This window comes from Centroberyx gerrardi, chromosome 7 (assembly GCF_048128805.1).
Source record: "Centroberyx gerrardi isolate f3 chromosome 7, fCenGer3.hap1.cur.20231027, whole genome shotgun sequence".
NCBI classification, from domain to species: Eukaryota; Metazoa; Chordata; class Actinopteri; order Beryciformes; family Berycidae; genus Centroberyx; species Centroberyx gerrardi.
In genome coordinates, this window is record NC_136003.1 from 29,882,269 (window position 1) to 29,954,357 (window position 72,089).

The 72,089-nt window shown below is 40.9% G+C and overlaps 4 protein-coding genes across 5 annotated transcripts; 1 reads left to right on the forward strand and 3 right to left on the reverse strand.

Moving 5' to 3' along the window:
- Positions 1–13,687: 13,687 nt before the first annotated feature.
- LOC139908614 (lymphocyte antigen 75-like) lies at positions 13,688–20,782 on the reverse strand. The gene is made up of 6 exons (XM_078284858.1): positions 20,590–20,782; positions 18,253–18,320; positions 17,471–17,854; positions 16,483–16,830; positions 16,257–16,348; positions 13,688–15,052 (listed from the first exon to the last, which is right to left on the reverse strand). Exons 2-6 carry the CDS (start codon positions 18,287–18,289, stop codon positions 14,924–14,926), a joined length of 990 nt encoding a protein of 329 aa, XP_078140984.1. The 5' UTR covers positions 18,290–18,320; positions 20,590–20,782; the 3' UTR covers positions 13,688–14,923.
- Positions 20,783–23,709: 2,927 nt separating this feature from the next.
- rpl23 (ribosomal protein L23) lies at positions 23,710–29,871 on the forward strand. The gene is made up of 5 exons (XM_071895369.2): positions 23,710–23,799; positions 24,987–25,070; positions 26,712–26,840; positions 28,625–28,738; positions 29,739–29,871. The coding sequence occupies exons 1-5, from the start codon at positions 23,787–23,789 to the stop codon at positions 29,819–29,821; spliced, it is 423 nt and encodes a 140-aa protein (XP_071751470.1). The 5' UTR covers positions 23,710–23,786; the 3' UTR covers positions 29,822–29,871.
- A 3,374-nt stretch (positions 29,872–33,245) lies between these two features.
- Positions 33,246–39,965, reverse strand: LOC139908616 (von Willebrand factor C domain-containing protein 2-like). The gene is made up of 3 exons (XM_071895371.2): positions 39,579–39,965; positions 36,993–37,122; positions 33,246–33,487 (listed from the first exon to the last, which is right to left on the reverse strand). Exons 1-3 carry the CDS (start codon positions 39,963–39,965, stop codon positions 33,246–33,248), a joined length of 759 nt encoding a protein of 252 aa, XP_071751472.2.
- Positions 39,966–40,658: 693 nt separating this feature from the next.
- LOC139908612 (SWI/SNF-related matrix-associated actin-dependent regulator of chromatin subfamily E member 1-like) lies at positions 40,659–55,315 on the reverse strand. Of its 2 annotated transcripts, none has more exons than XM_071895367.2 (11): positions 55,270–55,315; positions 54,675–54,698; positions 53,490–53,533; positions 52,561–52,659; positions 48,594–48,674; positions 47,540–47,671; positions 46,596–46,767; positions 45,423–45,595; positions 44,668–44,769; positions 43,887–44,211; positions 40,659–43,522 (listed from the first exon to the last, which is right to left on the reverse strand). In XM_071895367.2, the coding sequence occupies exons 2-11, from the start codon at positions 54,679–54,681 to the stop codon at positions 43,131–43,133; spliced, it is 1,527 nt and encodes a 508-aa protein (XP_071751468.2). In that variant the 5' UTR covers positions 54,682–54,698; positions 55,270–55,315; the 3' UTR covers positions 40,659–43,130. The 2 variants fall into 2 exon arrangements, with proteins under 2 accessions (XP_071751468.2, XP_071751467.2); XM_071895366.2 differs by having other exon boundaries at positions 48,582–48,674.
- Between the last annotated feature and the right edge of the window lie 16,774 nt (positions 55,316–72,089).

Genomic DNA, 72,089 nt, shown 5'->3' on the forward strand with positions numbered 1-72,089 from the left:
GACGTGATTTGTCTGCAAATTCAACTCACAAGGCGTTCCTTATCAAATATTTATCCTCATTTTGGAGTCAGAGCTGTAACTGCGAAGAGGAGGGTGTGCGTGTGTGTGTGTGTGTGTGTCTGTGTGTGTGTGTGTGTGTGTGTGTGTGTGCGTATCCATCCATCCAAGTCTCCGCTGGGCTCTATTTTGTCAGATTAAAGAGGGTCTGATGCTGAGTGTTAAGCAGCCTGCTGTCTGGTTTGGTTTCGGTGTCTATCACAATAGTGGCCATGGGAATATCACACTCTGCTCTGCCCTCAGGTTAGAGGCATGCTCGTTCTCTCTTCACTTCCTTTTGTCTCTCTATCGCTCTCTCTCTCTCTCTCACACACACACACTCTCCCTCTATCTCCATATTTTCTTCAATTCTCTCCATCTCTTTCCAGCTTCAATTCCCTCTGATACCCTCCTGTATATGAGCAATAACGTAGCGATAAATAAAACAATCAGCTCCATCTATCTATCTATCTATCTATCTATCTATCTATCTATCTATCTTTGTCTCTCTCTCACACACTTACATCTTACTTTCTCATCTTCTCCCCTCCTACATCTCTCTCTCACTCTCTTCATCTCTCGATCCCTGGAGTTTCCCACACATCCTCAACTTCACACATCACACACACACACACACACACACACACACACTTTTCTCTCTTCTTCTCCCTCCTATCACACCTACTCCCTTTTTCCCGTCTTGAGAATTCTTTACAACCCTCCTCCCTCTCCTGTCTCTCTTCTCCCTCGCTCTTTTCTCTCTCTTCTTCCACTCTATTTTTCCTCTTCCCCTGTTTTTTTGTGTCTCCCTCCCTCCTTCCCCCCTCCCTCCCTCCCTCTGTCACAGTCTCTTTTCACTCTCTCTCTCTCTCTCTCTTTCCTAGATGTCTGATAAGCATTCAGTGGCAGTACCATCTGATTCTGCAGCCTCCCCCCCATTCCCCTCCCTCCCTACACACACACACACACACACACACACACACACACACCACCACCACCACCACCCACTTCCATCTCACTCCAGCCTGCCAGTGTATCCTAGCAACCCAACTTTACTAGTAGTAGTAACATCAGTCTGGCATCTCCCCTCAGCACAAATGATTATGAATATGCTGCCTGCTGTATTTGAATGCTTGTAGGTTAATGGTGACTTTCAACCCAAAATATAGACAATTAGTCCAAACAGTGTCTTCCAATAATGTAACTGAAGTAGTATTGGGCCAATCAGTAACAAGATGCATCCTCAGTCCAAGTTTTGTCAAAATCAGACCAGTGAAGAAGGAGTTACAGGCCAAGTTTGAAATTTTGACCTTTAATTATAGCGCCTCCATCAGGACAATCAGTGTATTTTTTTTTCCAAGGCCAGAACACAGCGCCCAGATGTCCGTCCAAGTTATGTCAAAGTCAAACCTGTGGTGTCTGAGATATCACATTTTTACACGAGTTGTAAAAATGTGATGTTTAGTGATGTTTAGCGCCCCCATTAGGCCAGTCAGTGTAATTGGTTGGATGCTGGAAGGCAGATGCAGCATCTGTCCGACTTTCACCATGATCAGACCACAGTCAGTCTGAGGTATCACAGATGGATGGACGAACGGACACAGAGGAAGGACAACTTCCTTTCATAGATTCTGCCCTCTCTTCCATGGAATAGTTGGGGTCCATCAATTAACTTAAAATCAGGCAAGTATTCCATAAGTATAAATACAAAAACATGGGAAGCCCTCATCAAGTCATGCATTATATTGTTGTAAACATTTTTTTCTGGAGTTTTGGTTCCAACAGACTTGTTACCATGGCATCTGACTGTGCGCTCTTGCAAATCATCGATGCTGCGTTCACATTGTGGCCTAAAATAAACCCGTACCAGTTGGCATCGTGGGATGTCCGTCAACTGCAGCAACAAACTACCTTCTCATTGCCATGGCGATTTAAATAAAGATGTTCTGCCATTCTACGCACAGAAAATTGGGAGTGCTTTGTATTATTTTTGAAATAATACATCGGAATTGGACTATCCCAGCGAAACCAAAATTTAGCAGTATACCTTTTTGTCCTGGACTCCCAAGTGGACAGAAGAAGAAAGTGCATGCTTATTCACAACTTTATCTTCATTGGAAGAGGAGACAGGAAGAGAAAGTGGACAAACATCCATTTTGCCAGACTTTTCAACATCCGGTTGCTCTTCACCACCACAGAGGAAGGCAAAACGGCAAAATTCAACTTCTGTCGCCAAGTTCCATCTGCAGGTAGAGGAGCGGAGTTTAACATCGTTCTCATGAAAACACGAAAAGACGATCCGGATTGCTGTCTGCTGCATACTGCCACCATGCGAATGCAGCATTACAGTGGCAGGTAAAAACAGAGCAGCAGCATGTGGCGCCCCGATTCAAGACTCCAGGATTTGACTCTCCAAAATATGCAAGTTTAGTTACAAAACTGAAGCAGGCAGCAGCCTCTGTCTCCCCTACCAGCCCTGCTGTTGTCTAATCTAACATCTATTACATCTGTCTATATGTATTACAATACATTTATTATTAATGATTACATCAATTATTCAGTTGGTCTTGGATTTGCACAAAAATTGTGGTGTTGTGTGGTGTTAAAAGAGCTGAGAGAGATAGATAGATGGATGGATGGATGGATGGATGGATGGATAGATAGATAGATAGATAGATAGATAGATAGATAGATAGATAGATAGATAGATAGATAGATAGATAGATAGATAGATAGATAGATGGATGGATGGATGGATAGATAGATAGATAGATAGATGGATAAATAGATAGATAGATAGATAGATAGATAGATAGATGGATAGATAGATAGATAGATAGATAGATAGATAGATAGATAGATAGATAGATAGATAGATAGATAGATAGATAGATAGATAGATAGATAGATAGATAGATAGATAGATAGATGGATGATGGATGGATGGATAGATAGATAAATCGATAGATAGATAGATAGATAGATAGATAGATAGATAGATAGATAGATAGATAGATAGATAGATGGCTAAATAGATAGATAGATAGATAGATAGATAGATAGATAGATAGATAGATAGATAGATAGATGGATAAATAGATAGATAGATAGATAGATAGATAGATAGATAGATAGATGGATGGATGGATGGATAGATAGATAGATAGATAGATGGATAAATAGATAGATAGATAGATGGATGGATGGATGGATGATGGATGGATGGATAGATAGATAAATCGATAGATAGATAGATAGATAGATAGATGGATGGATGGATAGATAGATTATTGCTCTTATTCTCCTGTACTGCTGCAAGGGTTCAGACTTTGCGGAGGAGTGGAAGGACGATCCTCAATGCCTACTTGAGAAAACGTAGTCATGAGGAGGAGGCACAGCACACTCTTTTAATTACACACAAAAAATCATCAATTAATTAGAATAAAAGGCCGATGCAGCCGGCTTTCTGCCTTGAGACTGCTGCATCTCTTCCTCTGAACATCGGTTCAAGGTTTGGCGTTCTGCGTCCCTGGATCTCTTCTGTCTGCCCGCCCGTGTTCATCCTCAGCACCGAGACAGGGGGCGAGGTATAGGGGCAACGTTTACATTTTAGGCGTCCATCTGTGGCCCGCTTCCACACAGAGACTTGGAGCAACTTACAGTGACTGACAGAGTTTTCCTCGGGACCATTTTAACAGAACACATGGCTGCAGAGGTGTGACCAAGTCCACTTTACTCGAGTCCCAAGTCAGTCTCAAGTCCTCAGACACAAGCCTCAAGTCAAGGCACAAGTCTAAATGTAGATTACCAAGTCAAGTCCAAGTCATTAATGTCAAGTCTCAAGTCTAAATGTAGAACAGCAAGTCAAGTCAGAACAAATCAAGAGTCCAGCATCAATTTAATATCTTAAAGAAAACTAAATATCTAAAATCTAAATCTATCTATTTCAATGCAATATGGTTTTAATAGGATAAAAACTTGGTAAGAGCATCATGAGTTTGATTTCTATAATCAGTTTCAACTTCAATAAATTCAATCATTCCATACAAATTCAGAAAACAGAATTTAAATTCAGTCGTCTGCTGGAACAAATCTCATCACTTTCAATCTGAGTCATTTACACAAACACAAGAGTCAGAGTCAAGAGTCAAGTCCCAAGTCAGCAGAACCAGAAGTCAAATTGGGACTCGAGTCCAAGTCAGGTGACTCGAGTCCCCACCTCTGCATGGCTGTTACGGTGATCAGACCAGTGACCATTTGGATCCGGGATGGTATCTCTGACCATTAGACCACTCTGCCAGCTGAGAAATTAGAAATTTTGCCTCCCGTCCTGGGACCTAGACTAAAAAAAAAACCATCTGATCATATTGTTGTGATGTTTTCCATCTGCTGACATTCCTTCTCTACACTGTCTGATGCATAAATACCAAGAATGTAATTTGTATATATTGGACACAACTGTGAGCTTTACAGGCAGACACATCTATTCTAAAAACTACATATCCACTAAACTAGATATTTGTGTGTGTGTGTGTGTGTGTGTGGAGGTACGTGGGAAGGTGATTACATGAAGTTTCTCATTGAATATCTCTAAAATATAGACAATCCACATCCAAAGTACAATGATTTTCAGATCGTTGATGTCCCATTCAGAAACTCTTCAAGTGTCAGAGGCCAAAGACACATTTCTGATAAATGCAGCATCAAAGGATATTTACCAGTGGGTTTTTTTTTTTTTTTAAGTTTGTGCCAGTCGTCCCAGGTTGCCTCTTTTCTTTACATCATCCCTGGTTTTTCTGCACACAGTTGCAGATATCAGGCTTTTCTGTTTGTTTGCTGCCGTTCATTCTTGTCCGGTATGAAAATCAACTTCCACAGAGCGACAGAATCCATCACAGACTAAACACGAAGCCAAACTTTCTGTTTTCTCCTCATTTCGCTGGACCCTAGTCGAGTGTTTTCATCTCAGCGCTGCGTTACGTTCCCGCTCTGCCTCCTGTCAGTCAGCTGAACAAATAGAGTCTCCTCCAGGAAATAATCCACGTCACATCCATGTCTTTTTATATGGGGCGTCTTTGTTACAACAGTTAGTTTCAACCTAGGTTTGACACCATGAAGTTTGTATTTAACGACACAAAAGGAGTAAATGTAAGAAAAAAAAAGACAGAAGTAAATGGTCTAAATGACACCGGTATTCTCCTTTAAGGTATTTTTGCTTTATTAGCAAGTGGCGAGATACAGGAAAGTTGGGAATGAGCAAAGTAACCGATGTTCTTAGTTCTAAGTTTTTGGAGGATGTTATTTTTAGAGTTTGGGGTGGGGAATGAAAGGCAGCAGATGACGAGTGGCGCAGCAGCAAAGGTCACAGGCGGGACCGAAGCGTACGGCGCTGCGGGACGGCCCGACGGACAGAAACGGCGAGGAGGAGAACAGGATTCCTCCGCCGTCCTTTGATGAGAGAAGAAAAGACGCGGCGCAGAGGAAGGACATCGGATGTGAATTATTGAACAACGTCCGACAGCGGTGTGTCTGCGTAGTCACATCACAGGGAGACTTTGAGACGAGACTACACACTTGTGCATGAAGTAAAACACACACAGGCACACACACACACACACACACACACACACACACACACACACTTATGCTTAGACACATATTGGCCCTCCTTTTCAGTCACTCTCATGCATATATATACTTTTGTGTTTACACTTTTGCACATTTTTCTCAACACATACATGCAGCTCACATATAACGAAGTAACTCTCTCTCTCTCTCTCTCCCCCTCTCTCCCCCACTCTCTCGCTCTCTCTCCCCCCCCCTCTCTCTCTCTCTCTCTCCCCCCCCCCCTCTCTCTCTCTCTCTCTCTCTCTCTCCCCCTCTCTCTCGCTCTCTCTCCCTCTCTCTCTCTCTCTCTCTCTCTCTCCCCCCCCCTCTCTCTCTCTCTCTCTCTCTCTCTCCCCCTCTCTCTGCCTCTCTCTCTCTCTCTTGGTCAGCAGCAGGGTAATGCATTGTGACATATGAAACTTAATTAAACTCCCAGAGCATATAGGATGGGCCACAGTGCACGAGTAACATGTTGAGTATGTAGCAGAGCAATTTTGCCAACAGTTGCGACCATGTGGGCAGAGAGCTGCAGTCAAAGTTTAATTGCAGTCTCCACACTGCAGGGGCGGGAAGTCACCAGAGTGGAAAGTTGAGACTTCCCAATGATTTTTCATTTTACCAGAAAGCCTGTGCCTTAAAGCATGATTTGAAATTCCCATGATTCTGCCCATTTTCCAATCCCCATCGCTTTTATCAAAGGCAAATGTCCCTTTTCTACCTTTTCTCCCTTGCTCTTACTTCTTTAGCTTGCATTTCTCTATCAAAGGACACATGAATATGTTTGTCATCTACTGTCTGGCAGCTCATTATAAGTGTAATGTCGCCAGTCTGGGGATTGAGGCTTATTTTACCGTTACACGTAAAAAAATTATAATAAATTTGTATTGCCCATCTACATTTCTACTAAATGTTACCCATGTGTCATCACCTGAAGGGTTTTTATACTTTTTCAGTTAGGGACCTAAGAAATGAGGAATTTAGTCTCTCACCTTGGGACCCACTCTCATTTGCTATAAAACATATTGGGGCCCACCAGCAAAAGGTTCACAGCCCATTTTAGGGTTCTGGCACATACGAGGGCCCAAGGGGGCTTGATACATGGGCCACTTTATGAGGCAGTGATGATGGGCTGTATGGCCAGCAGGTGGAGAGGAATTGGTAAAGGGGAAGAAATGAATGTGCATAACATAGGGGACTATTGTAAGGAGCAAAATGGCGATGTTGTAGAAAAACCATGTGACTGAAATTTGTATGTTTTTCTTATTGGATGAATTGTTTTCATGGTCATTATGTGCTAAGTGAGTTTCATTAACCTTGTGCTCTTGAAACTTGTTATGATATGATTTCAATACATGAGTGTCAATGACAAAACAGGCATTATACATTTTTCAAAAGTATTAAGCAATATTTTCTATTGTAGATACATTGTTTCTGTCCAAAAAAAGCATTATGGAAAATACATACTGTATATACAGTATTGGTTATAGATGTGGCCTCTTGTCTTTTGTTCTTACCTTTGTTTATTATGTTTATGCTCGGTAAAACACTTTGTGCCAAACATATTTTGCTAAAAGGGCTTTCTGAATAATTTTGATTTGACTTGAATTTGAGATTTTAGAAAAAAAAAAAAAGACATCTACTTGGCATCAAAATGTGACAAGCATGCCAGTGTGCTGTGATGGTGAGGACTTTAGAGAGCACAGCCAGCTGATGCACAGGGAGACACTACAGCTTTAAAGGATACCTTGACATTTTGGATTTTGCCTGTTATTTTTCTTCACCAGGCACCTGTCAAATAGTGGGATAAAAATTTCTTGTATTGACTCTCTAGTTAGCCAAAAAGGCCTTTTCCCTACATGGTTAGCATGCTATGTGACAAGTGCCTGGTGAAGACAAAGAACAGACTAAAATTCAAAATGTCAAGGTAGCCCTTTGAGTGCTGTCCTAGTTTTAAAAGTATCTCTAAGGAAATTTTGTGTTCAGAGAAAATGGCCCAGGCTCAGGCACAGCGATTACTTTTCGACATTACTGATGATATCAGGGCCGGTTTTAGCCTGCTATATTAGGGTGGGCTGGTAGAAATAATAGGTGGGCAACTTGAGCGGTAGGTAGCCCAGAGGTTAGAGAAGCACACTAGTAGTCCGAAGGTTGCCGGTTCGAATCCCTGGCGGAGTCAAGATCAGATGCAAGCTCCTGTCATCATGCCCTCAGGCCTCTCCAGCTTATGTCTGTGTGTTTGTGTATGGGCTGTTTGGATGGGTTAAATGCAGAAGATTAATTTCCCCATGGGGATTAATAAAGTAGTATTTTATTCTATTCTAATTTATAAAGAACAATTTGAAGCAGGGAAATTGGGAGGTAGTGTAGCAGCATTTCTAAGTTTGCTGCTACCCTATCATCCAGATTTTAACATAATAAACTCCATAACATTTCTTTTCATTGGATGAGTTTAGTTCTCAAATAAAATTAAAACCTAATCCAGTGAGACTTCTCACCATAGCCAATATTTACAAAACTAGAAGGTAGTCTTATTCAAACTCAAACTGAAAAGTGACAAAGAAAACAACTAAATCAACTCAAGCCTATACTCAAACTTCAATGTAACTATATCAGTAGATTAACACTTGCATTGTTTTTGTTTGTCTTGCATTGTTAAAGTCACATTGAAATTGTTAACTTGATTACTTATATCACTTATATATATTATATTATTTTATTTTATTTATTTATTTCATTATCTATTTTATTAGGGTTAGGGTTAGGGTTAGGGTTAGGGTTAGCTAATATTGTTAGGGTTAGGGTTAGGGTTAGGGTTAGCTAATATTGTTATTCACATTATTTTTTTTTAATTTAATTCCTTAACATTGTCTTTCATAATCGGAATTGTGCTTTGGCAACACATGTCAAATGTCATGCCAATAAAGCCTATTGAATTGAATTGAATTGAATTGAGAGAGAGAGAGAGAGAGAGAGAGGAGAGAGAGAGAGAGAGAGAGAGAGAGACAGAGAGAGAGAGAGAGAGAGTGAGAGAGAGAGAGAGAGAGAGAGAGAGAGAGAGCAGCGGTGGTCGAGCGAGGTAGAGAGTAGGTACTGGTATTTTCGGTGCTATTTTTCCATTGGCTGAACACCCCTGCCCATAGCTACCGCTGGCCTTGGATGATATAAGTGGGTTTCAAAACCGCAGCTTTTATCTGGACGATTCCTTGTATCCTTGTAACCTGATCACACAGAGAAACGTGAAATGTCGCCTACACAACTTGTTCACACCAAATTAGTTGGTGGCACGTAAAGTGTTAAAATGACGTGTTCCTTAAACGGTTACGTGAAGGACACACGACTATAAACAGAAAGTAGAGTCACATTGAAGTGGCTCAGTGGAAAACAAGGGTGTTGTGGTTGGGTGGTGGATGGGTGGATGACCCTAACCCTTCTTTTGGAGTTGTAACAATATGGCCCCCGTTAACTTTAATAGTCTGAGATGCAACTTTAGGGCTAACTTGCTGTGCGGTTGATGGTTGTACAAACTTCAATGGAGTTTGTGGGGATGAGTTGATAAAGACAACATTTTTATTCCTTTAAAGACAGGAGACTTTCAAGTTATGTACAACACTCACCGTCAATTTGTGAAGGTGAATGTCAGCCCACTCATATGGAAGTTAATATTCTAAATGATATGAATTGACTATGTAATTGTCACTATGCTATTTGAAAACATACCTGCAAGCTTCAGGATTGATTGATTTTTGCTGATGCTCTTTCCAGAGCAATTTGCAATGAGTGCAATAGAAAAAAACAAAAAAGCGTAAATTCCTACATCACCAAAAAATGACAAGCAACCAAAAATAATGAGTGTAAATGTCAGGGCTCTTGGTGCTCTTACAATATTCCTGGGGCCGTATAATGACCGTTAAGATAAGAGCGAGTGCTATAGGAAAAGAAACACAGTAAGAGCTAAGGAGAGAAGTAGAAGGGATTTTTTTTGTTAGAGAGCAGAGTGAGTACAAGGCAAATGATTCAGTGGGAAGAGAGTGACGTGAGCTATTTCTTGCTCTGCTGTTTTGACTGGAGTGGGAAGGTCGCTCCACCACTGGAGGAGCCAGAAGGAGGAGGAACTGAGACCGGGTGGAGCGACGGCCGGGACGAGTTTCACTCTTATTGAACCAAACAAACCGACCGAGGACATGTTTTGTTGAGCGGTTTCAGTGAAGGAGCTTTGCACACATCCACACTCTCATCACATAGTATTAGTTACAGGGCAGCTCCACTGGAGGAGTTTGTGGTTCAGTGCTTTGACTGCAGTTACTGAAGGATAGGACCGTCTTTTTAAGTACAAATTCATTACGCCACTTTAGTGTCAGGAGCTACGTCCGTACCCGTGCTCCACAAGGTTCAGAACTGATTCAGTGCATTTCCATCCTACTCAGTGCTACTACCTTCATGTTTTGCTGTTCCGGTGCACGGCTGGACTCACCGCCGGCTGCAACCTACTGCATGCCACGATGCATGAATGCACATAGCGATAGAATGTTTTTTATATATATATATTTAGTGTAATATTTATAGTGCAGTGAAGGTGAGGTCTTGTTGTCCTGGTACCATGTGACCCAGTGTGTACGTTTATATCAATACTGTATTATTGTCGATATGCCTCTGCGCCAAATGTCGCCAAGCCAAATCCTGTACATTTATTGCACTTGGCGAATAAAGTGATTTATCTTTCCGCACCCAGTTCACGGATTTGACCCAACAGCCTTCCAGTCACAAGCCTGTTTCTCTAACCTTCACCTCATCTCTAACCTTCAGCCCCCCCTGACCTATTGGCCCATGCCCATTTCCTGTCTGCCATTCCCCTTGTTAAACCTGAACAGGTCACCCACTGGGTACAGCCACCATCACAACACGAGCTTGGATGAGCAGGCCAACTATGTGGAACTGATCCTGACCTTGGATTAGAAAGAGGAGCCATTTTCACACAGCAGGGAAGAAATGCAGTAAGCCTATACACTAAGAAGAAAAATATATTCCCATACCATTTATTGTCCTGAGAAACACTTTAAAATTCATGTTTTTTAGAAGAGGATGATAAGGCCATTTTCATACAGTAGAACAGACCAGTATGTCTATACAGTGAAAAGAAACACAGCCACACATATAGTTTTTGGTTAGTTTCCTAAACATTAAATTCAACAAATTGATCAGGACATAATGTGGGAACTGTACATCTTTTGCATAAATCCTGTCCTTTACTGTTCTTTACTGTGATGACAAGAGTGTGTGTGTGTGTGTGTGTGTGTGTGTGTGGGGGGGGGGGGGGGGTCCAGCATAAAACATCATCCCTCCAGGGATGATACATTTTGGCCCTGTGCTTTGGTGTTTACTAAAATTACACTAATTGACCTGATGGGGGCGATAAAACTAAAGGTACAATTCTCTAGTTTTGAAAGGCCATAATTCGTACACCGTTAAGTCAGACGGACACAAAACGTGCTACACACATCCAGCCATGCTTATAATTTACACTGCTTGGCCTAACAAGGGCGCTAGAATAAAAGGACAGAATTCCTAATTTTGAAATAAATAAATGCAACACCACTGATGCGATTTTTGATGGAACTTGGAGGGATGATGTGACATGCTGACTACACAGTGCACTTATGAAAAGTAAAAGGAAATGTATAGTGCGTTCCCATGCTGTCGGTGTCGTGTCGTACCCATACACAAATGTTGCATCTCCAAAAAGTCAATTTTACAAACTTTGCGAAAACATCATCATGATTTTCCTGTTGATGTCCATGAAGATTTGACATTTTACAGTTTACATTATCGATGTTTGGCATGCAATATAAAACTAGAGACAGTTTTCAGCTACAGGGAAAAGGTGAAGTTGGAGATGGAATATTGCTGCAGCAGACAGATGATGTAGTTTAGGCTCAGTTTCATAAATTTCATAGATCAAAAACTAATCGATAAATATGAGAAATGTAATTTTTTTTTTTTCATCTATTACACTGTAACACACTGTATTGCCTCAACTGTAGTGAATGGGTGTAATCAGTCTGGAACATAGTTAATAGTTTGATCAACACTATGTTTGGTTTGGTAAAGCTGTGAGAAAAATATCCTGATATATCCAGAAGGTGATTTAAGCGGTGATGGCAGGGGATGGTGCCTCCCTTGCTGTGACAAATAATGGAAAGAACCCCCGTGGTTTCAATCATTCAGTCCATGGGTGTTAAACTTTTTTCATCAAACCAAGACATTTATTTATTTATTTATTTATCTATCTATTTATTTATCCCATACCCCAGGTCAATAACTTCACTCCATTTGTCATGTGAGGACCGATCAGAGGTCAGCCCGCAGCCCATCTGGGGTCCCGGCCCGTAAGGTGAATAAACCAGGCTTCTGATAGATTATACACGACACATAATGGAAAATAATGTGTTCCCTTCCCACCATTCTCCTTATATTTGAACAAATCGTTCACTGAATATACCCAGATCACTCCTAGCAACAGAGGAGGTCTTTTGGGACTCAATACACCCACTCAGTCTGGTTCATTTAAGCACTTCAGTTATACAAGTGAACTTCTAAGCCCAGTTCACAGACATTGATTCAGCCTTGTCTTCAGACACTGATGCATGGACAAAATTGTCTTCAGGAGTGATGGGTTGAGAAGTGGGATAAAATCTATGTAGATAGGTTATTAGAAACAAAAGCATCAGAACAAAATATAGTGGACAGCCAGCAGAATTGTGTAGACTTTGCCACAAATGGCTGCCAACAAATCACTTTCAAGTCAAAGATGCACATTGCAAATTTTAGAGTAAATCTGAGCAGCAATACCTCAGTATTGTTGCTTTGATCACATAGGAGCAATCTGTTGCCAGGAACTATTTGATTAAATTTTAGATTTGTGGCTCGCTTTGTTGCCCAGTAGTGTGAACATTGTCAGTGAACATCGCCCCAAAACCGTCTAATATATTACCACTCTGATGATAAAACGGCTCATCTCTCGTCTAGATTTCCAGGTAGACATTTTTTTAGTCTATAGGTAAATGGCCATGAAATTGAGCTACTTACAGCAATACCAATACTCAAATTCACAGTTTGTATATGTGTGTATGTGTGTATGTGTGTAGCTGTGAGTCCATCTGTCTGTGTTTGTCTTTCCAACATGTTTTCATGTGCATGGACTGTATTTATGGGATACAAAGGGACGTTTGACAGTCTGCAGAAACAGTGGTGGTGTTTTGCTGCCACCTAGTGGTTGATCAGATTTATTAGAAGCAGACCAGGGAACAACTGTTTTCTATTGAGGACAAAATCGGCCATAATTAGAAATGAATGAATAAATATATACATCTAATAATACATTCCATAATAATTAAATTAATTTAAAAAAATATGCAGAAAAATCAGTGAATGAAAAATAAATAAATAAAAGTGAACATAATTGAATCAATAAATGAGAGAATCAATGCAGAATCAAGGAAAAATAAATGATAAATTTACTTCATTTATTTCCCAACTGATTTCTTTCAGTATTTATTTATTTATTTATTTATTTATGTATTAACTGCTCCATAATGTGCTAGTGAGGAGTTTCAGTGGTGGTGCTTTGTCTCCTCACAGTCCATCACATGTGATGTAGCACAAGGCTTAATTCTGGGGCCAATCCTATTCTCCTTTAATATGTGTCAATACATACTTTTATCGTGAGGCCATTTTATAATCTTTGGATTGTATTTATTTATTTATTTATGTCATTTTATTTTATTTTTAAATAAATACAGAAACAAACAGGGAAATATATAAATGGGGAAATAAATGACTATATATAGATCGTTTTTCCTATTAATGCATTGTCTTACTCATTTATGCTCACTCTTATATCATTTATAGATTTATTTCTGAATGATGTATTTTCATGTCTAAGTGACTTTCTTCTTATAGCAGTATTATCAATTGAGGTTTTTGTTGAAAAACAGTAGTAGTAGTAGTAGTAGTAGTAATAAAAATAATAATAACAATAATAATAATGATAATTATAATAATCTTTATTTATATAGCACTTCACAGCACAAAAAAGGAAAATAAAAATGAACAAATTATACAGAACAGTACAACAGAAAGATAAATTGCAGTTTTCATCAAATCTGTCGTAATTTACAAGTTTTAAAAAAGAGTGAATAGAAAAGGAATAAAAGGGAGCCAAGGCAGAAAATGCTGCGAGTTTTTTTTAAAGATGAAAAATAAAAACAAACGGGTTTTCATTTGTGTTCAAAAACAGCAGAGTGTAGCCCAGTCTGGTTTTTAAAGACATGTACCAACTCTCCTCTGTCCTATTTTAGGAGAACACATGTGGGCAGAAAATCATCTACATCAGATCTCTCAGTACACTTTTACCACAAAGTCTGCCCTTGTCTTCCAGCAGCACCGGATCAGTTACTGCACATCTGTCAGTATCAAGGGAGAAAGAAACATCTCAGCTCAAAAGAGACAAAGAAACATCAGAGAGAAATCAGAAGAAAGATCAAACAAGAAATCAGAAGAAAGATCAAACAAGAAATCAGAAGAAAGATCAAACAAGAAATCAGAAGAAAGATCAAACAAGAAATCAGAAGAAAGATCAAACAAGAAATCAGAAGAAAGATCAAACAAGAACACAAACAGAAACTACAAGAAGAAAAACCAAAATACATTAAAATACACTTAATATACTTAAAATATACTTAATATAACAGACTGGATGCAGAAAATGAAGTGTGTGTGTGTGTGTGTGTGTGTGTGTGTGTGTGTGTGTGTGTGTGTGTGTGCATGCTGTCATCTTAAACAAACATAATTCAATTGGAGATAAGAGAGATATATAAGGTAAATAATGCAGAATCCACTTAATGACATTTCCTAGAATTGACAAATGAAATATGGTTATTTCATGAACTAACAATATTATCACCATCCACCAGGAACAAAACAAAATCCATCAAACTTTTTCCTAAACTTAAACCACTAAAACTTTGCTGAAGACAAATCTTATGCCTGAAGCTTTCAGTCCTGTACCGATACAGAAGAAACAAACAAAAAAATCAAACTGTCCTGAAACTAAAACTACAGTTTTCTTTAAGAAGAGCTATCGTAGGGGTTAGGATCCCTGTGGAAGATATAGCTGTGATGGACAGATACGCTAGCATGTTTATAATTCTTGTGATTTTATTCTTGTGAAGTAATGAATAATACTTCATCAAGTGAAACGGCACAAACGGGAAAATGAAAAGCATCATATGAGGTTGCAGCTCTCCTCCTCCTCCTCCTTCTCCTCCTTGTGGAAGATCTTTCCATCCGGCTGCTTCACCCATCTCAGCTTGACGTCTCCACTCAGGCCTCGGTCCTTCAGTCTCTGATTCATCTGACAAACAGAAAAACATTCTTTATTATTGCCTTGTTGTTTGTAAGTCAGTCTCAAAAACACTTTCCCATTATAACACCATGTTATACTATTATTATTATTATACCATTCAGCCTTCTGGAGGTTTGTGGTCTAATTCATCATAACCTGCTGTATATGATGGGAGGAGTCCACTTTATAGCAGCTGCCTTTCCTCTGACAGGTTAGATCAGATTAGTTGGATTGATAAATGTCTTGCTTTCCTGTCTTAACTTCACCATCCTTTCTTGTTTCTCTTTCTTGTTTCTCATGCTGTCTGTATTTGGCCGTTATCTTTCATCAGAGGCAACTGTACATGACACCAACCAGAGGAATTGCTACAGTTCATCCAAAAGAGTCAAAGTGTCATTCATTGGCAATTTCACTTTTTTGCTGAGGTTGCTATTTGTTTACAGATGTATCCAGCCAGCTAAAGATTAATATATCCACAATGTTGTCGCAAGAGAAAATGAAAATTCACTTTTTTGTTCTGTCACCATGATGTTGTCTGACCATCTAAGTGGCTTTGACAAACTTACCTTGCAAGTTCAGTGGGAGGTTTTTTTGTATTAAAATCAGACTGCTATATTTGGAAATTTCAACAGTTAGGATGCTTCTGTAATATCCACAACCCAAACTGTGGGTTAGATCCTAACTGAATTGAAGTTAGTTCCTTCTGCAATGGCAAAACTGAATTAATTGCATACTTAAGTGAGGTAGAGTGATGCAGTTAGGATGTTTCTGTAATGTGACACCTGAACATTCATCCTTCCAAAGGTTAACAGTAGAGAAAAGTGTGCGCTTCTGACTCACAGCTTATCAAGAGGAAGCCAAATGCATAGGACCAGTAAAGTAGTCAAAAAAATGTATGAAGAAAACTGACACTGACGAAGAGATCACACCGGCTCTTCAGGTGTGACAAGAAGTGAAAATCAGCACTCTCCTTATAAAGGTTTTAAGCCAGGAATAAAAGGAAAATGCATTGAAAAAAGTTCTTGCTTTGTCCTATAGTGCTTGATATGACGATATACAAATGTTCACTTATTCAACTGTTTGCACTCAAGCTACACTTGACAAGTGCCATTGCTAAATGATAATAATAATAATAATAATAATAATAATAATAATAATAATAATAATAATAATTATAATACAATCTTTCTGCATCATGCTCATACATTATTACCTGCTGCAAGATGGCTTCCTTCAGGTCCTCCATGTCCACTGAGGAGTCTGTTTTAGTCAGCTTCACCCTCACCACCTGCTTTGTCAGAGGAGCTTTATGGATAGGTATTTTCTGTTAATAAAATAGACTTTCCATCCATTAAAAAGTAACAATTGAAGCCAGAAGGTTTTTGTGAATATTGAATTGACTGAATTTAAAAATGACTTAATTGTAGATAAGAACTCACCACTGTAGCAGACAAAAAACAATCTATGACTACACAGCCAAGTCTCCCATTTACCAACACGTGACATCCCACAAGCTTCTGTGATATTGTCTTTTGGTTCACTGTTTTTAGTATTCCAGTTAGTGATTGAAGTGGCGCTCCCATCTGACCACTTCCACGAGTCTCTGAACAGGCCGATCCACGCATCTGTTCCCTGGGGTATTATCGTCTTAATCTCGTCGTTCTCAGCTTGGTTCCTCACACTGGCCAGGTCTGTGTAGCGCTCCCTGCAGTAGCTCTGAGCCTTGGTCCAGGTCTTGGATTTATTCACAAAGATGAATCTGGAAGAGTCCTGGGCTGCGATGGCCCCTGAAAACATTTATTAGCAGAAGTCATGATGCTGTAGTCTCAGCAATGATGTTGCACTCAACAATGACCATGAAGGAATCTCTGCACAATACTTTTGAAAGCTTTTTGCTGGTTTACAGGCTATCCAGTAACTCAAAGCAGTAGCTAGCCAACACTGTGTAGCCTCTACGCTGAAAGAGGGGAAGGGGATGACACAGATTGAGGGCCAAATTAGAATAACCTTAGTTTTCACTTATTAGAAATGTACCTGAACAAGTGGTTGGTTGGTTTGTTTGTTTTATGAGAGAGCTGATCAGATCTGTTGAAAATATGAAGACAATGTGTGGCTTGAGTCAGAGCCAAGAAAAAGTAGCTGTTTTTTCCAAGTAAATCTTTTTCCAGGAAGTTATTGTCCTGGACCCATCCAGAACTAACCCCCCACTAATCCCCGTTCCACCAGGTACATAAATATTTGACGTTATTATCTCTTCCACAGTGCAAAGCAATGATTGGGCCTTTAAAGTCTTTCACAGTCACCTCAGGTGAGTTGTTGTTATTGGCTACGTTCATCATCTGGAGATGGTACAAACTTTTGTTTACCGAAAGTAATGTTTTATGATTATTATTATTATTGCTATTCATTTTGTAGTTTTCTTCTCACCGTTGTAGCAGATGAATGGAAATGTTGCATTGCAACGACCATCCCACCACGCTGCATCTGTTCCCATTCCTGCACATGTCTTAGTGAATAAGTTACTGGGTTTAGTACTGGCCCACATCCTGAACTCAGCCTCTCCTTTACCATAGTAACTCTTATTTTCCAGAGACCACCTCCAACTGTTAATGTCATCATACAGTCCTATCCACACGTGACCATTATGATATATGCCTGTGATGTCATGCAGCTTGGCCATATCTTCCTGGTTGTCTACGGTGGCCAGGTCAGTGAACTTCTCCCTGCAGTAGCTCTGGGCTTCAGTCCAGTTCTTTAGTTCTTCAACAAGGTGGTACTGATGAGGAAAACATGAGGGGAGGGCGCACAGTCCTGTGATGACAATCAAAGCATTTAGTGAAATCAGTTTGTACAATGACTCCTGCATAGAAAGGAATTCATTAATGAATGCTGCCTAACTACACTTACTCATTAAATGTGATAGTTATTACTTAAATATGACATAGGCAAGAGATACAAGCACAAAGGATGGATAAGGCCTGATTTGTTTTACACTCATGTATCTCTCACACAAAAAACATACATGAAACAGCACATTCTCCATCAGCTTGTTTTCCGTGGGCAAATCAGAATCTAGATTACATTTCTTTTTTATGTTCTTGATTTGTACAATGACTCGTCCATGAAGTAAATTCAGTATGAGACATTTGACTTTATTGTTTTTGATCAGAATTGCTTGGAAAAAAATATGACCATCAGATTACACTAACCTGTTAAGACCATGATAACAAACGCCTTCCCTTCCATGATGTACGATGCCACAGCTCACTGCACCTTGCTGTCATCAGAATAAGATGATTACTGTGAGGAGAGCTGCTCAATTATTTTGATTTTTAAAGCTGCTGCAGCAAGGGCGGATATTTCATTTCACTGTTGGGGGGGACAATAAACAGAAAAATTTCTCAAGAGCAATTCCTGAAGGGGACACCAAAGGTGCCGCCAAAAGTACTGTTGTATTAAATGTATATAGAGGTCCATTATGAAACATTTCCATAAGCACTTCATTCCTTTCTTATGAAGATTTTATCAAATTGCCTTTGATAATACTGGGGTCTTTCTACTTGGCGTTTCGGTGCACTGAAAAATGATCGGATGTCTGTTTTTCTTTTCTCTGCCATTTTAACTGACCTGGCTGGCTGACAAATAGACACACACACACACACACACACACACACACACACACACACACAGCATGCAGGTTATTTACAGTAGTAGGTGAGATGCAACACCCATTAACTGAACTAAAGCTAATATATGCCTAATTAGATTTAGTTTTCCCGAAAAAGCAGATCTCTAATGTTTTGCTGTCAATGTGTAAAAGTCCAGAACGCTATGAAGCCTGCCAGAAACGTACTTATATTTTAACATAATGTTTGTTGTAATTATGTCTTTTTTATTAATTAAGTCTTCATTTATTTCCAAAATTATGAACAAAATAACATAGTGGCAGCCATTTTACATGCAGTAAGAAAAAAATAATATACTTAGAACCTAATTACATAGGGTAAGTTAATCTTAAATATTATATTATAGAAATATTACTGTTACCATCTACAAAAGATAAAGTATTTTGGTATGAAATCCCGCATTTTAATTTAACCAACTATCCTGTATCATAAATACATGTCTGGCATTTGTAACAAACCAAACCGCTTGAAAATCGGTCGAAAATTCAGCGAGTTATGATGATTTTAATTGTGGACAGACCTCCTGCCTCCATACACACACATGCATTAGGAGACGCGGCTCCGTACCAACACGCTGACGCACGAGATTCAACCGCGATGTAACGGAACAAAATGTAGTCTGGTTACAATTGTGAATGTGTTTTATTCTATTGAGTGGTAGAAGTAAAGAAAAATGTCTGACACATCCTTTGTTTTAAGTTAACCTCAGCTACTTACTGGAGGTCTGCCACCACTGACACACTTCCAGAGATCCTCCACACACACTCGTACCGAGGGCTAATGTGTGTGTGTGGGGGTTCGGGGAGGCAGGTAGGCAGTGGACCAAACCACTGTGAGGCGTATGAGGGGGGGACTCAATTTTTCGAAACTTAAAAACGCATTGTTTTGCATCTATAATTAGCACAAGTGCTTTCAATGCATATTATTATATTATTTAAAATTATATAGTTATGTTTACAATGATATATTGAGGGGGACAACTCTCTGTTAGTCCCAGGAAGGGGGGGTCCGGACCCCCCTGTCCCCCCTGTCCCCCCTGTCCCCCCCGTGATTTCCGCCCCTGTGCTGCAGGTAAGTTCGGGAGGAAAGAGATCAATCTCTGGAAATTCAAACCGACACAAGGATTGACACGGCTCCCACTCCTCCCAGTGAGTGACAGGAGGAGTGATTGACAGGACGGAGTCCCGCCTTCTGCCTCAGACTTCTCATTGGTTGGATGTTTCTACACATTTCATTTTGAAATGAGGACAAGAGAGGAATGGGGCTACCGCTGTTTGTGAGATTCTGACATATCATCCTGCTCGTTTTTGGCCACCAAATATGGTGATTTATTGTTTTACCTACTGAAGCTTTAAATATTGTATCTAATATTTGAAGAATCTATAATGAAGAACAAACTTCTTTAAAACATATCGCTGTAACAAAATGTATTAAAAAACTCAAAATGATGCCTTTTAGATGAATGCACAAAAGACATGCTATGAACAGTTGACCATACATTTCACTCTACAAATATACATTCAGCATTCAGTCACTATGTGTGTACTATGTATTTAAATGTAAACTAAATGTATATTTGTGGACTGATATGTATAGCATAGTCAATTTTCTCTGAAATCCATTTTGTGTCTCAAGCCCCTCAGTGTAACATCAAAAGTGTTTTGCTATTTTGTGTTAAACAGCTGATGAATATATTTTTATAAATTTGCATTCACAACAAACCCCAAACCCTAAACCCTAAACCCTAACCCAGAATTATTATTATATCACCAGCATGACCATTATCTGATTGAAATAAATGTCAAATGCTCTTTCTGTAATAGCTGACAGAAATATTCTTTCAAAAAAATGATGCCTTACCCTTTTTGAGTAAAAGTGTCACTCAGTCTTTCTGTCCCGCTTCACTTGCAGTCCCACAACACTGACTTGGCAGTATGGATGGATCAGTGTAATGTAAGTGTAGTGAGCGCAGGTCTGGTCAGTGCAGTCCTCTAACATTCAAGACAGGTTTCTTTGAAGCTGCACATCCTACTTTAATAGCACATGGAGAGGTCACATCAGATCCTGTGTATTGGAAAACGTCTCCCACCCCTCTTTCTCCTCTTTCTTCCTTACGTAAGTGACGGTCTGATCATTTGAAGATGAAGATAATCATCACAACATGTTTGTTTGGCTGAAACAATGCTGCTGTCTTTCCTGTGAAGCTATTTGAATATCATGAAAATGTTGTGACACATTTTGGAGAAGTGCCTCAGGTGTTGTTGTGATATTGTCCTCATGAAAGCACGAAAGGAACCACATTATTTAAATGTCATGATACTTGATATTTCTATTTCTGGACTGCCAGGCCGGCCAGAAAGGAGACAGTAACATCACTGATCCCCAGTTCATACAGAATACTTGATTTTATCATTGTTTTAAGTTCACTGTTTGTAGCTATTACTGCAAAGATATACGTAACTTTAAAAGTGCTATGCTATTTTTCTTCTACTAAAACTACCATTATTATAATTACTTGTACAAAAATAGATATAGGGAAAAAATACAAGTGTGCTCACCAAAACTCTGTGTTTTCATTGAAATTCAGCACTTGATGCAAGGTAACAATTCATTTATTATGTTATTCTGATGAGTCTGAGACGGTCCAATCAATATTTCCGACTGTGACGACTCGCTCATGAAACCAGGCATCAGAGGACTAAGACTCAGTCCTTGGTGTGTTGATATAATATCTGGACTGACTTCATGCACAAGCAATATGACTGATCTTATGGAAGTGAATGTTTGAGTTTTCATGTGTAAATGAGTAAATGAGTGAGAATCTTTAAATGAAAAATATACTCCATTGTGTTGCTTTCAGTGGCTTTCACCAGCTTCCTCTATTTTTATTTGTATGTTATTTGTATACGGACAGATGCAAACACATTGATAAACATCTCATTTGCATTGTTCCACGAAGAGTGTGGTTTACACTATTTCCCCATCATTGTTTTCAGCTGCAGAATATGTCAATATATATTGCAGTTTATACCAAATTGTCATAATTCACAAGTTTTAAAAAAAATTACATAAAAACATAGAAAAGGGAGTCAACAAGAGGGGGGGGGGGCAAGAGGGAGGTACTGTTTAATTCAGTAATAATTATCGTAAACTATTTCTGAAAATAATAACGCACAATCATATTGGATCATAAATTACACCTGCTCATGCGCTCACAAGCGTGCGTATTATCTGTGCGTAACGATAGTCCCCAGTTTTGATGAAACTTGGAGGAATGATACCAAACCTCCTTCCTCTCCTGATTCCTTATACGAGCGCCCCTTATTTTTGTGGATGCCGTACAGGACGTTTAGCCTCAATCTGTCCTGCTCCGTCTGTGCAGTTAACTCACCGCCTCGGGCCGCCCATCACCGGAAAGGACCGTGCTGATGGTGATCCTGTAACTATCTAGTTTACAGGAAGCTGGACTCCTGGGGTGGGGATGTTTTTAGACTTACAGATACACACACACACACACACACACACACACACACACACACACACACACACACACACACACACACACACACACGCTAACAAACGTAAAGAGGAACTTTGTGAATTTACATTTGTTTGATGTCCTTCTCTTATGGAAATGTGGTATCTTTACATCACATTACACTACGTCATTTAGCAGACGCTTTTGTCCAAAGCGACTTACAGTAAGTACATTTTGTCAACAGTAGTAAAACCAACTGTGCATCACAGTCTTCATCAGCTAAGACGTTTAATAGGAATAAGTAGCACCTCACCTGACGGCCTGCACAACCATCCCCCACACATCACAAACCTTGAACAAGAAGCAAACACATGACCAGAGATGTGACCAAGTCAATTATGCTGAAGTCACAAGTCAGTGTCAAGTCTTGAGGTAGGCCTACAAGTTCAAGTCAAGTCTCAAGTCTAAATGTAGAACAGCAAGTCAAGTCAGAACAAATCAAGAGTCCAGTATCAATTTAATATCTTAAAGAAAACGAAATATCTAGGACTTTTCAATGCAATATGGTTTTAATAGGATAAAAACTTGGTAAGAGGATCATGAGTTTGATTTCTATAATCAGTTTCAATAAATTCAATCATTCCATACAAATTCAGAAAACAGAATTTAAATTCAGTCGTCTGCTGGAACAAATCTCATCACTTTCAATCTAAGTCATTTATCAAGTCAAGACTTTAGAACCCTTTTCAAGTCAAGTCTAGTCTCAAGTCTTCTCTTCAGGCATCAAGTCAAGTCTCAAGCAATTCAATTCAACTGTGACCCGAATCGGACTGGATCGCCATCTCTGACAAACAGCGACAATGCCTACAAATAATACAGAATAAAGCATTAAAACTGGCACACTGACTCCCATTTACATTTGCATCACCAATCATTACATACACACACATACAACAGGCATGCAACAGGCATTCCCACCATGAGACAGACTCTCCGCCCCCTAATTGTTACATCTCGGCAACTCGAGTTATACAGAAAAGTCCAATTTTCTCGGTTATATTTGCCGGGTCCGTCGTTCACGTGTCCCCATCTCGTAATTGCCATATTTCTGACAGCACTTGAAGGCAGCATGGCTAGGTTTTACATTCATAAATGTAAATGGTAAGGAAAAAAACACATATTGTGCAACTTAAAATGGAAGTAAAACATTATTTTGAAACTCTACAGGGTGTTAAAAACCAGAAAGCCATTAAGACTCTGGCTATTTACAATGCCTTAAATATATTTATTTCGTTAATTTTTTGTAACCCCTGTACTGTTTTTCTCTCATTTTTGGGGGGAATTACTTTGTATTTTATTTTATTATTTTTTATTTTACTTTTTTTTTTTTTTTTTTAATACAGTCACTGATGTTTGTTTACAGACAGATGTGTTCCTATGACATTGTTAAGTGGTATAAATATGATAAATACAAAAAAGAAGGCGGCAACATGGCTCCGCGTCATGACCCGGATGATGTTCTGCTCAACTTTATATCCCACAATTCCTTTTTCCGTCTTCCTCTTTCCCGTCTGCAGCAATGTCTAAGAGAGGTATGAAAACCGCCTTGAAAAATCTACATTCATCTGCCACTTTATCCCCCACATCAGTGTTAAAAAACATGTTTGTGTGTGTGTGGACGCGGTAGAAAACATTTCTGCGTACTTAGTTATGAATTTGTGAGAACGGTTTACTATTTCTGAACGGTAACATTTACGTGCTAGTTGCGGAAGCCATGTTTGCTGTCAACGCTACTTAGCTAGTTTAACAAGCAAGTCAGATTGGAGGCCGGTTGAATTCATTTAGTCTTCGCTGTTAAGTTCAGAGTTACTGAGCTCATCATAGACGTAAAAGCGCGTTACAATGAACTCAAACTGTAGCGGTTTAAGTAGTTAGAAAACCGCTAACTTAGCCGGAGCTAACGCTAGCTAGCTAGATCTATAATGCAGCGTACTGTGAATCGTGGGTACGAGCAGACCGCGGTGCTTTGATCTGGCAGTTTAATGGAGAAACCAGCGTTTTGACTGACGTTTGCACACATTATTTTGTTGGATATGTAGGTAAGAAACCGGTATGTAACGTTATCTACGTGGTTATCTTACGATGGCTAATGTGAACAGGAGAAAGGCCATCTTTAATTGAAATAGTTTATGCAATTAACCGCCCTGCTGGTTTAGAGATGAACGCGCTAACCTTGTGTTTTGGGTTGAGACTTGCAAGTGATGTTGATTCATTCGGCTTCGTGTCATTAATGATTTAGTGAAGAGTCGACTGTGGTGTGTGTGTGTGTTAGTTACCAAGTTGGCCAGCTCAATGCCTTTACAGTGCGATGTTTAAGTTCTTATTCTGTCTGTAAATTTGGTCTTGTCAAAGACGTGTGAGAAGAAGAGACTTGCTGTATTTTTAATCAAGTAATAAAACGCATTCAAAGAGAGCTGCACTCTGCAGTGTGTAAATGACAACTATTTGAGCCTCAGCTTGCTTCATGTTGGTGTCAATCTGGCCTTGCCCCTTGGTATGGGAAACGAATGGAAAAATATTAACGATCTCACGATGTTAAAAGTGAGATGAAGTGAAAAGACTTAAATGTCAAATATCAAGCTATTCCTTTAATCTGTCAAAACAAGATTAAGTCATTAACTTCTCTCTTTTCAAGTGTTAAAACAAGCCCATATCCTGATTTGTTCTCCTTAAAGTTACACTGGCAGAAATGTTAATAAATGTGTTTTTGCTCTACCAGGACGTGGTGGGTCGTCTGGAGCCAAGTTCCGCATCTCGCTGGGTCTCCCAGTGGGAGCGGTCATCAACTGCGCCGACAACACAGGTACGCCTCAACAAACCTGTTGTATGGCTGGACATGCTTAAGTATGCAAATTGGGTTCAATATGGGAGAAGTGAATTGCAAAATAATGCTGTTATGGATGGTAAATAAATATGGATGATGCTCCATCTGCTAGCTGTTGGTTGCTTGAATCTAAAACTCACAACCTACTTACAACTTTTTCAACAGACAAAAAATGCCATTCAAAATGACAGGTCACCTGACAGTAGATGTTCTTCAGCAGTGTTTGGCTGTTAATTCAAGTTCAAAGTTAATTTATTTATATATCCCTTCATCACAAGCATGTCTTAAAGGACTTTACCGAGAAAGAGCCTAACTAGATCTAACTGATCAACAATCAATCGTAGAACAGAATGATGAAACGCAAACTTAAGGAAGCAAAATAAAGCTGCTGTGGTAATAACAAGGACTGCAAAGTCTAAAAATGTATGGGGAGAACAATTTGGTAATTTCCAGGTTTAGAAATGTTTTGAAATTGCACAAAAGTTGAAGAAAATGTAAAAAAAAATAAAAAAAAATTATATGATATAGATGCACATTCAGTGTTTTTTGGCCCCCATCATCTCACATGTTCTGATATTTGTTGTGGTGAAGAAAAATCTTTATCTGTAGAGTGATGCGGCATAGTTAAAAGGGGCTAGATGATTATCAGTGTAACTAAACTCCTTAATGGAAGTTAACGTCTGGAAAATGTATTGAAATTGAAACTGTAGGAGCCCTGCAATTATTACTGATGGGTACTGCCTGTAGCTAATGTTGTAGTGTAAAGACGACCATCACTGTGCCAGTAAATTAGCAGGTATTGTGTTAATGGTTCATTAATGTTATCATTCAGTTGGTGAATGTTTGGATTTGTAACTTTGGAAAGCGTTTTCTCGGTGCTCTCCCCCCCTTCAAAAAGCACTTGCTTTGTCTGGTCAGTGGCTGGGTGAGTTGTCGTAGAAGGGGATATTGATCTCATCACTGTGGGTGAGATGGCAGCGACCCACTGTGGCTGACTAATCTCAATCAGTGATGAGACAACAACCCCAGAGTGATGTTTGCAACCAGCGTCGTTCTGAAATGTAAGCATCGGCGCTGGAGAGACCCACAACGTTCCTTCAGCAACTTTGCGACCGTAGTGAAAAGAAAAAAATATCATGCAATCAAAAATATTCCTTTGACGTAAGATAAACTGAGAGATCAACCTTTCATTACAGCTGTCAGTCGTAGAAAAATCTACGCTTTGACTGTAGATATTGTATGAAATGTAATTTTAATACCGTGGAGAAATGTTGAAGGCAACATTTCTCCAGTGATGTTGGGTCTATAAATGATTGTGTAAAATTACCTATGTTGCATATTAGCTATGGTCTTTTTGCATAATTTAATCTATGAAGAAGTGACGGTAAATTGTCTCTAAGTTTACCTTACTGGATATCTCATTTCTGTTTTTTTTTCCTTCCCTTTCCTTGCTATCCTTTATCATCCATCCCCTTATTCCTTCTCTTCTCTTCCTCCCTTGCCTCCCTGTTTTGTCTTTGCTCCCATTTTTCTGCTTACATTTCTTTTATCCTCCCTTCCCTATTTCCTCTTTCCTTCCTCGTTTCCTTTTTTTTGTATCCCCCCCTCCCCTCCTTCCAGGTGCCAAGAACCTGTACATCATCTCTGTGAAGGGCATCAAGGGTCGTCTGAACCGCCTGCCCGCTGCAGGAGTGGGTGACATGGTCATGGCCACAGTCAAGAAAGGCAAACCAGAGCTCAGGAAGAAGGGTGAGCTGAATACTGGTCTATATGGAAGTCACTATAGCTGTGTTTCCAACTAGCAAACAAATCTATAGGGAACTTTTTAAAATGTCGGCCAAAAAAATAAAATGCCAGTTGGGCTTAATTTTTATTAGCTGAGTTTAAGCGAATACATAGGCTTCCTCAGTGTAGAAAGTAGCTACATCAGTAAAACACATCCACCAGAAAGATGGAAGTCTTTGAGAAATTGACTGGTATTAATATGCATGTATGTTATTACTTGTTGGTGTCAGTTAATGTTTGTCCATGCCTGTGTTTTCCCTTTGAGTGTTATGCACAGGGCTACATTTAAAATTACCCAAGTATTTAATTTAAATTATCAAAATAATTTAAATTGGCAAACTCAGCAAGGGGATTTTTCTTAATCAATGGATTTAGTCCATCACTGATTCCCAATCTATTCATCCAATCGGCCAACTCTGTAATGTATCAAGTATGTTACGCTTCAAACTATTTTGCGATACTGAGGAAATTTATTGAAATTTTGCCGTTTCCGTTCAGCTTCTGTAATTTGTTGCATTATAATTTGGATAAAAATGGATGGAAATCCGGCTTATGTAATGATCAGTTTTAAAGAATAAGGCTGGTGTTTTTTAATGCATTTCTTACATCAACAAATCTTATGAAATTTTTATCCAATGAATATTTTTCTCACTAGCATGAGTTGGTCATTTCTATCTTGCGTTTCATCATGGTTGTCATTTATCACTTTGTTTAATGTTTTATTACTGTGTAAATAAACTAAAGTGATGTATAGACATGTATTTCCCCCCTTCAAAAAGCACTTGCTTTGTCTGGTCAGTGGCTGGGTGAGTTGTCGTAGAAGGGAATATTGATCTCATCACTGTGGGTGAGATGGCAGCGACCCACTGTGGCTGACTAATCTCAATCAGTGATGAGACAACTCTAACCTGCTGTGTGCAGCCGCTCCCACTTTCTTTTCATTTTGGTCGCATTGAGGATCGTGTCAGGCGTTCAGAAAGTGAAGTAAATGGTTCTTTGAAGCTTGTCTAGTCGCCTTTCCCCATTTCTATCCTCCTTGGCATTTCATGTTATGGTTGTACGTTCAGCATGAAGTCAATTTCCTTATTTCGCAGATCTTTTATAATGAAATCAACTAGAAACATGTTTTTCATCTCAGGAAAGTAGTTCCGTAGCACCAAAAATAGTCCCCGTCGTAATGAAGAATTTGTTCGCATTTGATTTGGTAATAACTACAGTAGCCTGTCTTTATGAGCTGTATTTAAAGGTTTTTAGCTTACAATTGGAGCCAATGACTTCCGGGTTGAAGGCTAAAAAGGGAACGTGGGAAGTAACGGGAGTAGAGCAAACGCATTGTTGATTTTGTTATTTTCATAGGATTTGTTGACGATAAGAAATGTATTTAAAAGAAATAGCCGTATCCTTTAAGGCACGGCATAGTCTAGCGTCTGTCTACATTGATCTTATTACCCCATATGAGCTAGAGCGTCTGGAAGCACAGGGTGAGGTCCTGTACAGCTGGATGGGTAGAGCATGACACCCACTGTACTGGGTAATGGTGCTGTGGATAAAAGTACCCACCTGGTGGTATTGAAACTACAGTATATAACTTTTTGAGGATTAAAACAAAATACAATAGATGTTTTTCCACTGGCCCCTCTGTGCTGTAGTGATCACATGCCTGTATTTTCCACCAAGTCCAGCACCCCCCCCCCCCCCACAAGCTTGTTGGTGTGACTGACTCTTAATCCGCCTCCTCCTCTCCACAGTGCATCCTGCGGTGGTGATACGGCAGCGGAAGTCGTATCGGCGAAAGGACGGTGTGTTTCTCTACTTTGAAGACAACGCGGGTGTCATAGTAAACAATAAAGGAGAAATGAAAGGTGGGTTACCGTCTGGTCACTTGGCAACACCTAGGTGTGTCTGTTTCTAGGTTATTGTTCCCTTCAGGTTTGTCACCTCTTGGTTCATCTGCTCAACACCAGCAGGAAGTAGTTCAAGTGATGCATTAGATTATCTGTCTGTGTGTGTGATAAAACTAGACATTTATAAGAATCCGCTGGATTAGGAACATCTAGGTAGGTAGTTGGCTTGAGGCGTTTTAGATGTGTTGATTGAGTAATTTAGCTCTTTTTATAGGATTATCATATTGCATGTAAATATGGTTATTGAAGCAGTGGCTGCGTCAGACCCTCGAGTGCCTGTCTGCATTTTGTTGTGACAAGGTTGATCTTGTGTGATCTTCACCTTGTAGAAATTGACAGTCCTGCTGGACTGGATTTATTCTGGGAAATGTCTGATGATTATATTCTTTAATCCAGTGGTGTCATTCATCCATTTAAAAAAAAAAAATGTATAGTTAGGTGATTTTTTTACAAGCCCCTTTTTTAGTTTTTGTCTCACTAGCAATGAGTTGGTAATTTGTGTCTTTTTATTTCATCATTGAAGTTTATCACTTTGTTTAATGTTTTACATTCAATGTAATTCCCCCCTTCAAAAAGCACTTGCTTTGTCTGGTCAGTGGCTGGGTGAGTTGTCGTAGAAGGGAATATTAATCTCATCACTGTGGGTGAGATGGCAGCGACCCACTGTGGCTGACTAATCTCAATCAGTGATGAGACAACTCTAACCTGCTGTGTGCAGCCGCTCCCACTTTCTTTTCATTTTGGTCGCATTGAGGATCGTGTCGGGCATTCAGAAAGTGAAGTAAATGGTTCTTTGAAGCTTGTCTAGTCACCTTTCCCCATTTCTATACTCCTTGGCATTTCATGTTATGGTTGTACGTTCAGCATAAAGTCAATTTCCTTATTTCGAAGATCTTTTATAATGAAATCAACTATACAATGTTATGACACAAGCTTCTCTGCTCCTCTCCATGTCCAGGTTCAGCCATCACAGGCCCAGTGGCCAAGGAGTGCGCTGACCTGTGGCCCAGGATCGCCTCCAACGCCGGCAGCATCGCCTGAGCAGGACCCCGCACCTCTGTTCGTTTTCAATAAAAACTGTTGTAAAGCCAGCCACACGTCTTGTGATGTTTTTTGTTGATTTTTCACTTCATAGAAGAAAACATTATTTTGAAGTGAATGTAGAAGGGTTGTGACCTTAGTTGCTATTTCTTGTTTGTCCTGTGGTCTTGATGCCGTCTTAGGGAATATTTGACGGGTTTAATTGCAAAATAATAGATGCACGTTTAGGAAAGAGTGACTAATTTGTCGTAAGTCAGTTTCCTATAATGTGCCTTATTTATTGGTAAGATATAGTTAATTTTGAGCAACTAAAATGGTTGTTAGTACTCTTCATGTCCATGGAAATAATATTTAGTGTCTTGAACAGCTGTCAGCTCCAACTTGTCTGTGTTTTACCAATTATATGGAGTTATTCCTTAGCAGGTAGAAGTTTCTCAATGGTCAACATTTATAACTATTCTTCTTTCCAATTTTAATATTTTCAGAAAGCAAGTTGCACTACACTTAAGCTAATCCTGGTTCACACTGATGCACTTTGTTAGACATGCCACTAGAGGGTGTGTTGAAACTTGACATACAAGACTTACTGATTATCCATGATGGGTTTATTTCATAATCTGCAGCTTTCAGACATCTTTTACATTTTTACCAGTATGTACAGATCTTCCACAGGGCATCTAGAGCTATGTACAGATGACATGGGATATATAACAACGTACATGAGGCGACTGAGAGGAGGTTGTTGGGGGGGGGGGGGGGGGGGGAAGCGCTGCAGTCAGACAAACCACAGGAGGAAGTGAGCTATATACAGTGTAAACCTGAGGACCCAGGTGGCCCACAGAGCATCTGAGCACTTTGAGGACAAAAACTCCTTAGCACCGGGAAAGTACAGAAAACGCCACAGAAATTGTGTTTGAAAGAGAGGATGAGCAAATGAACGCCTGCATGCTGCTGGCCATGCAGATGAATTCTGTACAACATTGGGTATCTGAGACAAATAATAACAGTCTGTCCTGGCTATTAAAATGTGGGCAATATAACTAAATTCATATCACAACAGTTTATTTACAAGTTATATCTTTTACAGCTCTTAACATTACATACATACTGTACATACGCTGCTCCAGGTAACGCTTGAATCATCCATTTTTCTGCTTACACAGTGATTCTCAGCAGTGTGTGTGTGTGTGTGTGTGTGTGTGTGTCTGGTCTACTAGGTCATGCCTGGCCTCGCTCCGCTTACAGACGGAAACCAGCAGGCCCATGGAAAGCAACCAGGCCGCCACCTGCCCCCAACACTTGTTTCCCCTCGGCGCACACGCCCTCCATCCCTTGTATCCCCCGTGCATTTATTTCACTCAACTTCCCAACCTGAAACCTGCTGGGGGGGTGGGGGGCGGGGATCAGATTTAAAGCTGCGCTAGATACGATTTTTATGTAAAAAAAAAAAAAACAAACACCCATCTTATTAGCCTAAATCACAAAGTCGGGCTCCAACAGAGAGGAGCGTCCCGTCCCCTTTAATTGAAACCCTGTAGATTTGCCGTTTGCCCAAATTAAAGTCAGGTCTCAGGTGTGGCCAATGTCTGTCAAATTTCCCTCAAGACACATTTTCTCTCATCCACAGTTACCCACAATTGCGATAGAGAGCTTAAAGTCGAGATGAAATGAAAAATGCCTTTTTAACCCTTTTAGATCACATCCCCGGTCATACTGTGCACCTATTTAACAATATATGCCAAAAAATACAAAAAATCAATTTCTTTGTGTTCTTATATCAAAATTCAATCATGTTTTCTTCCTGTAAAACAAAATATGCCGTGTGCTTACGTAAGCATGCCCGTAACTAATTTCAACCAATAATATCATGACATCCACCCATCAATCAATCTTCAACTTTTAGCGCACAGAGCTAAGAGGCTAAGCTTCATTAGTTAGCTAGCTAGCAGCAGCACGGTACTTCGGTGTGTCTTCGGGTGTTATGACACGCCCACTTTTCAACGTTCAAATCAAATTCCTCCCAACGTTACGTCCCGCCTGTCTTTCCTGTTTCACTCGGAAATACGTCACGATACGGAAGTTAGATACTCTCGAAATGCCGTTTCATCTCCACTTTAAGTCCCTCCCCTTCCGCTGTCCCCCATGGGACCTTCTTTCGGAAAAAATATGTACGGTAGTCAACGGCGAGAGACAAATAATTGTTTCATCCCGTTTGAATCGTGCCATGAATTACACATATGATGTTTCGTCAATTTAAAAGATAATTTTGCAAGTCAAGAAAGTCGCAGTTTGTCGTAAAACAGTACAGTAACGTTTAGTTTTGTGTGAAACCGCTCAGTGAACTACATCTCTCGTCTCACACAATATACGTCACCGACACCAACATGGAAGGAAACATAGGAAACACACAGGCATCGCGTTAACGTTAGCCCCCACTGTACTAAAACTATCCTAAACCAGTTTAAATCCGTTCTTACCTTCCAGGTTGTGTATAATACTCCTGCTGTCTGAGAGGGACTTAGCTTCAGCGGCTCTGGGTAGCTTGTGGAGAGAGGAAGTTATGACGTCACTTACGCCACTTTTGGGTGTGTAGTCTTTCTAATTACGTATTTTCACAGTCTTATACTTCAACAGTTTTACGACAAACTGCGACTTTCTTGACTTGCACAATTATCTTTTAAATTGACGAAACATCATATGTGTAATTCATGGCACAATTCAAACGGGATCAAACAATTATTTGTCTCTCGCCGTTGACTACATATTTTTTCCGAAATAAGGTCCCATGGTGGACAGTGGAAGGGGAGGGACTTAGGCTCTCTATAGCTCCAACAACACTTGAAGGCAGGGGGGACACTGGGGAAACGGGGGGCCAGACTCCTCACAATCTCCACAGTTTCTCAACCTCCTGCCCCCGCTTTCACCCCCGAACCCCACCCACCCGCAGATTGGAGCGTTAGTTACAAACACTTCTGGGAGCCAGAGCTGCTCTGGAGGCAGAAATAATATTATCGGTTGAGTTAAACCTCAATGGGCGGAGCTTTCTTTCTTGCCATACTAAGATATCTTGGTTAGCTAGTTAGCTAGCTGACCTTCAAGGTCAAACTAGCCATACTAGCCTATAGCTATCTAGGAAAGCTAGCTAGCTGTCTGCTGACCTTCCAATATAATGAATGCCATGGTCAGGAATGAACGAAAAAAAAGTCAGTGCATTTTATATTTTTCATTCATATTTTGAAGACAGTTGCTTCTTTGCCATTCAACTTTTCCAGTTAGCTAACTTGCACTCCGAAAAACTGTGGTTCTTTGGCTCCGCCCACTGAGGTTTAACTCAACCAATGAGATTATTTCTGCTTGCCGAACAGCTCTGCCTCCGAGAAATGCTTGTATGACTAAAACTCCAATTTGCAAACCTTCCCCTCCATCACGGTATCACATCCAGTCTGGGACTAAACACCCTCCCTCCCCTCCCCCTGGCCTCCTCCTCCCTGGGGGGCTCGGGGCCGGCGCCGGGCGTCGGGCTGGGCCTGGGATGCTGCTCGCAGGTGGCCTGGGGGTGGGTGTGCCACGTCCCGTCCCGGTAGGTGCAGTAGCACACCGTCTGCTCGTCGATGTCCACGCGCTCGCCCGCCGGGATCACCCGGTTACCGGCAAAACAGTTGGGACCTTGGAGGGGAGGGAAGAGAAAGACAGAGTAGCAAACAGGTGACAAAAAAAGTTCATACGGTTCTTTTGTGTAGCTAATGAGCCGCAATGTCGAATGGATTACAAGTTTTGTGTCTTTTCACTCAAACACAAGCCTATATATATATATATATATATATATATATATATATATATATGTATATAATTGCTGTTGAGTTATGGATGACCTTGCAATGCCTAAGAACTTTATTTCCTTCTTGATCAATCTTGAAGTTCCTTATACTTACCGTATTTCCTCTAATAGTGGCCGGTAGTCAATTAAAAGCCGGGTCTCCGATAATGGCCGGGGCCGTGGTCGACACAAACAAATAAAGGCCGGCCCCAAATACAGGCCGGGTAAAAAAACAAAGGAAAAAACAACGGTGGATACCGGTAAACTCCTGGTGCCTGTTATATAATGTAACTGTAGTTTGTAGTAACGTAAAAGTGCCATAAGATGGCAGTATGCCACAAGACGGCTCGGCCGGCGGAAGTCTCTGGAGCGTGCCGTCGTCGATTACCGTAATTATCGGTAATTCATTGCAGTACCAAAAAAACGTCTACCTAACGAACCCCCAACAGAAGCAGATCAGAAAACAAGGAGGCTTCATACTAAAATATGAGCAAATATACTTATCAAACAGAGAGAATTAGAAATAAAGGCCTGTCTCTAATATAAGCCTGCTTCCAATAAAGGCCTGGTACCCTCTGCAGTTGAGGTAAATAAAGGCCCGGGCCAATATTAGAGGAAATACGGTAGTTATTTTTACATAAACTTGTGTACACCTGCTACTCAAAAACCAAACCATAGCACCAAACCCATATTCCTCTGTGTATTATTGACTAATTGTGTGAACCACCACCAATGCTTTTCACTGCCCCCGGTGGTTTGGAGTGTTATTGCCCCAAAACAACAACACCGACCTAGACAAACTTGAACCCCCCATATTGGCTCCAACAGAGAGAATCAGGCTGGGGAAGCATATGAAACACATGAGGGCAAGAAATGAGAGAATAAGAAGGAAGCGACCTGAGAATCTATGAAAAGAGAACCGTTGCCCCTGTAGCTGTGAGACAGGGAAAAGAGACAAAATGAGAAACAGATTAAGAAAGAAGAGATACAGTTGGAAGGGACTTTTGACATGAATTGGTACAGAAGGTGAGAATAACAAAGTCTGTAAAATTGCTAGAGAAATGCCACATTTGTAGTGTGTGGAATATGTGGATTTCAGGGAGTGACGCCCTAGAGGTTAGAGAGGGAGGCTCGTGATTGGAAGTGTGTGTCAGTTCAAAAAACTTGTTGATGCAGCACAAAGTCAGCCTTCAAACCTGGTTCACAGTTATTCTGAAACTGATTTTACTAGAGGAGAATGCGGGTGTGTGATGGGACGCGACCTGGGGGGAGAATGGGGAGGCGGAGGGATGTGACAGGCGAACAGACGGAGGCAGAGAGGTGCAAAGTCGGCGATATACCAAACGGAGAACGATTAGATACCTGGATGTTTGGAGGTGACTAACATTCATGCCAAAGAGGGAAAAAAAGGAGCTGATTGTACCTGTGCACTCCATGTTTAGTGGACATAACCCATAAAAATGAATATCTACAAAATAGGAGAGAGTCACTGTAATATGCAACAGGATATTTCCATGAAATATAGCTACAGACACTAAAAATGTAAAGTGTGGAGCTAAACCATGCCAGCAAAAAAAAGCAAACAACCTGCTTCTGATATTTATATCCCTCATTTGCTGAGGTGGTTGCTTTGTTTTGGCAGTTTATCTGTGAAACGCTTTACGCTCAGCAGGGGGGGGCAGGAAGTACGGGTCCTCTGGTGCCAGATCCGACCGAGTTCGACAAAACACAGCTGACGTGGGGGAATTTGGCGGCAGCGGGGAAAAAAAAAAACTATGACACAAAACAGAGCGGCTCAATAATGCCGCGTCCAACCGTCCGTCTGACTGTCTGTCCGGCAGAGGAGCAGCAAAAATAGAAACTACAACTGCCATAAGGCAACAAGGCAGCTAGGAAACAGATTGTGTGTGTGTGTGTGTGTGCATGTGCATGAGGTTTACATTTTCATTTAAGCGTTCAGAAAAAAACAAACTCCCTTACTATAATGCTTTTGATTGTGTAATTCCTTACATTTTACTCTACAAAAAGAAAGCAAAACAATCTGCAATAAAGGAGTTATTATCCCTGCTGAATCCTGTCTCTCTCTCTCACACACACACACACACACACACACACACACATTCCCCCAGTGTTAGGAAGGGACACTAATGCCAGTGGCGTTGTAGGCATGTATGACATAACAGGGATGGCTCTGTAAGCTGCAGGGTGTGAGATGACATAACGGGTGCTGCCTCCGAGAGCTACAGGGTGAATACCAGCCACACTGAGATGCTGCTAATTATAGGAATAAAAGACATAGGGGGGGCTACAGAGATGCTGTGTGCATAATGTGGTCTGTGTGTGTGTGTGTGTGTGTGTGTGTGTGTGTGTGAGGGAGAGAAAAGCTGTCCACCGCAACCTCGCCACAACAAAAGGACACATTTGCAGAAAACAACAAACCACTCCATTAGCTTCAGACTGCCGAATTCTTCCCATTTGTCCGCCGTTGGTCTAAAATATCACATGATTGGTTGTGTTGCCTTGTGGGAAACCGTCTCCAATTCTTTTTCCACTTCACTGCCTTTGTCTGCGAACATCCCGCGGTCAAAATGAATCATTTGGAGGCTCGGCTTGCTGAGGATATTTGCACCTTAACGACCAATCAAACGGCTCCTAAGTCCTCATATTCTCTCAGCCACAAGTTTGTTGCCTGTACACTCACAACAAAGTCAAACTTCCCTGAAATCCAAACACAAACACATTGCATTTATACCCCATGCAAAGTGGGGGGGTGCATGAAGATTTAAGAGGTAACTGTAACCTCGGGAAGCTGGAAATAGCGGTGACAAAAACTCAACAACAACGGCTGAGGTGAAAGAGCGACAAAGGCTGCTGAGGGAAAATGTGAACTCAGAAACCATTTGATTGGTCCTAAAGGTGCAGATATCCTCCGATAAGCTCAGCAGGCCGAGCCTCTAAATGATTCATTTTGAAGATGTTAGCAGGGAGATGTGTGAACCAGGAAAAGGAAATGGAAATTGGACAAGTTCATCCAGGAAGCCTGTTCACACTGCAGTCTGAAGCCAGTAGAATCGTTCTTTCGTTAAATCTGTCTTTTTTGTTTTGGTGAAGTTGTGCTGGACACTTTGGCTTTAACCTTTACAGGAAAAAACGTATTATTTAATCAGCAAATACATTTCTTTCACTTCACTATTGAAAAACAAAAAAAAACTCCACCTCAAGCAAGCAAAAAAACAAAACAAAACAAAAAACAGAGAGAGATATTGATTTGCCATTTCCATTCACTATTCCTAATTTGATGCATTATAATTGGCCTGGGTGGAAACCCAGCCAGCGGGTCGGTCTTGGTCTTACCCCCCTTGCAGATGGGGCAGCAGTGGTTGGGTTCGTAGCTGGGGTTGACACAGTGGGGGGCGGGGCAGTCTGAGATGGTGCAGTACACCTCTCTGTTGGCCTCGCAGCGACACCGCTCACACCGCGACAACTGGAACACACACACACACACACACACATTTTAAATGATTTATTTAAAGATGCTAAACTAAGTGTAGCATTTTTAATCATCATTGTCAAAGTAATTGTGATACAGTGGTGGAATTACCATAAACAAATGAGACTATAGTCAAGACGATTGGTTGCCTCTATCTCACACCAGTTGTATGTTGTAATGAAGACTACATTTCCCATAAACCCCGCTGCTTCCTCCCCCCCCCCCCCCCTCCCCCCCTCCCTGAAGAGGATCAACATGTTGGAAGTGATTTCTCCATCTTCCTTTCCCTCCTTCCACCATCTGCTGCCAGAAACTCTTTCAGCTTTAGCTCCGTTTGCTCTGGAAGAACAGAACCTCTTCCTGTTTTGTGCCGTAAAGCGATCCAGCAGATTTCCCTCCAGATCCGAGTCGGTGTCACACAGTGGAAAATGCAGTCAAAATTTTAAATATTTGTGTACTTAAGATACAATTATTCCAGATGGTCACCGTACTTTCGGGACATTTGATGGTACAAAAAGCCACACAACCTGGCTGTGTATTACTGCAGAAACTGAACAGAATATTTACTTTTTATGACTAGGACTGCCTCTCTCTCTCTCTCTCTCTCTCTCTCTCTCTCTCACACAGATAAAATATTTAATTTATGTCCACATAAATACAAGCATACAAAGGACATAAACACTATTAATGCAGTCAGATATTGAGTCAGTCAGTTACATAAGTGCCTAATTGGCAGCCACATTGTTGCAGACACAGGATGAAAACAGCGGCAGGTGGAAGGATAACAGACAGGATAACAGACAGGATCCACTTCATGGGTATAAAAAGCAACGCCTTCTCCATATTGAGCGGCTACCAATGACAGCAGATACTGAACAATACCTCGCTAACTGCCTGGCCCTTCTCTGAGGGAGACCAGCCATCTGAAGGCCCCTCACAACTAGCTGCACATGACCCAGGCTGCCAAACATGAAAACTAAAAGTTTACACTTTACACTTGTAGCCCAGCTGTGAAACGGTCTGCTCCAGCTGTTTATAGTTCAGCATCTTGGTTAGAAAGGCTTCCTGTAGGCTGCAGTCAAAAGTACAGCCGACCTCTAGAACGAACACCTCTCTAAGATCTTCAGACAACAACAACATCGGGGGTGTTAGCTGCAATATTAGAGAACACGTCTGAATCCTCACTACAGACTGAACATGCTCGGCTTCACAGTAGAATGCTGATGAAGCATTATAGAAGACCTGAAAATAGATGTGATATCTTTTGATATCAGATCCACTATTCTGTCGTGCCTACATATGTAAAGCCCCCCCCCCGGTATGCATGGCAACCATTTAAGATGTGAGACATGGTTTCAGCTGTCTGTTCGTGACCATGGTGTTCACAGTGAGGAGCATGACTGTCAGGAAGCCAGATGGAAAGATTAAGCTTAGTTGGTAAAACCTGTAATCTTGCTTTTATAGTGAAGATGACAATACTCTCATGTATAGCTGCACTTTTAAACACTGTGTGGGAGACAGAGTGATCTGCAACACACACACACACACACACACACACACACACACACACACACACACACACAAACATGCACAAAACCAAAGTTATTGTTATCAAACAGCCTTGGAGTCAATGACGCTGTCTGATTTGATCCAAAATTCAAATATTGGAAAACATTTTTGCTTGAAAGGGTAATTGAGAAAATATAGAACTACTGCACGCGCACACACACAAACACACACACACAGCTGACCTGTTTCTAGTCTTATCGACATTACTGGATCGCTCTCCAATCAGATCATCAGTTACATAAAGCAGAATCGATGTCTGTCCTCTCACTACCCAATCCCCAGCGAGCACATGGCCGCACGTCAACGCGCATGACTCTGTTTGTTGACATGATGATGCAGTAAACAACCGCACGACACAAGACCGCCCCTCTGTTTTTACGCACGGGTGTGTGCAATGTACATACCGTCTGTGCCTTTGCATGATACATTATTCGTCTGACTATTCATTAAAAATAACCCATTACCCTCTGTGATAAAGCTGAAGTGAAGTGCGCTAAAGAAGGCTAACAAATTATTTTAAAAAAGTAGCCTACCTTGAACGTCATCTCTTATGCACGTTATCTCTAAAAATAACTAGTAGTCTGTAATAACTTTTAGAGGGTAGGCTACTGTACAAATAGGCTGTAAACAGAAGTCCCTATAGGGTACTACAGAGACGTCCTACCTAATATAGCTTTATTATAGTGATACCATATAGGAGATAAAACTATAATAGTTCCTAAAGGGATATTATAAGAAAACGCTAGTGTTTTATAGGGGGTTTATGTGCGTAAATCTACAATTACGCACGGTCAGTGAGCAGCAATTCCCTTGTGCGTAATCCTCATGGGATTTGATCTGAACTTCTGAATCTGAAGGGTAAAAGTTTGGATCATTCTCACCCTGAACTCCTCGAGGAGCCGGTACGTTTTGCCCCCGTAGACGCAGACCTTGGCAATGGCCTCGCACACCGGACAACATGCCTTATATTTGATCCGCGTGCACCGGGGGTGGATGCGAGGACACTTGGGTCGGACGCACACGGGACCGTCCACGGTGCACGTGCACGGGCACGCCGAGGGACTCGGGTAATATACCTCTCCGATGCCGTAAACAAAACCGTGGTCGTCGATGCACCACTTTCCCCGGTAGTCCCCGAACTCGTACTCCAAGTCGGTTTTCGAAGAGTATTCCGCCGCTACCGCGATCTCCGTGATGCTCCGCGGGCCGTGCAGCAGGAGGAGGAGCGCGATGGGGAGGCAGAGGAGCGCGCGGTGCCGGTGGCTCATCGTTAACGGGTTTCCAACACCGAACTGACCATCTGTCTGTCTGCTGCGCCGCTGCGCTCCGGTGCGCTTTTCCTCCCACCGTCAGGGGCGCCGGTGACGCTGACGCGCGTCAGGCCGGGATCACACTGACATGCGTTAGGCTACTGTATACGGTCAGTCTTCTCCATAGGCGTCAGGTGGGCACGTGGCAAGGTGTGGCACCCGCCATGCCTCCGCTCGAATTATAGTCCACATTTTATATTGTTTTTATCTCTACAATGGAAAGCAAAGATTGTCAGAAATCCATTTTAAAGCCACAGCCAACATCACAGCAGGAGAGCATTCGGACTTAAGGGTCCAATAATTGATCACAGCGACCATACTATTTTGGCAGGAATCAGTCATCGTTACACTTTGTCCCCAGGAATGTATTTGATATAAGCGGGTTTAGAGGTTTTGTTGGGGAATCATATTAGATTTGGAGGGTGTGAATCCAGATGACAGAATCCATTCTGCAGGTGTTGAATGTATTAGATTGTTTTCCCCATAGGCCTAGGCGTTGATCATGCATGCAAGAGTTTTGAAACGCCAGAGTTATTCCAATCTGATTCATGAAATCCTGCCAGAAAAGTTTTGAATAAACAGAGGGAGATCTCTGGGAGCAGAGACGAGAAAAAACAAACACAAAAACACGAAATAAACCAACACAGCCGCTGAAAGACAGAGAAATCTTTATTTGGGTAGATAAGTTTAGACAGTACAAAAGAAAGATGCAAAAAACGCAGAGAGGAAAAATACTAAAAACAGTCCGATTCAAGTAAGAAAACAGTCCTTTAAATGCATAAGTGACTGAGGTTACATTTGGATGAGGGTAGCGTGTGCATTTCTCTGGTGAAGTTAAATGGTCGTGACGTCAACAGGAACAGGTAATTAACAGAGAGGTAAGCAGTCCGAGTAGTTTAAAAATAGCCATAATATGTAGCTCTTATAGATTAATTGCTAATTGAGTATTGTCTATTTTTTTTCTACATAAATATTTAATGGGTACAGGGGGCAATAAAAAGGATGTTATTTTAAACATCTGTCTACATCTTATAGGTAATGGAAGTCAGTCTGTCACCCACATTATGTCCAGAAGCACCTGGGAGACGCCTCCATCACTCTTTAAAAACTTTTAATACTTAATTTCCCTGTTTGTGAAATTATGTCAAACTTTATTGAGCCCCGCGGACGAATTCTCTTTTCTCGCGGTTGTTACAAAAAAATTAACTGGGTTCCTACATATTTTTAAATTTCAAATACCAGTTGTCCTAGACCTCAATTGCCTGACTGGATTTGGAGACTTCAGTCATTCTGTATGCACCTGAAGCCAATTCTTCAAAACAATTATCACCGTTTGCAAAACGACTGTGGGTGGACAACTACATAAAATACGGAGTCATATGTGTAATGTGACCCCCCCCCCCCCCCCCCCCCCACACACACACACACACACACAGAAGTTATTTTCCAGACCTGCAGGAACCTTGAACACAAGACATGCGATCCCTGGCCAAAATCAAACACGTTAAAAATGACATCCTTTTCAAGTACATACACATTTCATATGAAGGCTGAATTCGATTGTTATATTAATCTAACACGTTCTACTGGATCTCTAACTAAAACAAAGGTAACAAAATAGAGGCGACAGTAGCCGTAATGTAAAAGCACACAAACTGATAACTACAGGGATCTGAGGTTTGGAACGGATAAGGGGTCGAGGTTCTTCCATGCCAGGTTGACCCGATATCACCAGATCACATACGCCAAGGTTTCAGAGGATAGAATTCAGTCTCCAGACATTAATTATGCCTGGTAAAACACAATTTAGCAATGTTGACCCAATTTTCAAAAAAATACAAGGGTTAATTTAGAGTTTGATTCCAAACGTTTGGACATCCAGACTTTGAGGAATGTGAACCTGTGTACTCGGGTATGTCAGCCAAATCCATCAGTACACAGTGCGCACAGTGGGATTCATTTTAGGACTAGACTTTATCCATGTCTGTGAAACCAGCCATCACCATGCCTTCCCACCACAAGCAGCTCCTGAAACCAGTTGTCAGAAGTCCAATTAGTTTCTACAACCAGAGAAACAGAAGACGGTGCTGACCACTTTCGCCTCGTTTCCTCGGTTTTCAGCATGGACGAGTTGGCCAAGCACATCATCAGCATCGCTACACACTGCATCCATCGCTGCCTGCAACACTACTGGTGTTGCTCAAATCGGCCTTCTGACAGTAGCGTGGCAACGCGGTTGCTAGCGGTGTGAGGGCAGAGTTAGCTGTGACCTAGGATTTATGGTCAACTCAAACAGATGTACAAGCTGGGTCGAAGGTCAGCACTGCTATTCTAAGGTGATTTATAAATCTGGACCCGGCTAACTGTGGAAATGTATCTGAGGAGTAGGAAGAAACTGACTGGAAGGGACTGACTTTGGACAATAAACCGAGGAGTGGACAATGACGTCAGTGAGGGAAGCTAGGCTGGGGTGGATGTTGGTCGGCCCTCGCCACCTGACTGCATCTCTGGTACCCAGATATCAGTCTGCACTCGTCCCTGTCCACTCCTTGTCCTGTCCTACAAAAATCTAGCAAGCAGACATGGGTTAAAAAGAGGAATGGCTTGAGCAATGCCTGGAGCACAAACTCAGTCTGGTCAAATTAAATACTCTTTGGTGACATCTGAATTACCTTATTCACACCATTAAACCGGGCATGCTGCATCAATCCAAAAGAAACAGATTTTAATTGAATCTGCAATATACTCCATCCAAATCCTCATTTCCCCTTCTAAAAAGGTTTTATTTGAATCGAATCAGGCATCGTTCAAATCCATACATCCTGAATCGAGCTTATATTAAATGCATGATGTTAACTACTTATTGACCTTAATTACAGACCCTCAAACCCTCACCACTTCCTCTCATTCCCCAGATCGGTTGCAGCTGTAGCCACCATACAAGTCCCACTTTTTACCATACGAGTCCCACTTTTTCCACACTTGCTGCACAACTGCAGTGCCGTCGCTCCATCCAGAAGAGGAACAGAGGACCGTTGCAGCGTGGGAGGGACTTCTACAGTAGCTACCGCTGTATATCTACATACCTAACCCAGGGTCTACACTCACTATTACAACCTCATACTATTGGCTGGTCTGGCTGGGGGGCGGTAGTGGCGGCGGCGGAGGGGCTGGTTCTTCTGAGGCAGGGGCCGGGGGAGGGGGAGGAGCCGGGGCCGCGGCCAGGTTAGGAGGAGCCGCGCCGGGGTTGGCTTCCCGGGACGCCGGGGGGTCCGGGGCCACCGTGGCTCCGGGGACGCTGTCGGAGGAAGGAGGGGGAACACTACTGCTGCTGCTGCTGCTGCTGCTGCTGCTGCTGCTGCTGTCGTCACTGGGGGTGCTGTTGGCGGTAGCGGCGCTCTCCCTGGGGGGGTCGGGGGGAGGGGCGGGCTTGTCGGGGGCGGAGGAGAGGGGGTCAGATGGAGGAGGTGGTGGAGGCTGGGGGTCTGAGGACGACTCTGCAGGCGCCGCCTCGTCTGGGGAGAGAGTAACAGAACGCTTTTTAGGTTGAGGCTAGGTGTGTGAGAGCGTAGGTGTTTATTTTTACTTGAATGTGACAGTTAAACATGTTGCGTGTTACATGCATTTTGAGGCTGCAAAAGGTCCGTTTACATTTTGGAAACACTGAACTGGTCACCAGTGGGATCTGAGAGCTACAAAGATTATTTCCTTCACCAAGATTTACATGTGTATACACCTACCTAGAACTGAAACATTTAAGATTCAAAGCGTATTGATGCAAAACGCTTTGAGTCATCTTGTATTAATGTGACATTTAAATAAATTGTTGTTGGATGAAAAACACATATCCTTTAAGGAAGTGTGTGTGTGTGTACCAACCTGTCTCCATTGGTGTGGGCTTGTCCTCCTCCTTACTCCCTGAGGTGGGGTTAGCTGCTGTGCTAGCATTAGCATTGCTCTGCTCAATGCTGTTGTTGCCAGCAGCTTTGTTTACAGCTGCCTCCTGTTGTTGTTGTTGCTGTTGTTGTTGTTGTTGCTGCTGTTGTTGTTGTTGTTGTTGTTCCTGAGCCTGCTGGGCGGCTTTCTCCGCCTGCTCCGCCGCCTCACGCTCCCTCTCCTCCGCCCGGCGCCTGGCCGCCTCCTCGGCAGCAGCCATCTCTGCTGCTAGCTTCTCCATGTCAACCTCCACTTTCTGGCTGCACAGCTAGAGACAGAAACATTCAACACTTTTCCATTACTACAGATGGCTTTACCAATACCAATTTCTCCATACACACCTCAGCATTAGCTGCTTACACACCAAATAACTAATAAGCTTGACAATCTAGTTGTTTCATTCCAAAATTAAATGTCCACCTTTTGAAAAAACTGACATTAACAATAATCCATGCCTTTTACTTTCAGGCTATCAATCATTTTGTAAAACTCTGAAGTAATCTTAAGACCTTTACTTATAAAATACTTAAGGATAGCATCATATGTTTTTCATTTCAGGTTGCAAATTTTCTCGAAATGGTTCGAAGCGTTTTGGAATGAAACCTCCACCTTGTTGCTACAGTCAGTGGTCTGTAGGTACAGACCTACTTACCAACAAACCAAACAACAAATCAGCTAACCAACAGATCAAACTCCATGTCTAACAGCAGCAGTGTTGCCGTACCCGTTTGAGTTCAGTGTTGAAGGAGTCTGTGGTCTCCAGGAAGCGTCTCTTCTTGTCTTGGTGGCGATCCTCAATCTGCAGAAGTTCTGCCTCCAGCTTCCTCTGAAACAGACGTGAGGACCAGGTGACCAAAGAGTGAGAGAGAGTGTGTCTACACGCTTTTACACACCCACGTGAAGCGTGAGTTCAACGAAAAGTAAGATCATTATTTTACATTATATCCAATGATTTCATTTGTAGCTTCGCTGGTAATCTTGACTCCTCATTTCTAATTGTTTATGGTTAATTATTTTATGTTTAGATGCCGCAATCCTTTGTGTTCCTTTTATGTTTAATGTAAGTGGTTTAGATCTCAGTCCTTTTTCTATTATTTGAAACGCTATGATTTACTTGGGATAGAGTAGTAACGGCTTATATTGGTTTATTGGCAAATGTGTAGGTTATATGTATACACAATGCTCTCTTGCTTTCTTATTGACATTTTTCTTTGTTGTGTTTTGTTTTATTTATAGAAAACCAACAAACTTGATCATCCAAACTCAGCCCCGTCATAATCCATCTGCTAAAATAAAATAAGAACTGGACATTTCATTCTCATGTGCTCATTGCGCCTGACCAGCACCCCACTGTGTTAATCCTCCTGGAACCAGCTCCAGCTACCACTAGAGTACAGTCCCATCCTACAATATACAAATCCAACAGTCACCTTTGTGTCTGTATGCACGTACGTATGTATATACGCCCTGCCAACCCACCTGGTGCACCATGAGCGACTGGACCTGCCTCTTGAGGACCTGCATGCGGGCCGTGGTGACCACCGAGCGGACGTCCGGCACCACGATCTCGCTGAGGATGTCGCTGATGAGCCGGTGGTTCCTCTGGAAGCGGGCCGCTGCCGTGTGCTTCACCGAGAAACCGTCGTCATAGTCTGGGCAGAGGGAAAGGAAGAGATTTAAACTGACAGTCTGACAGGGTCAGAGGTGTGTGTTAACAGGTTATTTTACAATGGCTTTGAAGATGGCTGACCTATCCGTTATATAAGATGATGTATTCATTGTCATACCTGTGTAGGAAAACCTGAATGCAAAATTTGTCATCCCTGACCAGGTACAAAAATGATACCAAAAAAAAAAAGCACTTAATTTCAAAGATTGCTGACACATTAACTGAACAGTCTCTACTGGATCACCAGTATCAACTAAATAAAAAGTAGGGACGGGACAATATCGAAATTCAATATATATCGCAATACAAAAATGTGACAATACGCATTGTGGGGCTGAAAAATGAATGGTGATATTATCTCCCATGTTATTCTGCTGTAGTAATCACAAATGAGACGCTTGACCATCACAGTTTCACAAGCTCTCCATCCAAATTATATCACCTGCACTTTGTAATGACATTTCAGCATTCTAGCGAGCCAGTGCCATCACTAGAAAGATTTGTGGCTCAGAAATAAACATAATTCTGCACAGTCGGAATTGTCTCTGAACTTTTATGTATTACATCGTATCATGGTTGTATCGAAACGTATCGTGAGATAAGCATATCGTCCCATCCCCAATAAAACGTGTTGTCGTGTTTATCTGGACTGGATCACAGCTGTTTCCCCCCCCTTACATTTTTTACTTTTAGAGCAATTCTCAAACCGATACCAAAATTGATTTTTTAATACTTTTCTAATTTCTCCACACCTGTGTCAGAACTTTGGAAAGAGAGTAAAACTACAAACTACATTTCTCCATAAATAACGATTTCTACTAACCCCCCCACCTCTTCTACTGTATATTGATTGGCTTTCAGCTCTACTCGCCACCGTTAAATTCATTATAATTATTATACATATTCTGCTTTCCTGATTGATGCACTTGATACGCATTTTAAAAACAAAGCTTCGTAAGTCTATTATCGTATCTAGAACTTACCATCAGGGTCTTCAGCCGGCTGGATGCTCATGTACGGCTCTCCTTTGTCCATACGACTCTGTCTCTGCCTGCTCTCCTCCTCCATCGCTGCCTCAGCCCGGTTCTTAGCGTTGACGTACGCCAGGTAGGCTGGGGAGTTGTGGTAGGCCTTCAGAGAGTCGTTGTACTCAATCTAGGTGAGGGACGGAGAAAAGGAAAGATGAACATACAGAAAGGCAGTCTGACTCTGATGTGTCGTAGAGAATCGATTACCGACTTCCTGTTTGGTCCTAGAAACTGATGTTTGTCCACATGGGATATGCAGTTTCATATTCATTCATTCATTCACTCACGGTTAGCCTATCTGCCCCTAGTGGCCGTTAGGAGACACGGCACACAGGATGCTGTGTACGGGGCTTTGCATCTACAACACTGTGTCTGTGTTCTTGGAGGGAACAGTGTTTAAGGTCTTCTGGTTCTCAGCACAATCCCTGGCCTTCAAATCATGTTGCATGTCAGAAACAATTGCATTTTATTCAAACTGACTAAATCCTAAATCCTATTTTTACCCTATTCATAGTACTCCCATGATGTCATATGCATTTCCTACCAATATGGTGCTTTACCATATACACAGCTCATTGGCTGTGGCTGTCATTTGAGTATAATCACCTGTTAATTTATTACAATTACCTGTTGTTTTCCTACCAAGCCGGCCGTGTGGTGATGGAATAGAATACTATGAATTGGTATTTCATTAATGCTCTTAGTATCTCACTTCCTCTCACCCCACCAGCATAATTTGCTTTGTAAAACTTACACACAATGAAATTGTGCAGACACAGTGTCCACATTTATTGCAATATTCATGAAAAAGACAACAGTGTGCAGCATCAGACCTCAGCAGGACTAGCTGTCACCATGGTGTTGGCTAATGGGAATATAAACCACTTCCTGCAGCTCACCTTCTCAGCCTCGTATTCGTTCAGGTAATCCTGTTTCTCTTCATCAGTCAAGTCCCTCCACATCCCTCCGATAATCTTTCCAATCTCCCACAGCTTTAGGTCCGGGTTGGACGCCTTCACCTGGTCCCATACCTTGTACGTGCACGCACACACACACACACACACACGCACACACACACACATGCACAAGCAGGTGTACAAACAGATGGGCACGCGCACACACACACAAACAAAAATAGCATATGGTCACTACAGGGAGACTGCAGCTAATTGTAAATCTAAATTACTACAGGAGAGGAAAATACAGGTGAAGAAAAAGGAAAAATAGTGTATAATAATAGAGAGTTTCATTCCAAAATGAGGTATCCACTATTTGAAAGAAACTAATGCCACCTCAAACAAAATGATTGGTGGCATGGAATTAAAGCACATTATGGGTTACAATTGGGTTTTGGGTCAATCACCTGTTTTTATATTAACCGATCAATTTTAGGTCGCCTTTTTCCAAAAAATGTTTTTCCCAGAATGGACATGTAGCATGAAACATTAAAACTCGAGCGCTAAAACTGCAGAAGCAGAGAGGCACCAAAGGAGAAAATGAAATGAGGACTGGGAAAAAACAAAACAAAAAAGAAAGCACAGCAGGTCACATTGCATGCAGACACACAGGGAGATGCTAAGATTTGACTTAAAAAAAAAAAAAACACACAGAAAGCTACAACAAGACAACAGGACGGCGGAGCGGAACCGGCGGCGGGTTCCGGTAGGAGGGTGCGGTGGTGGTGTCGCGGCTTGGCTGTCTCCCAACCTCTCACCCCTGTAACCTTTCACCCCCAGGCCACAGTCAGGGGGTCATATTTGGGGACTGTACAGCCTGGGGAGGGGGGGGGGTGGGTGGGATGGGTATTGGAAAGGTTCAGGGTGATCTCCCCCCCAAAATCCATTTTGGGAGGTGTTGGGAGGTGGGTGGGTTGGGAGGGGCTTGCTTTCGCCCCCCCCTTGGACAAGCAGTAAAAGCAGACACCGTGGATGGGTGTCTTACCTTCCTGCTTACCTTCCGGCTGTACCGCATGTAAGGCATCAGCGGCTTGTCTGGAGGTTTGGGGGGCTTTGGCACGGTGATGCCCGAGGAGTTCTGCAGAGAGAGAGAGAGAAAGAGAGAAAGAGAGAGGCAGGCAGAGGGAAAAAGAAGAAGATGAGGGAGGTGTGAAGGGGGAAACGGAGGGGACAGAAGAGGGAAAGAAAGTAAAGAGGAGGTCAGGTTGGATGGGAAAAGAGAGGAGTGGGGAAGCAGGGGAGGACAAGTGAGCGGTTGAGGGGAGACAGAGAGGGAAGAGGGGAGGGGGGGAAAAAGAAAGGGAGGGCAGGGATTATAGGGATGGAAAGAGAGAGGATTAAGGGTTATGATGAAGAGAGAGAGAAGGGAAGAGCAGAGAGAGAGAACCAAAGAAAGAACAGTCAAAAAAACATCACAGTGATCATGGTCATAGCACATAAAAAAACATGTTTGTATGAAGTAATAAAGAAAAAATAAGATGTGTACATAAAAACATGACAATATAGAGCACTGAAGTCATTTCAGTTGATTTTTGAAGGTGCCATTTACTTAAAACAGAGCAATACATGCATGTGAAAAAAGTGGTGAAGAACTTCAGCTGCCAATGATGGCACGGCTTGGACTACTTTTGGGGATTGACGAAAGTAAATAAAACAAAACCGGTTTGAGGCTCGGCTGACTGCCAGGCAGCTACTGTGGGCTGCAGCCGTGCCAAGTCATGAGTTTTGGATGGTGCAGGGCCGGCACAAGGCCAGACGATGCTGTCAGATCACTGTGCCCCATATAAAAATATATGCTTTTTTTTTTTTCATAATGGCTTCAAATAGATCTGGGTGACACATGTCATTTTTTCCCTCATTAGTGGTGTAAAGTCATATACTTTTTTAAAAAGGCAATTTAAATTTGTTTTTTTAAATTCTGACAAAAAACACTACATAGTAAAAAATGAAAATATCCTGATAATGTGTTTTGGTCAACATTGCCCTGATTGCCATATGTGAAGTGCTTGAAATGTACATTATCCATTCACCAGACATTTAAGATGAAAAACTGTATGCCTCACTTGCAAACAGGCAGAATTTAGGACATTTGAGTACCGGTTTGCTGGGAAAACGCGCTCAATCAGCCCTAATTTGAATTCTGAACAGTTGGGACAATTTTGCACAAATTCAGAAATTCAAACTTTAGAAAGACTAGTGAACTGTTCCATCCATGCTTGGTACATTCTCTTGAAGATCAGTTATTTTTTTATAAGATATTTTGGGCTTGTGTTCTCTACTATAATGTAAATCCAGCTATAGAGATGAGAGAAATTTCCATCCCCACGTGAAGTGTACTGTAACCTTTAGCACCCAAAACATTTTTACGCCGATCTGCCATGCAGTCACAGACTTAACACCTCATGTCATGTGAAAAGTAGCCTCCTTGTGGATGCGGCACACCAGAGATATGAGGGAGCATCCTTAGCTTATTGAGATGCAGGCGGGCGATGGGTCTGGGCGGGGCGGGGGGGGGGGGGGGGCAGGGTGAGGGAAATGCGAGACTGATGACGTTCTTCTTTCAAACAGTAACACATGGTTGAAGTTGGGCCTCAAGAAGTCTGCGCACAGTGCTACAACAGCTTGGTTTGGGCCTGCCGTTGCACCAACTCTCCACTGACATTAAAAATCTAACAGGAAAAACTTGACTGCATGATTGGAGATTTTGTTGCATTTCCCGCATTCCCTAACTGCTCATCACTGTAGATCGTTTTCCAGTGCTTTTATCATGTTGCGAGATTTTACCTTTGTCTTAGTCGTTTTTCAAAGTAAATATTTTGAAATAAACTAAATATTACACGTTAATCCCAGTATAGGAGAGGACCGCAATTGTAAGATACAATTGTGTAAAATCTAGCTTTAATTTACAATTAATTTTACAGACTATAGCTGATGCAAGTGTCTTGCTTTGGTTTGCACAGTGGCTTGACTGGGCTGCGACTGACAGAAGGCAGGTCCTAATGTAACCGCAGAGAACGTTAACCGTTGGTTGAAAGATTTATTTTGGACAGGAAAACGGTGAAATTGTTAGTGACCCGGAAGTGGCATCTTGCCTCTTTTTTTTTTTTTTTTTAAAGCAGAAACCGATGGAGCGCATTAATATGAAATGGTGAATGGAATTTCTTTCAAAATGTAAACATTTATAGCCTGATATTAACATTCTGATGCAACTTAGCAAAACATGATTGTCGGCTTCTCATTTTCAGTAATGATTACCTTTACCGACTGAATTAGAAGTCTCCGGAGTAGTTTTCTTTGCCGTTTGGAATTGAATGGGAGTGAGGTTTGGCAAAACTGATTTCTAAATATCTGTAATCGTGGTGCATGTATGTAAAAACAGTCAAAATTAACATTAAAAAAGGATGGAAAATGTAAGAAACAAGCAAAAAATTCAAATCGAAATGACACATACTCCAATTAAAAGGTGTCACCATCTAGCCGCAAAATAAATAAAAATTAATTTTAAAAAGCCTAAGGTAATTTTAACAAACACTAAGTTGTGATGAATCTAAATGAAAGCCTTGGAATTTAAAAAAAATTAGCTACCTAACACTGCTTTGCAAGTTAGCTACCGAATATCACAGAATAAAAAGTGTAAACTAATAAAATTGCACACTGTTTTGGCAAATAAAGCCAAATTGTTAAGTTCACCACTACATTTTTCAATAACATACAGTCTGAGGGGACAGGAAGGGAAACCGCTGGCCAAAACAAAGTTGTCAGCATCATGCACCGAGCAGAGTGTGGCATATTGGGCTATATGACTGGGGAGATGATGGTGACCGTTTCAAAGAAGACTTTGGGGGCTGTGAATGAGCTGCTGAGGCCTTGTAACACACTGACCACCGGGAAATCTATTTTTCACTGGACTCAAAACACTTTGAACTTCATGTCATGCAGAGTAATAATTCCCTTTCTACTCTCAGATCCAATTCAAATGCATCCAGTGGTGTAAAAACTGAACTGATAAATACTACTAGACCCCCTAAACCCATTCTGATTTCTGACCTAGTGTAAATCTGACAATGGCTTTGTTGCCGCTTCACTTACTGTGGCTACTAGCATCACAACCCACCCATAACACCCGAGTACTGCCATTTTTTCCATCCCTCCATCATTGCACTTTCTCTATATTCATCTTATTTCCCCACTGTCCTCCGTTTTTACATCTTACCCCTCCCTTTATTCCTTCTCATTAAACATACCCAGACTAAAACTCATTTTCATCTCATCTCTCCATCCTTCAACCTTTACATCACGTTCTTTATATTCATATTTTTTTTTCTTTGCTGCAGAATTGCCTCCCATCTGCCCGGCATTACCCCCGCTTCCTTTTAACTTTCCTCTCCCTCGTTTTATCCTTCATGGCACAACATCATCTTTGATTTCCATGGTAATTTTCTTCTCTCTCCCCCCTCCCTCCCTTTCTTATCTCATCATCCGTTCGGTTTTTTTTTTCCTCCATCATATCATTACCTTGTTTTTCCATTTCATTACCCTATTGTTTACTCACTGCTGATCTTTTTTACATTACATTTTGAGCATTTAGCTGATGTGCTTATACAGAGAAACTTACAATGAGAAGGGCATGTAGCCACTGATGAGCATATTTTCTGTTACAGGTACTGCACCTGTGCCCCTTATGTTACGGCTCAGACTAACCACCAGGCTACCCACCCTTTCTTCTTACCATCCCTCTTCTATAATCATCATCTAACAGCCTTCATATTTACCCCGCCCCCCCAATCCATCAATTCAGTACCCCGATTTACCCTCCCCTCTCTTTCTATCCATCCTCGCATCAGTACACGATTGTTTAAGAACCACCTTTCCTTCTATACCTGTTATTTTTCCTCTTACCCTCCCTTCTCATCCCATCCTTCTTTACATTATTTTTTTTCCAAATCCCTCCATCAATTCATTACCCTGCTGGAGCCTCCGGAGCTCCCTCCCAGCCGGAGGTTGTTGTAGGCCAGATGGCTGTAAGGGTTGTAGCCCACAAACCCTGGGGTGGAAGGCATTTGCTGATGGAAGACAAATGAGACAAAACACGAATGAGAAATGGCTCACAAACAAGAGGAGGAAGAGGGATAAACATAAATAAGTGAAAAAGGAAAAAACAACATGAATATAGATTTTTTTTTTTTGGCTTGTTTGTAATGGTGTCCCAACATGGAGTCATCATGCAAGGCAAAAAAGGCAACTAGCTGGCTGGCATTCAGGACGAGTGCACAACATGTGAATGTCGCATGAACAGGACCGCCTGTGCCGTCCTATGAAGCACAAGCTGCATTTAATAACCGTGTGACATTTGATCCAACTGCGCCATTCATTTCAATCTCAAGTCTACACAATGTTGTGCCCTGCTACTGAATGTAAGCCTGATGAATTCAAAAGCATTAAAAGCAAGCATGTTGTTTCAACTAGCCTACATACACGCCTTCTAACATTATACATGCTAATCTTTGATATCAAGAGATTCAGAATTTCCAAGACACTTGTGTTTCTCAGCAGCAATAATACTTCCTAAAAAGCACATGAGGCAAACTGACCCTGTCTACACGACACCTCTAGTGATAATGTTAAAAAAGTGGTGGTATGGCAGTAAAATGGAAGGAATATGCAGGAGTGAGAGGGATGATGGAGGGCTGAGCAAGATTTGTATTGACCTCAGTGTGTTCAGAAAGAAAGAAAGAAAGAAAAAGAGAATGAAAGCAATATAAGATGCAGAGAAAGAGGAAGAAAGAAAGATAGAAAGAAACCAACAACAGCGTACAGAGCTAACATGGCTCTCGAGCTACTGAACAGTAAATGCTAAGATGGAGATTCTTGAATAGCAGAGTAGTATACTTACCGTTGTGGGGGCGGGGGGAGGGGGAGGGGCGTAGGATGGCCGTTCTGTGCAAGAAAAAAAAACAAACAGTTGTCGGTTGAATTTCAGAACGAGTCGCTGACATGCTTTGGGTACATTTTAATTATCTCGTGGTGTCCATTCCCCGCTACACGTTTCCTTGATCACAGCCAGTGTTGTAGTGTTATTAAGCGGGGGGAGCTGCTGTTTGGTAAACATCAGAGCAGAAACTTGCGGTATATGAATGCATGAACAGAGTGGAACTACAATTAGATTAATGTGGCTGAAGCCGTGCTCTCATTCAGCCGACCTGCTGAGGGTGAGCAGAGTTCAGAGTTTCCCACTACAGTCAATCAATCAACTAAAAAAAACTTGGAACTAAAAAGTGAGGGAGCACCACTTCCCTGAGCTCCCCCCCCCTACTACACCCCTGATCACAACAGCAAACAGGTACAGGGCTCTTACTTTCAAAACAGGCCGCAAAGTCAAATGTGGATGTGACCAGGTCAACAACTTCAGAGTTTGATTCCAAAATGTTTTGTTCACCATTCAAAACAAGGTGCCACATACCACTGAAGCATATACACGGTCTGTGGACCTTTACTGACAAAATAGGCCAGTAAGTCTTTACAAAATGGAAACATCGATATGTTTTGGACAAAGTGGAATGCACACCAATGTTAGTGAGGTGCAGGCTGGCAGATCAAAGCTAGGAAAAGAAGAGGAGTCAGCTGCAAACCCAAAGCTCTGATGCAAAGTAGGCTGTATTATTTCATTTTCACCAACATTTCAGAGGGCAAGTCCAGCTGACTCCTCTTCTTTTCCTAGCTTGAAACCAACATAGCTGCTGAAACGTTGGTGAAAGTTAAATAATGCAGCCTAGTGTGCGACTGACTCCCCCTCCCCCCTCTAACATCTGTATGTTTGACATCAGGGACATTTTCCCCAACACAATGGATAATGTATTAAAATGACACTGCAGCTGTTTTCCAAACCTGGAAAAGTCGATAAACAGATAACCTCTGATCAATTTATCTGGAAATGTTACATTTGCAACTCGTCGACATACGGTCTGTCCATTAGGGTTAAGGTTGGGGTAACGTTAAGGATAAGTCAACAAAAAGAGCATTTAGTTTAGTCTATGAGCTTCTGTTAGTATTTTTCAGATGACATTGCATGTTTACTTACTTGACATCGTGGTCGGAGGTTGGACTGGGGATAAGAAAAAATAACACGTTAGAAAACAAGTTAGTACAACTACCCATTGCTGTTATGAATCGTTTGGAAGACGAAGCAGAAGAAGAAACCGGCAAATGACTCAATTGCAGGATAACGTTTATCACACTGAATGACTAGCCTAGCTAACAACGCTAAGCCAAGCTAGCTTAGTCGGCGCGGCCTTCTAGCCAAAGCTACTAACACAAAGAGACCATTTGCCAGATAGTGATGTTACAGCTGACATTTAACTCTATCGATTTCAGAGAAATGTAGTTCCAAAAGACAGCTAACACAATAGACACCTTCTCAGTCCAGCCAAGCCTTCTTAATTATGCATCGTTTGGATGTTTGAGTAAAGCTAGCGTGGTGAAGCCAGGCTAAAGACTGAATTGCCAACTGCCGCTACACACACGAGCGTTATTAGAGAGGTTAGCTGGTAGTAATCGAAATAAATTTCAAACCACCTTTACAGGGACGTTACGTTGCTGTCTGGTTAGTAAAAATGTGTAGCTAACGTCCCAATAATTTCAAAAGATTCTGTTAAAAACAATGTCAATGCACTCACTCAACCCTCCTTTGTTCCCTCGACACGGACGCGCTTGTTCGCACCAAGGAGGTTTGCACTTTGCACACAGTACTTCCGGGTTGCCGGGTGTTTGTCTATTATCCTCCTGTTTATTTTCCTATTTTGTTGCACTGCGAACAGTCATTTTATCAGGGATCAAAGCAGGTTAGGCCTACATGTGAAAAATGTATTTGAGTTTAATGTCAGAGTTACGTAAAACGATTAGGGCTGTAGATGAAACATTTATTTGAGCTTTGAAATTAATCTCAGAATTCTGAAAATAAAGTCAGAAACTCATAATTGTGACTTTAAACCCAGAATTTTGACTTTAAAGGTAACAAAATGTCTTTTCTATTTTGTCATTCATTATTAATTAAATTGTGACATGATTTGGTGTAAATTGTAAACAAGATGGAGTTAAAACCCTGTTTACACTGCTGTTTCAAAAATATAATACAAAATATCCTCTTGTGACTGTTTTGAGATATGAAAATGGTGTATTGAGACAATCAGGTCACAGCGTTTTCAAACCTGTCATGGAGCATAGATACACCAATAAGATAAGTGGTTTGACACACATTTCAGAGATTCAAACTCTTTTTTTCAAGGATTGGAGACACCCCTGATTATAGAGATTCAATCGACTGCACAGCGTTTCAAGATATGTAAAACTTGAAACTGTAAAACCTAGTAAGGTGTTTTGAGAGCTTATTAACTGGAAACACCACTTAGGTGTTTTGATACCTTACTTTGAAGGACTCCAAACACCACTATGGTGTTTATCCTTTGCAGTAACCCAACAGCTAAGGGCCGGTCACCCTCAGTCTTCTCTTAGATGAATTCAGTTATGAAGGGACTACTGGTTCACTGTTCTCTGGAAAGACGAAATTGATCAGGAAGAATGAGTTTGATTCTCACAGCTCATTTCTGTCCTCTCCGTTTCTACCTTCTGTCCCTCTGGTGGAGCTTCATGCTGCTCTGCCCTCCTCATTCAATAGTGCTGAGGTCTGTGGCTGAGGGAGGACAGATGATGGACTCACTCACTCACTCACTCACTCACTCACTCACATACACACCAGAATTAGTTATAATTCCACTCATATTCTCCAATTGAATCTGCGAAGGCACATACATGATAACTAACAGTAGTAGCTGAAACGTTGACGTTCTAACAGCAGCCCGTGTATTAAGCTTTTGACACTAGCTGCTGTAGCATTTGTTGGCACAGAAGTAAAACAAAGGAAGTAATCATTGATTTGGAATTGGAAATGGCTTTGTTAGATGAGGAAGAAGAGCTAATTTGTCTATCGTTATAGGCCTATACAAGAATGGCGTGGGGTTATGAATGGGCCACGCCTCAAAATGCGCTACAAGTGCAAAACCCTATTCAATTTCATTGGGGAAAACAAAAAGTCGACATTTTCTGTGGTTGCTTTTTTGTGTTCTAATAATTGATGTGAAATGTATAATTATGGTATTAATTGCCCATAACGTTTTCACGTCTGTCAAACAACTGCATGATCATAATAATTGAATTATCTGGAAGTCACAAAGTACTAACAAGCTAGCAAACCTCCGAACTCTGTGCAAGAGACCATGCTGTTGTTTGACAACCGTGAAAAGGTAACAACAAATTATTTACATCATATGCACTTCACATAAATTATTAGAACACAGAAAAAGCAACCACAGAAAATGTTGATTTATTGTTTTGCCCACAGAAACAGAATAGGGCTTCGCACTTGTACCGTACTTTGTGGGCGCAGTCTTTTTGCTGCGTCATCGTCATTCTTATCTATTGTAAAGGAGAAGATTACGTCAGAAAAGATGATGGTCTGTGAGACCACTGAGCAGGCCAAGGCAGGAGTGGGAATGCGAGAGATGGATGAAGAAATGCACTTAAGATATTTTCGGATGTCAGTGAGTAGATTTGATGATTTGGTACATCGCTTGCGCCTGCTCATCTCACACCTGTCTCCCACTGATCTCACCTAGAGGCTAGCGATCACCATCACCACAAGAATTTATGCAAAAATTCCCAAAATGTATATGGTCAAAAAAAAAAAATCCAAATTGGGCATTTCATTAGTTATTGAAACTGAAATATTTGGTTCAATGTTCAAGCCCTTCTTATGTAAAATGAAAGGGTGCAATTTAAAGAAGCTCTCTTATAAATTGAAGGGGAAAATGGACTCAACTTTCAAAATGCTCTGTGTGTCTGTAGACTCATACATACAGTATTGAAACACTTAAAACTGGGTATAGCTCCGAAACCCTCACTTTAGTATTTGCCATATTTTATGTTTCGTAACCCAACTATAGTGTTTAAAGTGCTCCAAAACACTGATATTAGTGTTTCAGAACCTGATAGCTGCTGTCTCCCTACTCCAGACTGCAGGTGGTACAATGCAAATAATATGTTTATTAATGTTTTTGCATCTGTCCTATACAAATGAAACAAGCACAAATACAAATTGAGGAAGGTGATCAAGGACACTGAGGTCAAACGTCTCTGGGGTTGTGTGGTTACATGGAAATCAACACTAATCAGACCTGCGCTCACTACACTTACATTACACTGATCCATCCATACGGCCAAGTCAGTGTTGTCGGACTGCAAGTGAGGAGGGACAGAAAGACTGAGTGACAGACAACATTTCTCTCTTTTACACAAGAAAGGTAAGGCATCATTTATTTGAAATATTTCTGTCAGCTAAAGAGCGTTTGAATTTTATTTGATTCTAATGATAATTTTGCCTGTACAATGAGGAAATGGTTCAGTGAAATGAGGTTCGATAAGAAAAAAGGAACAGTGCTTGCTGTAGGTGCAACACTACTTATGGAAAAGAGATTACTCTTTCAACTGTAATTAATTAAATCATTTGTGTTGATTAAAACATTTCAATTATATGGAACCAATATGCACAATTTTTTTAAAATAAATCCAAAGACCTTTTTTCAGTGGCATGTATCTACTATATCTATATCAGTATATCTATATCTATATATATGCACATTATATATAACAACCAAACAGTAAATACAAATACCTGTGCATTTATTGTACTTAGTAAACAAAGTGACACTGATTCCGTCATTTAATCACGTTCTCATCAATTATCTCTCATTCTGATGACAGAGCGGTGCTGGGGAGCTGCACAGTCAGCGTCATGGAAAGGAAGACTCTCATTATCATGGTCTTATCCGGTTAGTGTGATTTGATGGTCATTTTGATTGTTTTTTTTTTTTTTTTCAAGGAATTCTAAAGAAATTGAAATGTTTCACACTGAATTTACTTCACGGAAGAGGCAATGTACAAACCAAGAACATAAAAAGTAATAGGTGGTGCTGGATTTGAGGCGCCAATGACCCAGTATGAGGGAGCTAGCATGAACCTCCCGGAAAAACTCGACTTGCTGTCAGGTGAAAAGAAGCGGCTGGCGACTCCACTTGTATCAGAGGAGCCATGTGGTCGATGACACTCTCCCCAGCCAACAGGGGGGGCCGTGGAGCACATCGGGAATTGGCAACAACAAAATGAGAAAGAGGAAAAAGGGGGGAGAAGAAAAGTTGACAAAGGCCACACCCATACCAATCACAACAAAACTCCACATTTTGTCTCATACTAGGACCTAAAGCCTGTGCACCACATTTTAGGAAATCCCACTAATCCCACTAAGAGATAACATTTTTTTGGCCATTATCAAGCCCCCTACAGGTCAATTTTAATATCCTTGTGTACTTGGTTCTGTATGTATATGAAACATAAGTTTTGTGAAGATTGAACAAACCCTTTGTCAAGTTCATTGGTTGATGGCAGCCATGTTGTTTATCTGATTAGGCCCTTTTGTAGATAATTTATGTATCTATTTCCTCTAAGAATTTATACCAAATTTGGTGTTGACAGGTGGTCCTTAGGGGAAAAAAAAAACAGTTTTTCAAAAAAGTTGACAAAGGCCATGTCCAAATGCACCGATCAGAACCAAACACACTTTGACTCATTGGAATCTAATTATAGTAAAGTGTTTCCTCTGTGTATATACATTCAATGCTCTGTATGGAGGAGTCATTGTATTAACTGAGTTCACTAAATGCATCAAATTGAATGTCTTTATTGCTGTGACAGGACTGTGCACCCTCCCCTCATGTTTTCCTCGTCAGTACCACCTTGTTGAAGAACCAAAGACCTGGACTGAAGCCCAGAGCTACTGCAGGGAGAAGTTCACTGACCTGGCCACCGTAGACAACGAGGGAGACCTAGCTAAGCTGGTTGACGCCTCAGGCAGCTTTCATCAGGGTAACATCTGGATTGGACTGTATGATGACATTAAGAGTTGGAGGTGGTCTCTGGAAAATATGGGTTACTGTGGTGAAGGAGAGTCAGAGTTCAGGATCTGTGGTGGAGGGGTGGGGTGGAGGGTATGAATGATCGGAATTAATGAAAACTTCACCTATTAACAGTGTTGCAACTAAAAGAAGTGCTGAGCGGGCGTCCTGGTGGCTCAGTGGTGCGTACAATGTAACTGTGACGTCCGGGCATGTCATCCCCCCCCCCCCCCCCTCTCTCTCCAGTCTTTCCTGTCTCTCTTCACTACAAACTGTAATAAAGGCAAAAATAATCCCTCAAAAAAAAGAATCGCAAAAAAAAAGAATTGCTGAGCAAAATTGAATTTATACGTTGAAAACCCAGTTAGAATGGCCAGTGTGAGGAGCCAAGCTACTTCCTGGTGTGTGAATGTACCAACCCAGAGCTGGCTCTTGCTTTTGCGACTTCTATCAAACTGCCTGGTGAACAAGCGCATTATATTTCATAATAGAATATAATAGAATAGAATATATTAATAATATATTACATATTAATATTCATGACTTAGCTATCTCAACAAGAGGCCCAATATTTGCTTGAGATAATGATGTCAAACCAGGAGACTGTCATCTTTATATATCTGGTTGAATGGACATTTTGTTAGTAATGGATGGGTCCAGCAGAATGTCCTCCTGGCGAGAGACTTTAAAAAAACAACAGCCGCCTGATGCAGACTGTGTGAAGATGCTCACTTATAGAAATTATAAAGGAAGCTTCAGGAAGTATTGGTTCTCCCTCGAGCCATAAGTTGTCTTCATATTTACCGCAATGGTTTCATCAGCGCTGCGTTCTTGCCAATAACAAGCTGCTTGTAAGAAAATGTTACTAGTTCTTTGCATCTTTAGTTATTTGCACAAGCAAACCAACCAACCACTGCTTCAAGTAAATGTTTTATAAGTGATTACGTAGCGCTCTTCCAATATGGCCAGATCCCCCCCGCCCCCCTACTTGTAAATGCACGCTGCTGAGTTAGTCCAATTAGCTGAAGCCAGCTAGAGTTTCCAGACTGACCTTGTGTTACCTTACTAACCTTGTGTACAAATCACAATGATTATGATTTTTTTAATATACATTTTGTTTTACTTGAATCACCTTACAGTTCTCCAAAAATCACATCACAATCTTCGTGGAGTCTGAGCACACAGGTTGAGGACCGCTGCTCTATCTCTTCTTCAAGAAAATAGCAGTTTTAGTTTCAGAAAAGTTATTTTTTTGTTTATTTTTTTGTATTTGGTAACAATAGTGATGGCTTAAGGGTTAAGTTTTGTCTTCAAGAAAATGTTAGTGGTTTTAGTTTCTTAGAAATTTGATGTATTTTGGTTTTGCTCCTGGTGGATTGTCGTAATAGCAGTAGTTCATGATATAAAATGTCATTTTTCAACTTTTCTAAATGCTGTCATCGATTTGCTCCGTTCCTGTAGTTTCAAAATTACACTGATTGGTCAAAGGGGGCGCTACAACATTTGTTTGTCTACACAATGTCTCGGACGTTGCTGATCAGATTTTCACCAAACTTAAGGGAATGATGTGTCTCGTTGCTCCATTCTTGCATTTTTAAAATTGCACTGATTGGCTTAAGGGGGGCACTTAAATGTTTGTTTACTTGTTGGAGTTTGTCGAAACTTCTCACCAGTGCAATCTCATTCTCATTTTCAAAATGACATTGATCCATCATTTGTTCACTCATCACATGCAATATTTGAGACTCCACTGATCTGATTTTGACAAACTTGGGGAAATAATGCATCACTGCTGCATTCCAGCATTCCAAATTACACTGATTAGTCCGAGGGGGAACTACAAAATTACAGCTCAAAACAGCCAGCGGTAGGTGTGGCTGCACAAGATTATATTTCGTCAAATGGAATATTAGACTGACAGAGCTAAATTGTCCACAAGGTGCCGATACACACAAATCAGACACAGTGGAAGAGGGGCATGTTATATCTGTCAATAATGCTTTAATTGTTATGATACAAAAAATAAAGAAATAATTTTATATCTTGTAATATTTCTGATCTCCTCTAAGGGGCAATGCTCAGTTGTTTTAGTTACACCAAATCCTGAAGCCAATCAGAGCCCTGAAGCACCGATACCATGTTACTGCTGGAGAGGGCACTTCATCCTAAAAGGTGTTGAATAAGAAACCAAATAATCCAGATTCCTCCTTGACTGTAAAAGTTTGTTTATTTGAAACTGCAGGCCTGCAAGGAGAATTGTGAATGATCAAGTGTTTACTAAGTGTAGAGCAGGGAGGAAAATATAAAAGTAAAAGAGGTATTTAGTATAAAATCGAACACATGTATTTAGTGGGCTTAATAATATGGTAAAAACATGATGAGGACTCTATGCTGGATGTCCAATCTATCCCAGCAAAGCTTGATCTGTTTGATTCATGTACTGCAGAGTCATGTACTGCAAAGTCCCCCACTTCTCAATATGTAAAAACTACTTCTGTTGCCTTCGTCTGAGTTCTTTCTTTGACTTTGTGGCACCAGGCGGAGAGTTAAATCTGGCTTGGGAACAGTTTCTACTCTCACTATCACATGGGCAGAAATGGCAAAACTGACAACAAATTCTCATTAATTCAATTCAATTCAATTCAATTGTATTTGTATAGCACCATCTCATACAAAAACAGTTCAAAGTGCTTTACATAAAAACAGAATAAAACAGCAGAAATGTGCAAATAAACAGAAACATCCATGCATGCATACACATAAAAACACATATAGCCTACAAACACACATACAAACAAACATAATGTACAAATACAGTGTGTTCATTTAAGAAAATGCTCGAGTGAAAAGGAAGGTTAGTTAGTTAGTTAGTTAGTTATTAGTTATTAGTTAAAGTTAAAATTTTCCATGATGTTTGTGCTTGAAGAGAATCCAGTAGAAGTCTGGAGCTGAGCCATGCGTAACAGGAATCCAGTTAGGTGTGACAGGAATCCAGTTAGGTGTGACAGATTGAAAGATGTGTTTGCATTTACTCTGAAAAATGTATTTCTTTTATCATAAGTGAAATATTAGCCCATTTGATGCATTGACTTGTGTCTTTATCACCTTTTTTGCTTTTAGAGTGAGGTGTGTTTATAAACTCTTTGGGGTTTCTTTGTTTTTTCCCCCAATCAGAATCACTTTATTTCATTTATTTCTATTTTTAGGCACATTGTGGCACTCATGACACAAGGATAAAAGTACTGTCTAAGGAGCAAAGGTCAGCGTACAAAGAAACAAAGGAAGTGTGCCATCTTCCTGAGAACAGCACACATGTCAACACACTGAACAGTCGCTGCACGCTGCGCGGCTCTTGTTCTCTCCGAGTCCGGGACAAGCTCGCCGAGCGGCCTGCTGACGACACGGCAAGCAGCCGGTCGTAGTGTGAAACTTTGTCTGACCGACTGATGAACCATATGATCAACCGGCTTTCATGTTAAACATTAATCCAAGCACTGTGAGATTAGAATTATTCTCAGTCCCCCTTAATTATTTAGTGATTCTGGTTGGACCCGGAAAGTACTGAGTGTGACAAAAGGACCGTTTTGAACTTTGGGTGGGACTTGTCTCACAGCCCACCCTATCTGTGACACCTATGAAGGGGAAAGGGAAGGACATACAGCGAACATCAGACTGCACATATCACCCTGCATATATATAAAAAAGCATTCTACCACGATGTGCATTCAGGCAGTGTTACGGCCACAGATGAGAGTCTGGCAGTGCAGTGGAACAACATGTGATAAAAGAGTAGAATGGAAATACTTCAATAAAGCTCAGAGCCTTGTCGAGAATGAAAATAGTTCTGGTCCTGTACTGCAAAGTCCTGCACTTGTCAACATTTCATTATTAAAACTAAGTTCCTTTACCTTCCTCTGAGTTGTTTCTACTTTGACTTTGTCACGGTGGCACCAGGCGGAAAATATGGCTTGGAAACAGTTCCTACTTTCACTCATCACATATGCAGAAATGGCAAAACTGACAATAAATATAATACATTTTCACAATGACTGAAAGCTAGTTACAGTATAGTTTTTCAAATGCATTTTAAATCAATTGGATTTTTATTTCAAGCTTATCTCATCATATAGCTACTGGTATGTTGCTTTAGCACTTTGTAATTATCGTCTCAGCCTTCCAAACCGATGGAGTCACATTCCCCTGGCAGAGGCTTATTGCAGAGGAATGTTTGAACCTGCCACCCATACAGGACTGAAGTCATCTGGAAGGGTTTGCAACAACAAGTGGCACCAGATACGCCCAAAACAGAGTAAACATGAAACGCAGCACAGCACAGATCGCCTGCAGGACGTGGGGTGAGAGTCGACAGGCTGTGCTGAAGTGTAAAACCACACAGACACACTTCACTGCTACTGCTGCTCTGTCTGCTCTCTCTTCTCATTATAAGACTTAAACATGTCAATGTGCAGTAATGGTATCTTAGCAAGTCTTGTCTCAGGTCCAAATCAAAACACGTTATGTGACATTCCTCACTGCAGGTGAAAGGGGTGTGACAAGGTTTCATGTTTAAGAGTGTTTGTCTGTTTGTTTCTACAATGAAAACAAATGATAATTCAATAAGTGGTAATAAAAACAAAACAAAACAAGAAATAAATACATAGGTTACAAACTCCAAAAAATCAAGAAATGGGCATGTGTGGGTATGTGTAGACGTAGAGAAAGGAATAGCTGGTAAAGTGAGAGTTTAGATTGTAAACTGTACCAGTATCAGATTACCTTACAACTGTAGGAGGTTCCTGATAGGAACAGGTTCTGTGTCCTGCTGTTCTCCTTTGTCCTGCATCAACTATATAAGGAGTGTACTTTCATTTCTGGCAGTTGGATTTCATTCCAGGTAAGAAAAGGTAGGAAAGTTCAAATACTGAGGATATGAATTCTGACCCTGAACGGCTCTTTGCAGCACAATGTTTCTCAGGAACAAGCTTTGGCATTCTCACTGTCCTGTTTGCAACTATTTCGCAAATGATTTCTGGATTAGCTTCATATTGCCGTTGCATTCAAACTGTTTCAGAGTGCTGTACCTTTGTTGAACATGTAAATTACTAATCTGATGTAGCCACACCTCTGGCTCACTCCAAGGTCTCTGAGATTATGTAAATGAAGTTATTAACCTACCATTGGTATTAAAAAAGGCAGATAATATTATTTTACGTAATTGTTGCAATAAAATCCATATTTAAGTGTTATGATTTGTATACATGTACAAATTAATGAATATTAATATGTATAAGGTTGTGGGAGGACAGTAGACAGAGGTGAACTGTTTTCTCTGTTAGCATAACTGTGGGGAACAGGTTTGTGTGAGTCAAATCTACAGTATAAACTGAGTCAGTTAGATACATTTCATTTACTGGCCTGTTACTGTGCAAATATTTTATTTGTATGAAATAATGTCAAAGTATTACTCAAAAAGGCTACAATATTGTTAAAGTCAAGGGTGTAACTTTGGTTTGAGAAGTGGGGGGGACACAATAAAACGGGTCTGGGGGTACTCCCCCAGAAAAAAAATTGCAATTTGAATCCCATTTCCTGCATTTCTACATACATTTAGGGACTACGGTAACCAATACAAAATCTGGGAAATAATTAAGTTGGTCATCATGCTAAATTCTGCCAGAATAGTACTAAATATGCATAAGAAAAACTGTCTTACTTTCTGTATTGTTTAACCCACAACTTTACTGAACTTCACATGTTGAGTTGTTCTTAACATAAACTGTGGAAGTTTACCCAGAATACCCAGAAATCCTGTAAGGTGACGTCAGTAAAATTCACACTAATCGCCACCTGGAGCTAGGAATCGCCCTTCACATTTGTGGATTTTTTTCAAACAAATAGAGGGAAGTCACAAATGTCACATGGTCCACAAACCAACTTGAAGCGATCCACAAATGCGTAAAGACCAGTTCACATGCATATTTTTGATCCAGAGATCCAGAGATCATTTTACATGCATTTTTTTCTTCTGAAAATGTGTCAATTTCAACACATTTGTAAAACCTATACTATTTTTATTTGAAATTAAAATACATTTATTGATAATAAGTTATGCATGTTTGCAAATCATTCAATATTCTTGGGGGTATGATTTTACAAAACACAATTGAAAAAGGTTTGTGGATGGTGAAATATTTGTGGAACATGACACATGGTATATAGACAGATTGTCTTCTGTGGGATACAGTTATTAAAGTCCAATAAAAACTTCCATATAGATTAAAGAAATACTATTTTACACCCGCAAGTGGCTTTGCATGTGCAAAAAGTCTCAGTATATGATATGGCTGATAAAACCTGAGCATTTTTACATAAGAATCTTGCCTAGTACTGCTTTAAAGTTCCCAAATGCATGCAAGAGAGTGACTGTAACTTCAAAAAGAAGTGAACATTTTATGACATATCAAGGACCTTCTTTATACTCTGAACAGGTCGGCACGTTGCAGACATCATGCCTCTCCCCCTCGCAGCGATTGGGGTCAGTGCTTCGGTTGTAGGGGCGGCAGCCGGAGTCGGTGGTGAAGTTGCTCAACTGCTTCCAACACATCGGCAGTGCAACATTTTGATCGCGAATGGTTGTTCTCACTACACCCTCTGTAACCCCAGGTAGCCGTATATTTTTTTTCCCAAGCATTTTCCCTCTTACATTAAAGTGAATCGTCCCCAAATATAAACTGGAACTAGCACACTCAACTCGAACAAAAGTATAAAATTGGAAGCTGGGTGCGGGGGGCAAGTAGATATCCAAAAACTGAAGAGTAGCTCCAGCACTCACAGTAGATCAGTGACGCTGATGATGGCTTACTGCTGAAATGTGTTCCTCCCATGCTGCTGCCGTGCTTCAAGAATAAATAAGACTGATCTACGGTGACTGCTGGTACTACTCTATTTTTGTCCCTAATTATCCTCAGTTCATTAAAGGAATAGTTTACCTAAAAAAGAAAATTCAGTCATTATCTACTCACCCCCATGCCAGCTGAAACTCGGGTAAAGTTTGTTAGTCCATATGAGTGCTCACTTATTGAATTTGATGATTAAATACAAAGCAATTGGTTTAAAACAGTATTTCTACCTATTTAAAATTGCCAGTTTTCAAACGTGACATTTTTTGAAAACAACAGGTAGAGTGGAGATTTCAACGCCGGTCAATGACGGTCTTTTCAAGTCACTTTGGGATCATTTGGCTTCCGGAGACTTGGATTATGGTGGATGAGCTGCATGGAGCCATTTTATGGTTATTTTCTGTAATTTTTTTTACTGTGAAGTAGGGCTGAACGATTTTGAAAAAATATCTAATTGCGATTATTTTGACTGATATTGCAATTGCGATATGATTTGCGATATTAGAGGGAATGAACATTTTTACATCATTATTTTCATTTTCATTGAAAAACGTATTAAAATGATTATGGTGTGATTTTTGCGGGGATCTGTACCAAACAAAGATGTTTTCTTAAGTCTGTAGAATATGACGTGTAGGCCAGGACATCTCTGCAGCACGACAATATTTAATTTAAAATGGTATTTTGACACACATTTCGCCTTTAACAAATATTGCACCTCCTGCGATTTGAAAATTGCAGTCAGCCATATTGCGATTTCGATAAAATTTCGATTAATTGTTCAGCCCTACTGTGAAGACAGGTCCCCAGCGACTTCAGTTGTTTTGGAGAAGGCCGCTATACGCAGTTCCGTTGTGAAGCTCAGGCGCTGTTATATGGACTAACAAACTTTACCCCAGTTTCAGCTGGCATGGGGGCGAGTAGATAATGACTGAATTTAAATTTTTGGGTGAATTATTCCTTTAAGATTCTCCTACTGTTTTCTATGACCAGGATGTTCCTTAACAGAGGGCGCTGCTCTGTTCCTCTGTCACCAACTGTTGACCCTTCCACATCTGAGAGTGCGCTGTTCACCAAGACTCCTCACACCGCGAGGGGATCTGTTGGCGTCTTCACTTACGATCTCCTCGATAATCGTACGAAGCAGGCCACTAAGAAAATGGCCGTCATGTTCAATGTGCCCTACGACTTTAACCTTTACTCAAACTGTTATGCGGTGGGAATCTTTGACATGAGCAAAAACTGCGATTATAATCTTTATCATGACATGCATAAGAAAACAGTGAATGGGTTTGTCAGAGGCGACCCAAAATCTGACTGCAGTCTCACTTATAAAAGTAATGGTGTGACCATCAGGGCCACAATGTCAGATACTTACCAACCTGTCATGAAGGTGCAAGTGAACGACAAGGAGTGAGTCAGAATTGCTGAAATGTAGAGCTTCTTTCAGTTTGTATTTCCAACATGATTCTGCTTTCTTTTTACAGTATTTGTAGGTGATTGTGGGCTAATAGTCTGGGCTGATAGAATATGCTGTCAGAGCACCACAGTGATCTGTGAAAACCACACACATTGTTCTTAAACATGTTCACTGGATGGTGATATCAGAATGTTTTTTTTCATGCATTTACTCTAGCTATATAAGGTCTGCGTTGGTGTATTATTCCATTGGTTCGATGATTGTTGAATAAATTCACGTTTTGCAGAAACTGTATGAGAGCACAAGAGGATCCTCCTCAGAAATTGAAAAATATGAATTGATGTGCGCATCTAACCCAAACCCTGCTGCACCTTACCAAATCTGCTTTGATTAATTAACCTTAACCATAATCTGTGATATTACTTGTAATGTAGTCTGTGATGCTGTATGGTTTTATTTAGATGATGTACAGTGTCAGTGAGAGCACCAAGCTGATTATCTGGGTGATATGGATGCATTTCCTGGTTATGATGTTTATGCTTTGAATATCATTTCAGTGTAAAATCTCAAACACTCAATAAATCCACAAACTCAGTCTTTGTGTGTGTGTGTGTGTGTGTGTGTGTGTGTGTGTGTGTGTGTGTGTGTTATTATTATTAACCATTTCCCTGCAGCAAGTGTCTCCATTTTTGGGCCTGTCATCCTGTCCTGTTGCCACTTGAATATATACAAAAAGTACAGAAAATACACTTCATGACCCACATATTTCACACATTATAATTAGAACCTTCATTGCATTTCCCCTGTGACATACTTTTACATTATGGATAGCACAGTAAGGGTTAAAGTGAAAAAATATATATACCTGAAGAGATAATTAAGATAAATACACACAGTGTCATAGATGCGGAGCAGCCTACACAATCCAGTACTATTGCAGAGAAGAGGCGAGTGAATGATTCTGGTTCATTGGGGTGTTAACTTACTTACTTACTAACTTTATTGACCCCATGGGGAAAATCTCTTTGCAATGAGAAACACACGTTGGCGTGGCAACAGGGAAACAGCAACCACAACAGGTTATAGTTAGCAAACAGTATCAAAAGAGCACAATGGTAAAAGTGAAAGTGTAAAAGAGAAAGTGAAATTTTGCACATTACAGTATCAAAATGTACACTACAGTAGCCAATGTCAAGATCCAATCAATATCACATTACTGGAGCAGACATGTTGCAAGTTAAAAACTGACAAAACATTGTAATTCCCCCAAGGCAATAACTTGATAAAAGAACAATAACATCATTATCACAATGATAATGGCAGATGAAAATCAAGTTCCAAGTTCAAATGCATTTTCAATCAGTACATACAGTACAGGTATGTTCCTTTAGCACTTTGCAGTCTAGTTTATTACAGGAAGTGACACATTGAAGTCACTGGGAACTGTATTTGACAACACAGATTTTCTATTGAATATCATATACTGTATCCTTTGTAGAAGAAAGCAAATTAGTGGCTTGGGAGAGTTTTAAAAATGGTGAAAGTAGCCGCACACTCGTAGCTCCGATGCAATAATTTAATGAGACATTAACAAAACCGACGTTTCAGCAGCTAGGCTGCCTTCATCAGGGTTGATCTACCAGGACACAAGTTTGACTTAAGTTAAAAGCACTGGTACACAGATGCAGGCAATCAGTGTAACCTGACCAATCACAGGAAAGGGAAAAAGTGAACAATAGGTTCAATAGAGAGACCACAACAATATAGTGAGTGGTATATAGTCTCAACAGTCCAATTCATGTCACACAAAGAGTATCAAGAAGAAGTATAAATCACACATAAGAAAACATCATCACATTAAATGCAGTATACATATAGTACAATATAAAAATAGTAGAAAAATAGTAGAGTGATAGCAAAAATAAGCCAGAATATCATGGAAATACCATTTGAGATCAGCATAGGCTAAACCTGCAAAACCACCACCATCATCATAGGTGTATGTTCTGCAAGCAATGAAACTGTAGGGGAACCGCCTTGGGAGAGTTTTATCACACTTAAATTGACTGCCAGAGTACTTTTGACCGTTTGCAACATTTCTGTTAACTCCCGCTCCGTTTAGTTACTGTTGCTATGTCTGAAAAACTTTGAAGATGGACGCTACCATAGACGCTACAGTCCGAGTCGGTGCTTCCCCAAAAGACATTTTTACCGTGTTATGTTCTTGTCAAGGTCAAACCGCTGCAGCAAAAGCCGTACTTTTGTACTTCTGAGCCAAACTCTAAGTGCGTGTCGGAGGCGCTGTCGGAAATGTCGGAGCAACATGTCGGAGAAAGAAGACGGACGCTAAGCACGGATTGGTGGATCGCTACGTCAATCATTATTTTGCATTTTCCATTATTTTTCATTTATTATTGCTTGTGTTTTCTGGTTCCATAACAGTAAGGGCTAGATATTTTTTTACATTTTTTATTATTTTCATGGTGTTTTTTGTGGTGTGATCATGTCAATCTCAATCTGCAGTTTGAAAGTTTACCTATACCTTTTTATTAAAACCACTACATCACTGAATAAATGGATCACAGGTGTTATTAGCAGTAGTGCAATTGTCGTCAGGCCTTTTAACTCATGGTCTTCTACAGTAAATGCTATTAAAGGACAATTTCAGCTTTAATGTTACTTCTGGATTCATACTGGGACTAACTTACTTGTAATATTTGGACAGCTTTTCACGATGAAATTGTCCTTTAAAGTAAACATATATCCTGGTATTAGATCAAACACACAATGGAAAGCTCCCATAAAGAGTACACACACTTAAAGGATGATATCACAAGGCAAAACTCATTTTATTTAAAATCTGCACAGATTCCATCCTCATATTACTCACGGCAATATTTCAGAATTATATCATGAAGTACATGTAGTTGTAGATTTCACTACACTCCTTGGTTGAAGGTTTACATTCCAAAATGCTGTGTATCCATTTAGGAAATAAAATCTTCTCTGAGGTTCATTGTTTAATATTTCAAAACTAGAATTGGGTAGGTGTTGCATTTCTCAGATGGTTGATATATAATTTGGAATTTTGCAAGGAAACTCTTCATTTGTCCCAATCAGCCACTTTCCCAGGTCAAGCTTTGCAGCCAGCAGCCAGTCCAAACCCGAGGCAGATCCATTCATTGGTGTACTCAATGAAACCAGGGGCACTGCTGAGCCCACTCCCTGTGGTGGCAGGAAAGAGAAATTAATAATAATAAAGTAATAATAATAAAATAATAAAGTAATACTCTGTGTGTGTGTGGCTGCTTTTGCAAATCAAAGAAGGTATGTGGTCCTGTGTATGCTCAATAGATGGAGTCAAAGAACTTGAATGGATAGAACGGTCATTCCCATTCAAATCAATGTTCCAGGACGGTTGGAGCAGCGGACATTTTCATGTGAACCGCCGGGCTAATGTCTGTATAAATTGACTTACAGCAAGTCGAGGTTTTACAGCAAGAACCAAAGCAGCTTCTCTGTCTCCTTGCTGCCATGGATCGCTAACATGCTAATGTTGACTATAGAGAGAAGTACGTGTTTGATAATGCTATGTTAGCCTCGTCGCTAACGTCAAATTTACTAAGCAGTCGTGCAACAGACACATCTGCACAGTTCTCAGCCTTACACTTTACAGCCTTAATGCCCAGACTTACATTGTCACCATAGCAATTAAACCTTAAAATTCCATAGTCGCCATTTTATGCTGAACTAGCCAAATTACCATGGCAAACAGTGGAAGGACCGTTCTAGCCATTGAAGTTCTGTGGGTGGAGTAGGCTATTGCAGATAAATCCTCAGGGGTTCAGGGGTTGGACTCTCACTGGAACCACCCATGGCTAGTATACTGTATATGTATGTGATTTTTTTATTTCAAGACTGCTTCATAATCTAACTGTCAGAAAAAGTGTGTCTAGTGGTTCTCAAACTAGGATGTGAGTGAAAACTTACCCTGAACCACGTTGTAGAGGTTGCAGTAGTTGGTGCCGTTGTCCAGCCGACTGAACAAGAATTGAGACGTGGACGATCCCTGAAAACAAATACCAGAAGTATTCATCGGATTGTTGAGGGATGTTATTTACTGTGACAATGGTCAAAGGTTTCCCCCCCCAGAGAAACCCCCTCCTGCCATTTTT

Coding starts and splice junctions, on each gene's coding strand:
- LOC139908614 (XM_078284858.1), bottom strand. CDS start 18,289: ATGGAAGGGAAGGCGTTTGTTATCATGGTCTTAACAG. Junction 16,349..16,482: donor GTTTTTTGTCTGCTACAGTG/GTGAGTTCTTAT, acceptor CTATCCATAAAG/CTCCTCTGACAAAGCAGGTG. Junction 15,053..16,256: donor AGGAAGCCATCTTGCAGCAG/GTAATAATGTAT, acceptor TCTGTTTGTCAG/ATGAATCAGAGACTGAAGGA.
- rpl23 (XM_071895369.2), top strand. Junction 26,841..28,624: donor ACCAGAGCTCAGGAAGAAGG/GTGAGCTGAATA, acceptor TCCTCTCCACAG/TGCATCCTGCGGTGGTGATA. Junction 28,739..29,738: donor CAATAAAGGAGAAATGAAAG/GTGGGTTACCGT, acceptor CTCCATGTCCAG/GTTCAGCCATCACAGGCCCA.
- LOC139908616 (XM_071895371.2), bottom strand. CDS start 39,965: ATGAGCCACCGGCACCGCGCGCTCCTCTGCCTCCCCATCGCGCTCCTC. Junction 37,123..39,578: donor GGCTCCTCGAGGAGTTCAGG/GTGAGAATGATC, acceptor TGTGTGTTCCAG/TTGTCGCGGTGTGAGCGGTG. Junction 33,488..36,992: donor CTGCCCCATCTGCAAGGGGG/GTAAGACCAAGA, acceptor CTCCCCTCCAAG/GTCCCAACTGTTTTGCCGGT.
- LOC139908612 (XM_071895366.2), bottom strand. Junction 48,675..52,560: donor GCTCCGGAGGCTCCAGCAGG/GTAATGAATTGA, acceptor CTCTCTCTGCAG/AACTCCTCGGGCATCACCGT. Junction 44,212..44,667: donor TCAACACTGAACTCAAACGG/GTACGGCAACAC, acceptor TTCTGTCTCTAG/CTGTGCAGCCAGAAAGTGGA.